Below are 72,089 nucleotides of genomic sequence, written 5' to 3'. Positions count from 1 at the left end.
TCTACTTCTAAGTTTTAGCTAGATAATTGTTTATTATTTAAATATTCTCAGATATTCATGTGAGAGATTGTTAGAAGGAGATAATAACGCCTTTTATTACTTATGAAGATCTGCCTTCATATTATTATCAGGGGTAAAATTTGAAAACTATTTTATCATATTCTTTATTCTATAGCACAAAGAGGAGAAAATATTAATATCTTTTCAATATGAAGTTTGAATTGTTTACCTTAAATGCAAAAAAGGGTGAGGAAAAAACGGTTTAAATATAAATTAGAATTAAGGAGCAAATGTTATAAAAACTTTTCTCTCGCATTTGTGACTGTTAATCCTGATAACTGTTAAGCCTTAAAAATATCCTTGATCTTTAATATATTTAAGCAAATACTTTAAATTATTCAAATTTTTTCAATCATAATTGGATTATTATTATAAATTTTAAGCTCAAAGAATTTGATTATTGTATCAGATAAGATTGCAAATATGGTTTTTAGCAATAGGAATAATAACTTAAGGGAAATACATATAATTCGCCCAATAAACACAATTAGCTTTGGGACGGGCTTATGCCAATTAATAAGTACAAATTGATCATATTTAAAGACATTTTCTGAATAATCTGTCAGCAAAGCGATTCATCTTCGTCTGCACAACTCCAGCCTAATCCCTTTAGCTCCTTAGGATCTCATTCATCCATCATATAACTAGCCGAAAAGTGTAGCTCATACCAGGAACGAGCTCAGCCGGCACTTGTCCGTACCCGTTCGGAATGACAAGTAAACCCGGAATGCTCGGGAGTGAGAGAAATAATAAGGAGAGATGCATGGTCAGGGTTGCCAGACGTCGTCGGCCTCTTGTCTAATTCTATCAATTTAATTAGTTTCTTGCGCTCCAATTGCTGCCCGGGTTCGAGCAGCAAGTGTTCCATGGATATGCTGCTCAATGCACAGCAGTTGCGTTCGCATCACGTACCAAATGAGCAGCTCCAGCGGCGTCTGGAGTCGAGCAGCCGGTTGATTCTCCCGTCACGGCTGTGGGCGTGGCTGCTGTACACAGCCAGTCAGCCGTTGGGACGTATCAATCATAATGGCAATTGACTACCAGATTTTTGACTTTTGAATCCTTTTTTAAAGCGAAAAACTGCACCTTTGACTTGTTGGCTTCTGCTCAATCATGGGCATCGATCATTGCGGCAGAGGAGGAGGCCACGATTTTCATTTGTGCGTCAACTCCTACTTTCATCTCGGACTGCGCTTTGTGGTCTCTGTGGTTTCTCTTTTATCTTATTTCATTTTTTTTTTCTTTCAACTTTTTCCAGGACCTGGTATCTTTATTTCAGCAGCTGATACTCAGATCCGGCACTCGGCACACCCCGGTTGTGGCTCTTTGTTGTGCATTGTAGGTGTGAAATGCTCAAAGAACTCATGCATATCCTGTTGACAGGCTGCGCTGACTGCATTAACCGCCTGCTGCTGCTGCTGCTGCTGCTGTTGCCGGACTCGGGTCCTTTGTTGTCCAGCCGCCTCGTCCCGCTTATCTTGCTGCCTGCCAGCCTCTGTTCCTTGCCTGTTCATTTCTTTATAACATGTGTTTCACAAATGTTCTTTGAAGCCAGTAACATCATTGTTCTCATCCTCATCAATGTGGTCGCCTTTTCTTGACAATTTTTAATTTATGTTCGTCCTTTATTCAGGCGGTAGCGTCTAATAACTCAATTAAACGGCAGCCTTCCTATCGATGACAGCCAGCACCGTAGTCCCCATAAAAATGTTCGCATTCTTTAATGCAATATCCTGTGCTGTATACGGCAATTGCAAACCGCAACAGACAGGATACGAAGCGCCGCACGCCACGGAAGCAGCAAGCATTATGGCAATGACAGGAATATCAATTTACGCACGGGGAAATTAACAAGGTGGGCGGAGTAAAATCTTCCATTGCCATTTAATTATGCCGCACTGTGGGCGGGCATTCTCTTAGAAAGCAAACAATTCGCGACTTGTTAAGTCGCATTACAATTGAGTTGTGTTCACTTTGCCAGTTGATTCTAGAGAAAATATGTGCGAATACTGCGGCATCAAAATATAATGAACATACTTTTTAGAAACAGTTTAATATTAAATTTCTATGATTCCGACAAATGTTCTGCCTGCAACAGAAAGACGAAACAATGCAAAGTTTCAAGACGATAGACGAGTTGAGAGACTAGTTCGCAGATATAAACGGAAACAAGGACATGGCTATATCAAGTCGACTGTTGATGCTAATCTGGAATATATATACTTCATGGGGTCGCAGGCGTTCGTATGCCTTACACATTTAATGACATAATTATAATACCCTCCACAATGGTTAAAAGAGATTTAAGAATTTTACGAACAATAATTTAAATACATTAACGATTCACAACTTAGTGGAATGCAAACTTTTTTCAACTATATTTTATATAGTATGCAAACATCAATGTAACTGTACTAATTTTTTTATAATTTGTATTTAATATATATTTTACATTATTTTCAATATGTGCAAATACCTAAAATTTATTAATTAAACAAATTCCTCAGATTAAAGAGAAAGTTTGCTATTCCATAACTATATATTGTTTGTTGATATCATCAACATTTGCTACATTTTATTCTATTATTTCTTAATCGAATTAATTAATACAATTTCCCCAATGTACGCTTATTCTGTGATATAGTATTGTATATTTTACAGTTTATTTCAATCGTCTTACAATTGCCCAAAATTAAACTTAAATATAATACTGATGATCTTTTGTTAAATAGAAATTTGAATAACAGTAATTTATGAGGCTGTTTATTAAGTTTGTAGAATGAATATTCACTGACTGCCACATCATTTAAAATCAAATCGAATATTTCTGCTCAAGCATCACGGTTCGTCTTCAATTATATTGCTGATATTCAATCCTAACTAAGGACCAATTGCTTGCGCCGGAAGCAAAGCAAACTTCATGAAAATTTGCCATTTCATTGTTAACATAAACGTGAAATGCGAATGAAAAGCGAGGGAAATGCGGAGATAGATGCCGAAAGAGTGAGGGAGTGAGAGAGAGTGAGAAAAAGAGGGAGAGAGCTGGTACATAAATCTAATAAACACTCGAAGCAAACCAAGTTGGAAAATTCAAAGAAATGTAAGGCAAAAATAATTGTAAAGCCAGCACGAAGAAGAGGATTATGAAAATAATTACCTGTGGTCTGCGTGGCAGGTAGTTTTGCCAATTTTAAAAGCAATATTTGTGGTCTAATTAGTAGCTTAACTAGCCAAGAGGCTAAGTAAAAGATGCTTGACATGCATATGAAAAACCCTACTAAGGTGCAAGCCTGGGCGCATAATTATGAGAGCTGTGCTGCCTAAGCCGGAATGCCTAAGCCTGGCAGCAAGAACCAATCGGACACTTCGTTTGCATCTACGAATGTCAAGTTCTATAATCGGCTTAAAAGAAGAGAGCCAAGACGTGGGCGTGGAGAGAATTAACGTGAGAATTATCGATATTATTGGCTACATAATTGAGCTATTTATAAAAGGCAGCACAAAATGATGTAACGTTAGCTATGATGAGCTGCAGTTGAGTTCCCTGTTCGCGGCTCGTTCTAGCCCTCTCTAAACGAGCTGTGAACCGTAGGTGTTGGCCCAAATCACGACGGAGACAAAGCCAACGCCTTCGCCTCTGGACACCTGCACAATAGGTTTTGGATACCATGGGGTTAAATCTTAATTAAAAGCTGCTTTTCATCTCACACACACACACACGCACACAACACATGCAGCTCACAGTGTAATATCTCTGCCTCCCCGCCCCTCCCTCTTTATCACCTGTTTGGTAGGCAAACAATAAGAGGCCGTTAAAACTTATATCGCTGCATGCTGCGATGTCTGCTGCTACCCAAAATGAGGTGCTGAGATCTCAAATTGACTCCGGCCGCATGCTGCTGATTAGCTGCTGATAAGTTTCGGGCTGCTGTTAAGCAGTCCGCGGCAATCAATGAGAATGTTATGTAAATTGCTTTCCACAATTTCTCACAGCCAACCCATTTCCATGTCCATTTCGATTTCCATTCTTGAAACTAATCCAATGTGCTGCAACGCCCCATCAATTGTGTAGCATCTGTGACACCAATGTTTGGACCTCAAGTCTTATCTGCCAGTTGCTCTAATCTCTAACCGGCTCTAATGTCTTCATCATCATGCATTTTCTCGTTGGTGTTTAACAAATTTCTTTTGTATACTGGTTGGAAGTAAAAAACGTCTTACTCAGACCGCTGCCCAATAAAGATATCACAGTTTTATATACATTTTTTAGTCAATTTTTATATAATTATGCGGGAATTAAAACACTTCATTAGCTAAATAAATTGGTTAATCCATTTTCAAATTGTTTCTCAAGCTTGGAGCGTGAAAGTTGCAATGATCTTTTATGCAAATCAAGAAAAACCAAAGAGAATTAAAGATTAAGTGATGTAGTATATCTTGCATAGATTATATAAATAACTTGGCAAAGATACATATGCTCACAAAATTCTAACATCTTAAAGATTTTTACATCTTTTGATGACTCTTGAGACCTAGTTTATCAACTATCTGCTGCTTGTAGCAAAATTAATTCAAGCCAGGGTTTTACATCTGCTGACTAAAGCGCAGCAGAGCTAATTACAGCGAGAAAAAATCATACACATATGCAGATCTGTACGTTTTGATACCTCGTACCCATTGAAAATGTTAAAAAAAAAGGTATATTCGTCTTGTGCACATGTATCTTACAGGCAGAAGCAGATATGTCCGACCGCATAAAGTCCTTAAGCATAATTCAAAAGCTATAAAGGGTGTCCAGTTTTGTGTATATACATTTCTTAATGGATCAAGCTGTAAACCCCGAATTTCTTCGGATTATAATCGTGAATATATTTCCCATAGTCTGTGGAAGTTGAAGCAGAAGTATATCCGCCTTATAGAGTGCAGCTTGCAGCGAAAGAGTTCTCTGAATGATATAAGAGAAATATATTCTGGGAAAATTATTGGAGGATATATCGAAAAAAGGAGTTTTACACAACTTCATAAACATTGCGAAGCATCTATGTGGGTCAATGCTCTGCCTCATGGTTTACTTGCTAGAGCTAAAGCCAAATCGTGCTATAATCAAAATATCTCTGTCTTATAATCTTTACAGCATAAGAAGGTATACCTATACCGTTACCTTCAAATGTCAATTTCAATTTCGATCCAACAATTTAAGCCGACATCATTCAATCTATCGCATCGTGTGTACGTTTGTGTGTGTGTTATTCTTTTTGGTGCCACTCTAAAGTCTAAAGTCTAAGCCGCTACTAAGTGTCATGTTGAACACATGTACATCAAATTCAATCAAATCAAATACCATACAAAATCCAGCTAACCCTCTGCTACCGACAGGAGCCCCTCTCTCTGTGACGTATTAGTACAGTTATGCCTGGATGATAGGCATGAAAATTTCCGAAGATGTATTTTATGTGCCCTGTCATTTGTCTGTCAATCAGCTGTCGCATATTTTCTGGCAATAAGGGTTAATTTACGCTCATAATCCTTGCCCGGCGGCAGCTCCTGCCACTGGCTGCTGCCGTCGACATTTGCTTGCACAATTTTGTCACACAACATGTCCTTCGGGCTGAAACGACAGCAGCTACAACAACAACAAAAACAACAACAACAACATGAAAATTTCACTTTGTTTTTCGCTTTTCGGAAAATTTTGCCAGCGCCTGTGAATTTTTAATGCTGATTGACAGTCCGTCGAAAAAGTCGGGCAAGGCTCTCTCTCACATATTGATTGACAATTGGCCTTGTTGCGGTGCATTTTCTAACTGGACTTTTCATAATTTTCCAACGCTTTTCGCTTTCGCTGGCACTGCGAAAATTTGCATAATTTTTTGTTTGATTGCAGCTGGGAAAAACATTTTAAGCTAAGCTCATTTAATTGCGGCATAATTGCCCCCCTTCTATTATCAGGCGCAGAGACACAACAACAGTTTTGTCATTATGGTGACGAGGGTTAGACGGGGCGGGGGGCGTGGCAACACATCAATTAAAACGCGAGCCATAACGGTGCACAATACACGCATCTGACGTGTCCACAACGCTCCGGTTCAAGCAAAAATGATAATAGCTGCAATTCGCTCAATGCCGCATCCAAAAAGCTAATCATCCTGGCCAAAGGACTTGCGCTCACATAATTGCGCCACATAATTGTTGGTGCGACAGGCGGACAAAAGGTTGCCACCACACCACGATAATGGTTAGGGCTGCCAGGCTTGCTGGCTTATTCCCACATAATAGTTGGGGTTTTATTTGCACCGTTCCGCAATAGTTGTTGTTATTGCAACAATTTAAGGATTATATTCATAAGTCCGGCACCAACGTTATATCTGCAACTTCAGGCACTGACCGGAATATCTGATGTATGCCACAGGGTGGCCAGATATATCAAAAGTTGGTTGGATCTGGGCGACTTTTCAAGTGCGCTAATTAAGTGGATTGGTTCGTAGAATTTAAATAAAGGAAATGGGTAGAATCTTAATAATATTAATATTAATAAGTTCGAATAAATATTTGATAGGGTATATAAAGACAGAGCGAGAGAGATACATATAGAGTGTAGGAGAGAATAGTCTACGTGAATTGAAAAAACTTTTAAGAAAATCCAGAAAAAACTATCACAGAATTGTAACAAAATAAAAAATAATAAAGAGAGAGAGAGAGAGAGATAGAGAATATAAGAGAGAAAAAAATACATTCTGTCCTATCTAAAGCGTAAAGTTGGATTTACCATAGAAAATTGGAAAGCGAAACTCAGAAATATTAAAAGAAAATTAATTATTTATTATTTAAAAAAGTGTTCACCTAGATATGATATAAGTATTATAATATCATAAAAATTACTGTAATGAAATGTATTAAAATGATATATATACAAAAAGTAAGTAGTAGAAGGGAAAATAAGATTCTCTATAAATATTAAAGAAATTTATGGAAAAGATAGTTTTTAATAAAGAAAGTAAGCGGATTCCCTATAATGAGCACAAAGAAAATTAATCTTAATTATAGTTTTCCAACGATTAAATCTTGTCGTTTGTTTGATATATGTATCTAAAACAAATACGCCAATTTGTAAAGGTTGCTGAACCATTCAAGCAGTACCCACAAACTAATATGCCTCACAGAAAGTAGCGCAGCGCGTAGGAAAAAATGTAAACCGCAAAATTAATGAGCAGAAAGCAAATAAAACGATGCATGAAGTGCGCCGTTGGCTGGTCGAAGCAGCCATTGTGCAGGGCAATTGGCGATGTTGGTGGTGGGTCAACGGATCTGTCCCATGAAACAGGGCCTGGCGTTCGGCGGGTGAGAGGAGGGGGTGGGTGGGTGTATGGTTGTTGCACTTTCGTGACTAATGCAAACATACGCTTGTTTGCACAATGCCACAGAGCCTGCGTTGATGCTAATCGCCAGAGACAATTTAATCTCTAATCAAAATTCAAAATCGCAAATTTCCGAATTGCCAAATGAGAAATGCGAGATGGTAAATGGAAAATGCAGCAGGCCGGAGGTAGGGGGGTGGGGGATGGGCGCATTGGGGGAAATGCTGTCATGAAAATGCAATCAACGTTTGGCCAGAGACTTGCGCATTAATGAGGACATTAGGCCAGAGACGGAGACAATGGAAAATGGTTCCGTAATTCGAACTGGAACTAGTTGAACAACAACAACAAGAACAACAACAGCAAGAGCTCTGTGTTTGTGTTGATTGTTGTTTGTGCTCACGTTTATTGGGAAATAGGAAAAATATATTGTTGTTGACATAGCCAAAGGATTTTCACACGTTGGCCGCGGGTCGATAATATTTATTTATTGATTTATTATGTGAAATAGGGCAAATGCTATGTACCCCTGCTGCAGCTGTGTGCGTGTGTGTGTGTGTGTATGTTAGCTCATTAAATGCAATGAACGGCGCTGCGTTAACAAGAAAGTGCAACAATCTGAAGTGAAGTCTCGAGAAAACAGAAAAACAAAACGAATCGCAACGTAACCAAAACCAAAAACTAACGAGCTGCTTGGTCAGCCCAAAAGGATCGGCGATTCGACTTTGAAGTGCGGCGCGCTTGAGGCACAAAAACAACAACAACAACAACAACAAGAAAAGCAGCCCAGGCAGTGATTTTTATGATCATTTGTTTGTTTGATTACAGCAAACGGATAAAAACCCAGCCAGGAACTGAGCACACATAAGAAAGCCGCTCGCTCCCAGCCTCAGCTTGGATGCTGCCTCATTTCGTTTATTTTTGTTTCCTTTGCTGAAGATTGTAATGGGAACTCATCGCTGGTACGGTGCATGCGCCGCATGACCTGCTGCCGGCAAATAAACAACCCCGAAGAATACAACTCGAAATTCACAAATCTGTTGCACCTTTTCTCGAAAACAAAAAAAAAAAACAGAAAAAACCAAGCGACGCGCGACGCTGTGCAAACAAGAATCATACGTAGAATTTGAGAAATTCCAAGGGCCATACACTCGTTCAAACAACAGTCACATGTAAATAGTTGAATGGCCCGACAAAGTTGGGAATTGTCAGGTCATTGTGTAATCGTCACTAAGCCGACGTCCCGAGACTTAGGATTGTCCAAGAAATTAGCATTAAATGTCTGGCAACATGTCCGGGAATCGACAACGATGACATGTGAGCATTAATGGCCGGATGAGCCCATAAGAGAAATTGACCTAGGCCTGAAGTTAGGATATAGAATAGTTAAAAAGTGAAGAGATGTTAACTTCAGAAGACAACGATCAACGGTCTATATTAAATTTATTTTGATGTTAAAACTAAATATGTTTTAAAGATTTAAAAAATAAATATGGGTTAGTTTTGGCTTGTTAAGAAATACCTTTTTATTGTAGGAACTCAGAGGAGATTTAAAGAAAAGTATTTCTTTGTTTTTAAATCATTTTCGTACTAAACAGCTTTTTAAAGGCTTCTGTTGTCTTTTGCTCCATTTGTGTGTCTTCAGTCATAATTCGGTCGGGTTTCTAAAATTTTATTTTTTTAGAAACATAATTAAAAAATTATCTATTTTGGCGTCACTGGGGATCTGGACCTTAAGCCCGTGATTCTTACGCTTGGCTCACCACAAAAGCGATTTGGAAAATTCTGACATTAAATTCCGCCATCTTTAAGATATAAGAGTTATGAAAAAATTTCTTAAAAATGTTGAATATAATGTCCAAATGTGTACCAAGCTTAAAAATCTAGTTTGTAGTTCTGTTAAGGAATGTCGATTCATCTAGTTATCGAATTTTTCTCTGTAGAAATATGTATATTGGGTATAGAGCATTAAAATGTTGACTTTTTTAAGACCCGTTTAGTATGTTTTTATATGAATTCAATTTTATTTTATTTGTTTTTGATATTTTATTAATAATTTTTAATTATTAATCAGAAAACATTGCTCACAATATAATATGTAATTAGATGAACTCGAATAGAAATTAGTCAATATTTTTAATGAATTAATATTCTTATTTTATGTCTCATTCATGTTTACAGATCTGCTTTTTAGAAATATTAATGATAAATATGAGTGCTAATTTTTTTTTCAAATATTCGAATCGAATTCCGAAATGAAACTGTCGAATTCTTTGATCCATTTTTCAAAGATTTTTTTTTTTTACAAATTTTTTATTTTTCTCCTCTAATTCGATTATCTGTTAAACTTCCAAACGAAAAAGTAAAGAAATTCTTTAAAATCGTAACCATTTAAATTTCAATTCAAAGTGAAAAATTCAGCTTCCATTGTAGCATCCATTTCCGTTCAGTTTCTATTATCAAACCCTAATATATTATTTTCCTCTATAGTCCCAATCGGCGACCAACGAATGCGAACAGTTGATTTCTTTGACTCTATTAAATTCAACTTATTGCAGTCACAATAAAAATAAAAAAAAACTGACACCCATGAAGAACTCTTTTCATTGCCTGCCATTCGACTGCCTTTTAAGCGTAGAAGTGGAAATGGGCATAGAAATATCTCAGGAAATATCAAAATAATATACCACGGGCACACGCGCCGAGGACAGGCAACGACGTTGACGATGATAAAGATGATGAGACCGAAGGCGACGACGATGTGCCACAAATAAAAACTCTGAGGAAGTTACCACTCAACGGCGTCAGAGGCAGAAATATGTTGTCACTGGATAATCCTGGCACATACAACAGCGAATATGCCAGGGACTAGGTATTTTGTATGTACATTTGATATACTCTTACCGAGGGTATTGTAATTTTCTCAAGACATACATCAGTCTCTTAGTTTTGAGCCTAAGCTATGTTACCTTAAAGATATCCATTTTGGAATACATAAAAGTGCATGTAAATTATTAAAATAAAAAAATATATCAAATATTTTAGATAATTAAGCTAAATATGATCAAAATCTGGCTAAAAGCTCATGGGAAATGGCATAATTTCCGTAGAGGACTTTCTGCAGCTTACTATTTTCTCAATTCGATCTTTTATATATTCATATACACAATATCTAAAATTCTTAGCTATAGATAGCATAGACCGATGGAAAGAAAACAGAATTTCATTGATTAGATGAATATCTAATATGAAAAGAAAAATATTTGATTTTTCTTAAAAAAAATATGGGCTTAGCTGAACATTTAGTTTAAATGAATAGTTTTTATTTTGTTTGTGCTAATGAAATTTGTAATTTTTAGCTTGAAGATAGACTTAACTCGGCAGTCAGAGAAACTTCTTATAACTTAGCCCCATCAGCCCAGGGTTCAATTGGGATTTGCCCAATCAAACAAATAGATAAAATAATATTATTATCCAATAAAATGTATGTATATTACGCTTTATATTTAAGGGTATATCAGCTGCGACTTCTCGTCTCCGCTTCTAGTCTCTCATGCATATACATACTTTTCTTTAATATATTTGAATTACCGCAGTTTTATTCGCCGTTGCGGCTGCCCTTTGCCTCCTGTTGCCACGAACGTGCTGTGTGCGCGTGCATCGGGAATCGCACTTTAATTTACACTCGAAAGACTTTTCACGATTTCCCACACGGCGCTGAAAACGTGTCCGCAACAAATGAGCAGCGACGGTCCATAAAAAGCGGCGCTCCAAAGGCAAAAGGAAAACCCAGCAAGACCGGGTACACGGGCACGGACACAAAAATGCCAGGCGTAATAATTCGATTGTCCACTCAAATGAAATCGAATGCACAAAATCACAAATCACAAATCAAAGCAACTATCAAAAAAAAAATTGAAGTTCTAGGACAAAAAAGGACACGAGCAGGGAGGGGTTTGGGAAATGCATTTCCCAAGCAATAATAAACAATAATTGTTGTTGTTGTTGAGGCGATAAGCATATCTCACACAGGAATAACCACCAAAGCAACCCCCTTCCATCGCCCTCTCTTACCATCTCGCCACATCTCTCACGCTTTCCCAACCCGGGTACATTAATGGCAGCCAGGACAGGCGCTCAAGTGTTAAGTGTCAGATGCAGGATAAGTGCGTGCAGCGACAGGATATTTGTTTGTTTGTTTGCTCCTTGCTGCTGCGAGATGTGTGTGCGTGTGTGTGTGGGTGTGTGTGTCTGTGCGATTGCAAACACATCAGCGACAGGCACATTTTTAATGTGCACTCCAAGGCGAACTGGGCGTAAAAATCACGATTGGAACTTACAAATGACATGACATGTGACTTGAACTGAAATGCAATGTGCTGAGTTGCCTGCGATAGGCAGAAAACCCTCAATCGATTGACCAAAGTCAAGTTTAATTTTTGGCCTGCACTCTAAATCTTATCTCGCCATCTGGCCAGAGCCAGAGGGTTTTGCCAAAAACAGGAGGGCAAAAAATATGTTCTTGGACGATAAGAACTAAACGCAGGGTGGACAGCTTATTGCTAAACTAAGAATCATAATCCATAAAAAGAACTGGATTTAAAAGACATTGCGACCAGGTTAGATAAGAAAAATCATACTAAGTTTTTTAAAATCCCTATTAATAAAATAATTTTATAAATTGTGTAAGGGGTCGACAGTCAGCATACTGGATTCAGACACCAGAAACTGAAATATATTGTCGAATGATGTTGATGATGGATGTGAATATGCTTGGTAAACTCAAGGCTTACAAATTAAAGAAAATACAATGGCCCAAGGTACTAAGAAAGGGAGTAAACGGTGTAATTGTTTTTTTTCCTAATTATACTTTTGTATAGGGTATTAAAACTTTTCCATGAAATGGTTATTGCATAGAAGGAGACATCGCCGACCCCATCAAGTAAATATATTCTAGATCAGCATTAACAGCCGAGTTGATATAGCCAAGTCCATTTCTTAGCTTTAAAGCTATAGCCTTGAAATTAATCATAGATCCGTTTTTCTGTTGCAGGCAGTAAATAGTTAATTGCATGAAAAACAGGTATCTGAAACAAACTCGGCATTTATAAGTTTCACTATGCTCCCAACATATTTGCAAAATCTCATCAACATCAGACCACTTAATTATAGAGCTCTAATGGGAACGATCCATAGGAAAATATGGAAAATATTTCGGTTTTTCAAAATATTTGCATACATTCCCACATATCTGCAAAAGGCAAATGTCTACAAGGGTTTCAAATCTTCGGCGTACCGAAGATATCCTAACTTTCTCGCTTGTTTAGTTATATTGATTTGCATTAATTGTTGTCTTATGTAACAAAAGCTGCACAAATGGCGCACAATCAGTTGAATAAATAAATTAGTTTTAAATTATGTTTTCAGTAACTAAACCTCTTAATAGTATCAAAGTCCAGTGAACAAAACATTCCTGACCAACTTTAAATTTACTCAATGACCTTCAAGAGCTTTGCGCCACCTAAATTCAAATGAAAATAATCGCAGTGCAACAGCGTTTACCAACTTATTTGTATATCTACTGCATATATACCACTGCGAATAATCCCAGAACATGTTCACATGCAAAATGTGTTAAATTAGATTTAAAGCTTTGCAGTCGTTCGAAATTGTGGTTAACCCGAAAAATCCACATATTACAGGCAATTAGTTGCCACAGAACTTTGTGTGGCAACTGCGTGCGGCTAATCCGAGAGCTTTGGGCAAATATTTATGGCGTTGTGTAACACTCGACTAATTCTCACTCGTGACTCGGCATTAGTCAACACTTGGTGCGCACATTTTCCAACACTTGAACTGATTTATGACACTTTATCAACTGAGCAACTAATGTAATTTCGTTTTTTATACATATACTTTTTTTATCAAATGAACAAAAAATAGCTGCACTAGATTTTGCAACGCAACTCGGAACAAATATGTATATATGATATGCATATATGTATATATATAAATGCATAAATATGAAAGCGAGTAGATAGCATAAATGGGATGCGCACACCCTGTGGCCGGTTGATTCATGTCACTGGCTTTGACTTTTTGGCTGGGACTCTCTTAAACGTTGCGCCGGGTGTCAAGTGGCCAAGAATCTGCATATGCTGTACAGTGTTTAGCTTTTAATGTTATTCTAAATATGCTTTTATTTATTTACGCAGCTCTTCACGTTGTTTGCACAATTTTCCGCCTCAAATCATTTGCCCCCCCCCCCCCCCCCCCACCATTGCTGCAACAAACAGGAAGCATGCGGCATGCAACGTTCAGCAGCAACTGTTGCATCCTTTTAGCCAAGTCAGCCCTGCAATTAAGGCAGCTCTAAACTAAATGACAATGACATATACACACACACACACACACACACACATGCTCACACATATAGCTACATGGCAACTACATGAGCTTAGCCGCTTTTCCCTTGGCTCCTTTTTTGTCGCCCCCCTGGCACAGCTTTGGCACTCGTATATGTAAACTCGCTTGTGGCATTTTGGCTCATAAAATGCAAATTATGTCAGCAATAAATGTTGATAAATTGTTTCTGTAATTTACAGTTGTTGTTGTTGCTGTTGCTGTTGTTGCTGTTGCACCAGCAGAGTTAGCTGCATTTATTTGTATTATGTGCATACATTTTGTGGCAATGCTCGGCGGCAATTCGTCTTAATTAGCTCGAATAAACAAAACTATTTTAAAGTGCCGCCAAATAATGAATGCCAAGAAAGTCAAAAAGCGCAAATATCGAAATATATGTTTCTATGTTCGAAGTTAAATTTGTTAAGCTTTTTATGAGCTCACAAGACACAAATTATACATAGAATATTCTCTGAATTATTACTTGGTTACGGGTTACGTATTTCCAAAAATTAGAATTTTCATATTTAAAAACACACGTTCATGCAAGTCGATTAGACTCTACATAAAATGTTCAAGAATATATAAATAACTTCAAGAAAAACCAGAAATAGAATTTATTGGAGCCTAATTATTATCCATAATAATTATCGTTTATGTATTATATCATAATTTGCTCACAACAGACACAAATTTCTAAATCCGACAAAAAAAAACAGATTCCTAACGAAAGAAATGCCGCAAATCGGTTTTAATAAAGTTCTCAGACTTGTTGCTGCCAGACAGAGTTTATTTAACCAGAACTCTTCATGAAATAACTTTTCAGTTTAGTTACAGCTACGCTCCATTCGAAGAACATCAACAAACAAATTGTATAATACGAAAATGAAGCATAAAATTGTAACTGCGTACCATTTGAAGGTAAGACTACGAGATGCTCGTTATTATCTTAATGTTTGGCTCATTGTTAGTTTGTTTTTTTTTTTCAGGTGTTTGGAAAAATATTAAGAAACGAAATTAGTGCAGGCAAGTTAACATTTAATGAAGCTCAAATTGCATTTCTTACCGATGGGTGCTGAGAATTTTAACCGCTTGCCGGGCAACGACTAACGGATCTCTTCAACGCCATTAAAATGTAAAAAGTCGTAAACAAAAAATTGGTAGGGCGTATCTTTAAAAGAACAAAAGTAACAAATAAGTTTGTTCTAGTTGAGCATGATCAGCTGGTAAATACCCTGTTTCAAATTCAAGAGTAGTTTTAGCTATTGTACATATATTCAACAAAAATAAATGACTTTTTGGTCCTATTGCCAGTTTGTAGGCAAGCATACAACAAAGATTCCTTCCTCAAGCCAAATGGCACAGATGTGGTCGAGTTCTTACGGAACAGGGAATACCTTTTGTATAACTAGGTATTTCAAGTGAGTAACTATCTGTGTAGTGGGCAGCTAGCGGACAAGAGATGAACAGTCGAGCGTGTGGTAATTAGAATTAAGAAGCATTAAAAAGAAACTCAACAAAATTCACACAATGCGCTCAAAGCGAAACTCGTAAATAAAGTCATAAAAACGTAAAAATGTAAAGCCAGTGACGGTTTTTCCTGCTTCTCTGTCTATTTTTTGTTATTTTTTTTTTTTTTGGGCGAACTGTGGAAACTTAATTAGTTTCAAGAAGAGTAGAAAAAACAGCGAGCTGCAAGGCGATAAAGCCCTTTGGCAAGATAACAATTAGTTTGGGCGCCAAAACTGCAGCTAATTTATGAATGCACCTTGTTGACAATGCCGTTTTGGACAGCTCGTAAAAAGCAATTCGAGAGGTCCATAAAAATAATAACTAGAGTACAAAGCAGACCAGACTAGCAGAGTTACGACCTGGGAAACAGCTGCGTGGGCGAGCTATCAAACAAATAAAAGTATATAAAAAAAAAACCTGGACCGGGCCGCTCGGAATTACAAGCTCGATTGATTCGCAATGCCAGTGCATTATTATTTTACAATTCAAATAGAAAAACATCCTATATTTCTCTCTTTATATATATATATATATATAATAAACATTTTTACTTACCCTGTTTTTGTCATCCATAATCCCACCTGGAACGGATGAGGTCGCTCTTGCACTCTGCTCGTCGGGGATAATACCCTGCGCGAGCTGTTGACATGCAATTTGTTGTCCTCATCCTGATCCTCACATCCCGCACTCAACCCCAAAGGCCAACACAATTGACATTTGCTTTGGCAGTGACAATGGCGGATTTGGTTACGAATGCGGCGTGCGGAATGCGGAATGCGGATTTAGCTGCAGGGACTCGCTACCTGGCAGTGCAACAACAGCGACTCGGCTTATACAATTGTAATTGGCCATCCTTCTTTTGAGGTTTTCCTGTTTATCAAATATGGAGAAAGTTTTGCGTCAGAACGTGTTTAATGCGGCATGTTTGAGGCTTACGAGTAGAGTAAATACTTCTTAACTAACTCGAAATATAGACAATGATAAAGCTGCTTCGACCATTTTTTCTCATTTATCGAATAGCCGAACCTAACCCCAGGGCAAACCATATTTTTGCTAGCTTATTTTTTCATGATATAATTATTCTATATTAATTTAATTGTCTTAATGATTAAAATCTTAAATAATCAGAATCAACACTATTTATAGTCAAATCTTTTTTAGTACTAACTTTGAGGGAATATCGTTTATCCCATTCCTAATCAGAACAAGTAAGAGTAACCTAGGGGAATACCCTGAACATTCTTCTATCAACTCCAAATGCTGCTCGCTGTAGCAAGAAAATGAAAGAAACTTGATTTGTAAATACCTTTCTAGAAGCTTCATGTCAAATTTGGTAACTCTAGACATTAATACTTAAGAGATTTGGTCAAACAAAAAAAAAAAAGGATGTCGATATCGAAATTTATCGATCGCTTGGCCACGGAGCAAGTTATCGATTATCGACGCGCTCATACATACGAACGGACAAACGGACAGAAAGACGGACATGGCTGGATCGACTCGGCTATTAATGCAGATCAAGAATATATATACTTTATGTGGTCGAAGAAAAGCGCTCTTTCCTGTTAAATACATTTGCACAAAAACCTTATAAACCTTTTTACCAATTTTCATCGGGTTCAGGGTATAAGAACCGATTATTCCTCTGTTTATGCAAAACAAATAAAGATTAGCATATTTCAATTTGTTTCTGTTATACTCTTTTCTATAAAACATTTAATTTAAAAATAAGAAAAGTAATCTTTTCTAATATTAAGTTTTTATCTAATCTAATTTCACATTATTCTGACATACTAAACGGACAACTAGCATCCTTTTTAATAATTGCAATTGTTTCTATCTCAGATCTCAGATCTCAAGCTAGTGACAAAATTATTTGCTTGATTCTTTCACACCAAATGTAGTTAACATTTATATATAATGTTGGATATAATCATTTTATCCTGCTAGCTATACCCTAGAAGAGCACTCAGCCATGGGGCATTCTATATTGTTTTGCTGTAGCTTTAGCCTCAAGTATTTACGGCCACATGTGGAATATACAATATGAACTGTTTATTGTAAGCCAGGCCAAGCTTATGTAATGCCCAGCGTATAACTTAATTAATAAGAGCTAATGCAATGTCCGGCGCGTAAATGAGAGGGAAAACAGAGTTTGCTGGAAAAGCGAGCGGCAGCAAGAAGTGGACATGGCAGCTGGCCAGAAGCACCAGATACCAACATGTTCATGTTGCAACTAAAAAAAAATAAAATAATGCTAAAAAAATAAAATTGAATTAAATATGAAAACTGTAGCACGAGCAGCCGGCAGAGTCAGGCAATGGTGGGCGTGGCATAAATATGAGAATTTAATAAAAATATGTTTAATGTAATTTTTGCAGCCGGCAACAAGAGCAACCGGAACCACTTGACCCGCATGGAATACACGAAGAATCCACACAAATGCCAAGTGGTAGCTGCAACTGGAGAGGAGGCAAGGAAAATGGACCAAGTATGAAGTAGTACCGAGTAGTATGTGAGTAATCTGGCAGTCGAGTGGCATGCATTGCGGCCTTAAGGCCTGGCTAATTGGGTCGGCTTAGGGCCTTAGCTCTCTCAGTGTGTGTGTGTGTGTGTTTGTGTGTGTGCGAGTGTGAGTGTGAGTGTTATGCCTGACCGGATGTGTTGGCCAGGAGAAAATTGTGAGTTAAATACTAAATGAATTTAAGTCATTTATCTAAATTATTTGTGTTGCACTCATCTCTGGGACTAATTGTCAACGTAAGAGCACAAACTCTGGGCAACAATTCTATGTATAGCAAACTCTTTATTTATCCATGTTTCATGAATTATATCAAAAGCTGAAAATTCAAATCACAAAAATTTAACTCGAACAAAATAAAATCATTTTTGCAGCTAATTTTAAAAGGATTTTTATTTTTAATTGGAATTCATTCATGTAAATATTATAGAAAGAATAAGTTTAGTTAATAAACAATTTATATAAATATTACAGCACAAATTGTTAAATAAAAAAGCCTCTTTATTCCTCAAATTGGCAAAGCAAAAACCAAGAAAGGGTCCTCACGTGTAAAACAACAAAGTTTACCTAAAGCAAAGTAAAATTACATTGCATTGTTTTCTCAGACCAGAAATCAAAATTCCTTTGTCAAATTTCAAACTTTTTGTCAAATATAAAAGGCAAAATGGTTTGACAAAAAGTAAGCAAAGCAAAATGAATTTGATCTGATTTTCTGAATTATTGCCAGGCTCTCAAAGCCTAGGTATGCACAAACATAACAATTCTCTCTTCTAATATTTGTGCAACATTTTGCCATTTTTTGCTACCTTTTATGTGAAAATGCACAGCCCTCACCGATGGAAAATAATTATAAAACTTTGTGCTTTAAGCTTATTTGCAAATATCAATCTAAAATATCGTTTAGGAGTTGGGGTTCAAGGCAGTATGTGTTAAATTGTATATAATTATAAATGTTACAGCTAGTGAGTAGTCAACCCTTTAAAGCTCAAATATCATTTATTTCCAAATCAGATTTGTTTCTTACTAGCTCCAACTTTGTTCGGAGCACCTGCTCAGGAAATTTAAAAACTTTAAGCTGTTCTTTGTACTCAACAGATTCCTTTCGTTTGGCTAGTCAATCATTGCCAGCTGCTTTGTTGGGCGCTTTTTATTTTTTGTAAGGCTGCCAGCTGCTTTTCAGCTGCCACTTGCTGCAATCATTAGTGGAATTTCAACAACAGCGGCAACCAAGACAACAACAACAACAACAACGACAATAAGAAGAACAAAAAGAAAAGCCACCCACCCATAAAAGATCGGAGCTTTTGCTTTTCAAAATCAAAACGCACTTGGCCTTTTCTTCGTGCAGCGAAAATAAAACATTTCCATGGGCTGACGATTTGACAGGTTTCTACCGACATGAAAACGGAAAAGCAAACGTTGCATTCAACTTGGGGAAGTCAGGTACGAAAAAGCTTTTCGGCATTGCCTCTGACAGGCGCTGGGTGACCACCCACCCCCTCCCCTTTAAATTATGCGTAGTCGATGATGTTGTTGTTGCTGCATTTTAAATTTCAAATGCTTTGGATTTGGCATCCAAAAGGTGACGCAGCAGCGACAACAGCAACAACAATAACAACCACAAACGGCCAGGTAAAGCCACACACAAACACACACACTCCAACACACACACTCCAACACACACACTCCAACACACACACTCCAACACACACACTCGAACACACACACACCCACACACGCGCAACACATTCAAGCACACAGAAAGCCACGCAGCAACGAATTGCATTCATTATGTTTATGCCAAAGCTATACTATTGCTCTCTCATACTCCGAGCTACCTCTCTCTCTCTCTCTCTCTTACTCGCTCACTCACTCAGTCGCTCCCTTTCTAGCTCCTGACGACTTGGCTGACTTATTTGCATTTTTGGTGCGCCAAAAATGGCTAAAAATACTTGACTAATGTTGTGCCATGTTCGTGTTTTTGTTGTTGTTGTTGTTGTTGTGGTTGTTGTTCAAGTTGTTGCTGCTGTTGTTGTTGCTGCTGCTATTATTGTTGTTGTTGTTGTTGCTGTAGTGTCTTTATTCGCACGGATTCAATAGGATTTTAGTGCATTGAAGTGATTTCTTCAACGCTGCCTGATGATGATGTTCATGTTGTTGTTGTTGTTGTTGTTGTTGCTGATGCAAATGGCAAAGGGATATGACTGCAACTTTAGTTCTCGTGAGTTATGCATGGTTTATATTTGACAGGTAGAGCAGAAGGAAGGGAATAAGCGCTGAATGTCGGCAGGATGCGTGGGTTATCCTTTCTGCAGCGTGTCTAGTCTACCATAATGGACGGGTCATTAATAAGGCCAACTTGAGTTGAGGGCTTCGTAAGAGAAGGGAGATCTTTTGTAATGGGTATAGGTTAGTTAGATAATTGGCTAAAATCATTTTTACAACAAGGCTAATCTATGTTTTAGACAAGTTCATAACCAATAGATATATGTACATATACAGTCATATAGCTTTTAGCCATTTCCAAGGAGTTTTCGCCTAGCAGCTTCTTCAAAGTAGAGAAGTTAACTTCGTTTCGACACTGTCTGACAGTTCAAGGAAGTCAGGCTTAACAGCATTTCCCATATGGCCAAAGGGCATACGAGCTAAGAGACAGACAAGGCATAAATAAAAAGAGCAAGAGACAGATAGAGATAGAGAGAGAGAGAGAGAGAGAGAGAGCGAGAGAGAAAGAGAGCTGGCTATGGGAGCAAGAGTGTGCTTTTGTTTAGAGCTTAGACTGGTGGCAAATTTATGGCTTGCTTTTGGCTACTAATGAGTTTGTCGGCATCCGTCAGGGAGTTGAAGGGCGCTGAGACCAGTTTGGTGCGGCGAGCTGCCGGACGTGGGGACGTGGGGTCGGGGACGGGGACGGGGTCGACAGCTTAAGCCATGAGACCGGCCTTGGGGTGCCTGGTCGTAGAAGAGGGCTTGTGTAATGGGTTAAAAATGCGTAAACGATTTTGGGCGTCGTAAGCTTCTTAGACATTTGCATCAGATTTGCCATAAATTGAGTTGATGGGGAAAGGAGAGGGCGGGCAAGTTGCTGGGGTGGATACAGCATTGTTGGCGGAAGCATTTTGATTGATTTACACACATACACACACACACACACACACACACACACACGTAGCAAGTGCAGTGGCTGAGAGAACTCAGGGACTTCCTTCTCAAAACGGCTCATCTTGTTTCTGGCCATGAGCTGCTGCTGCTGCTGCTGCTGCTGCTGCTGCTGCTGGAATTTACCATACCATAAAGCCAAAATGCGGCCGTATTTCTTCAACTTCCGGCATTAAGTGCACACAGCAGCAAATTAATTAAGTGACGTTGCCAGACTAATGCGAGTGTGTGTGTGTGTGCCTTGGGCGGGGTCAGGGCCTGTTGTCAAATTAATTAAACGCACACCAGCGACAACAACTGGCAGAAAATGAAGCTACTGCACTTATTCCCCGCACCCCTAAGGTTAACGTTGTGTAGCTTTGTACTGGCTTTTGTTAAGCTTTCGTAATTTGCACCTGTCCGTGTTGATCCAATTGGAGCCAGCCACAACAACAGCTACATGCCTTCTCAGTCTATTAAATACAGACTAGAACGAAGCATAATGACGAAAAGATATGTTTAGTATATCAAAAAAGTTGTATGTTGTTTTCAAGGCAGTTTTGTATATAAATAAAGTAACCTCTGGAGGGGTATAAAAAGCTGATTACTTAAGCCAAACACAATTTGCAAACTTAAGCAGATAAAAATGGTCGTCACCAATTTCGAATAGCACACTTTTCGGAGATGGGGGATTACAAAGAGTTTTCTCACATCCAGCGAGCCAAATGGGTGCAAGTGTCGCTTTCAAATCCCAGTTACTAAATACTAAACCAAATAACTGAGTGCCAATCACAAGCTGCAAACGTTTCAATAAAACTAAGCCGCAAAATTGCTTTTTAATGCTTTGGAAGCCATTGGAATGGATGGGAAATAAAAACACATATCAATGCCGAGCATCAGGCAAAAACCCTTCTCCTTCCCCGAACATAGTTTGCCTAATTTCCGTTCGGAACGACCCAACTAAGCTGCTCTTGTTCTCCGCTCCCGCCCAGCCTTAGTTCTGCAATAAAAAAAAATAAGAAGAAAACTATGTCACTGAAGGATTTTCGTGTTGCTTTTTCTATTTGGCATGAGAATGTAACCCATTCGAAGAGCGGTTCGTGAATTCACTCGAAAAAAGTTGTTTAAGCTGCCCAAACAAAAATATACATATATATAATTTGGGTGCAGGCTAATCGTTTGTCTTTTTTTTTTGTACGTTGAAAGTGAAAATGCAAATGCGTATGGAAATTATAGGTAATTATGGATATCAAAACGAGTAAAAGTTGTTCAAACATCAAAAAGAGATATATTCGGTTTTTAATTGATATGCTAAAATGTTCCCTTGGCTCAGATAAAGGCAACTCAAGTCTTCGGCTATGAGTTCGATTCCGTATTTTCCCTTAAAAATAAAAATTACCGATTGCACAAAATAAAGCCAAGCTTAAGACCGACATTCCAAATTTCATGTAAATAATTCATATAGATCTCGAGTTATGCTTAAAAAACAAATTGTCAGGATCGATTTTTATCGATATTTTGAAAATGTTTAAATGTGTATCGACAGTAATTGATAAAATCGTTTGCCATATGGTATAGGAGAATATAAGTTTGAAATTTAAAATCTGTAACTTTTGTTATTTGCGAGATCGACGCGTTCAGACAGACAGACAAATAGACGGGCATGACTAAATCGAATCAGACCGTCGCGCAGATCAAGAATATATATAATTTATGGGAGCCCAGATCCCTCTTTTTGTCTGTTACATACATTTTCAATGGGTGCAGAGTATAAAAATAAATCCAAATACTTTAACTTTCAACTAGAACTTAAGGCAAACAATGCAAAAATAACATAAGAAATAACATTGTCTTATTTATGTCTTATTTTAAAAACTTAAAGAGTTTGTTGTGAATAAATAATTAAATAAATACAAAAACTTAAAATCAAACTAAGTACACTTAACAAATTAATGAAAGGTTAAATGGAATCGATATTGAATTTCATGCGCTTGGTAACAAATGCTGTCTAATTCGAATGTAGTCTCTGCGTGTTAGCCAATTCGTAATGTCTCCAAGGACTAAATCAATTATTTCAACAGTTGTTGTTGGTGTTGTTTGCAGTTTTCGTTGTAGACAAATTGCAGCTATTAAATAACTAATTACAATGATGCGAATGATGACAACATTTATCTGTCTGCCTTATGTATAAATTGAATAACGAAATTTACTAATTGCCAAATGCTGAATGCTAAATGCAAAATGCTGAATGCAAAATGCAGCTGGGGCCAAAAACTTTTGAGCTTTAATTTAATTTTTAATGTTTTAGTTTTGACCAGCATAAATAAATAAAGACACGCCGGCACACACACACACACACGCACACACATGGCAAAACATGAAAACTTGTCTATGGCATCTTAGCAGTAAACCAAATGCCAATATTTGTCTGGCCAGAGCTAAATGAATGGACAAGTGAACGAGTGCGAGTGCGAGTGAGTGTATGAGTCTCTACGAATGACTGGCTGAATGTTCATTTGGATGCTCTGTTGCTGGCCAACATGATTTTCAATTAAAATTGATTTTATGCAAATTTTCAATTAGTCAAACACATTTTATCATCAACAACAAGGACTAACAAACAAACTACAACGCAAACAGGATGCGTCAACAGGATGCGTATGTGCTCGGGCTCAGCCCCTGGGCCCATCATCTTCAGACATGGCCAAAAGACTTGTGCAAACCACTTGAGATAAATAGATTTTAAGTTGCAATCACTTTTTACATGTATTTGCTGCTCGGTTCCGCCCGCCCTCTTCGACTCATCCAGATGTTTATCCCAAGTTGTGCTTCAGCCACGGACATTTCTCTGTCTCTCGAATGCTGATTAAGTAATTGCATTTGCCCAAAATTTTACAACATTTTGGCGTTGACTTCATTTGCGCTGCCTTTCAGCGTCAATTACGAGCCGAGCGACAAAAAACGAATATGTATATATTTACAACTCTACAGTTTTTCTATATAGTATCATATATATATAAAACATATGTATGTGTGTGCGTGTGCCTGCGCGTGTATGCGTCTATCGCCTAATGTTTTGCAGCGCTCACTAATTGCATTAAAAAAGAAAGCACGCTGCCCCCCGCTGGCTGCAAAAAAAAAACAGGACTCACAAGTCTGACGTTAGCTAAATTATACAAAACATGAAGGAAGAACTAACTTTGAATTTACAAGACACCAAATCTTGAATACCCTTGCATAAATTATAGCAAAGGAACTTTTGAAGGTAAGGCAACATGTCTCAAAATAAAGTTTCATATACATTTTTTGACTAAATAATAGAAATAAAAGATTTTAAAAAATTATTCAAGTTAAACATACATTTTTTTTTTATGTATATGTATGTACCTTTTTTTAAATTTTTTATCAAAATAAAAATTTAAATCAATAATAAAAGATAAAAATATATTCAAGTTAACCTTACTATATTTCTTAATCTTTTTTTTATGTTTTTTATAATAATAAAAATTTAAATTAATTATACAAAATACTAGACATTTATTAAATTTACCCCTTTTTATTCTTTATCATATTTTTAATATTTTTTAGATTAATTAAAATTAAAATGTATAATAATAAATATAAAAAATAAATATTTATGTTAACCTTTTTATATTTCTTTGTATCATTTTTAATAATACTAAAAATTCAAATTAATAATATAAGAAAAATATTAAAGTTAGCCTTTCATATATGCATACTATCATAAATTAAAATACTTTCCTCTAAGCGAAGCAAAGCACACTACAAAATCAAGGGGATATTCCCATGAAAACTGTGCGATATAAAATAGATGTCGACATGCTACAGACAGTTGAATAGTCGGTTATAGTCGGTATTGTCGTATAGTCTGTGCATTGGCACACCCATTCCATGGATGGAATATGAATGTAGGTGGGGTCTCTGCTCAACCCTCTCTTTCTCTCTCTCTCTTTCTTTGTGCCTCCCTCGGACTGTCTTTCCCTCTCTTTAGTTGCGTTGTCTTTTGCGCTTTTAAGTTGCAATTTGGTTGCATGTCACTTTGAAAATGCTTTCAGACATTGTGCCCAGGCTACTTCACATGATGTTTTCCATTAGTCAGCTGCGAGTCAAGCACCTGGTAAACGTTCCCCTTTTGTCCACGTGACGTATGCTTAATTTGCACTTCACATTATTCCCAGGGGCAGGATAAGCAGCAGGTTGCCAACTGCTAGCAGTTGCCCTCTAAATAGTACTTTAAAAAGAACATCTCGGCCAGACTAAGGAGAATTCGGGAAGGAAAGCAAAATGAACTTAAGCTTGGTAAAGTTTCAGTTCAAACTGTTCTGCTCTGAAAGCAGCAGATAGATGAAAATCTTTATATCATTATATATATATATATATCACTTATAGCCTGAACTCCTGAAGGACTCACTTTAACAATATTACATAAATATGCATTTACTTAATATTAATTAAGTGCCAGCCCAAGGCAAGGTTTTTTTACTGAGAACTCACTTGAACCGAGATTCTGATTTGGGGAATCTGCGTTTTCATGTACTAAGATTTATCCGCATACAGGTTGCATGATATTCTTCTCTTTAATTCTTACTAAAGCTTATAATATATCTTATCTACATACATATTCGGAATTTGAGATGTTGTAATTGATTGCACTTAGAGCTAAAGCATTCAAATAATTTACGTTCATGGAATAGACCAAAAACCAATATAGCAAATACTAACAACATTTGGCATAATTTATCCAAAATTAATGAAAATATAAACGCATGGCTTGTTATATTATGAATCATAGACAAAGCGCACACAACTTGAATGTGGGCCAATCACTGGTAAAATCTCATATCATTCAATGCAAATGGCATCAAAGTAATAAACCCATGACTCGAAGACCCGCACAGAATTACAGGAACATGGCAACGTGTTTTTGCAATTAAGTTACGGTTTCTGTTGTCCAAATATTAGCACTTACATTTTCAATAAATGTACCAACTGCAATGCCAGGAGACAACTCATTTGCATCTGGCTGTGTATATTTGCCCAAGCTGAAGCAGATGGAGACGATGGACAATCACAGAGCTCAATATGTTGACTGGCATTGAAAGTAAAGTCAGTTCAAGTGTAGAACATGCTCAATTTAGCCGAGACGGGGGAGGACTCTCTCAGTTCGAGTTGGTGAGTTGGTGAGTTGGTTTAGACAGTTGAAAGACAAACAACAATGGCACGCACTGATTCGACCAGGGAACAGAAATGGGACACCGCAGCTGAGCACAGGAGTAAATAATGCAAAGGAGACGGCTGACAGACGCTTCAGCTTTGATTGGCCAAAAGACAAGGCCCGGCCAATTAGCCGGGTTGGCCCTGACCAGCTCTGAAATGAAGCTGAAGCCGAAGCCGAAGCTTCAGTTGGATGATGCACAGACGCCAGTGGTGAATGCCTCACTAAGTGCATGAATAAATAAACCGAAGTCACTTGACTAGTTAGCCCCCGCACACCCCCCTTCACACACCAAACCAGCCAACACCACAACAGTCAGAGTAAACACATGTTAACAACTTGATGGCCAAAAGTCAAATGGCTTAAATGCCCAGCACATTGTAAGCAAACAGCGTCAGTCCCAATGGCCAACGTGGAACAGGGTACAACAGCAGCAACAACAACAACAACAACAATAATAAAAATAAAAAAATAAAAAGTAGAAGGAAAACCCGAACCAACAGAGGGACATATGCAAATGCAGGCAAATAAAATTATTATTCAAATTTTTGGCATGTCCCATGAGCGTTAAACTAACAGCTACGACTACAATGGACAGCTTGGAATTTAACATGAGCCTGTTCTTCATGCTGTTGGCTGTCACTCCAAGCCCGCCCCCTTCCACCCACCGAATGGGGTGACAGTCCAAACAACTTCAGAAGCGCTTCATAAAAGCCAAGCTCCTGCAGCGGAATGTTCGTATTGATGATGATGATGATGCGGTTGATGGCTTGAGGACTGGGCGGCTCTTGTAGTTGGCTAGCAATTTGAAATGAAGCGATCAACAGTTATATCCTGGTGATTGCCTTAAATATGCACAGTGGGACAAAGCATGAAAGGCTAATATCTACACTGAAAACACTTAAGGAAGTAGGCTGGCAAAACTGTGAGAAGAATATTAAAAAGAACAGAACCATTAAGCGACATGTTTTTGATAGAAAGCTTTATAAAGCTCAAGTTTTATTAGGACTTTGAAAACTGCCGAAAAGCAAAATACTTAGGTATATATTACTTCAAGTATATTAAAAAGCTACAGTAAACCAAAAGCTCAGAGAATGACAATATCAATTATGTCAATTTACACTCAGGCTCGTATTAAAATTAACTTTAACAAACGGTAAAAAACAATTAACTTCAACTTTCATAAATAAACTGAAAAGCGCTAGCTATGGAAAGCTTTAAGGTCTTGAGTCAACTGTTGTAAGCTTTAGAGATCACATAACCTCATGAGCTTTTCTAAAGGTTTTATAGGCAAGTAAACTGCAAATTTTTTGAAAACTTGCCTAAACAGCATGTTAATGTTATCGGTTTGAGAGAATATCGATTTGGTTTAGCCAATTATCGATTTCATAAAAGAATAACATATGGGGAGTATAAATATAATTCGATATACAAATAAAGTCGTATGTATATCAAAGCTATTTGCCGAAACTATCGATATATCCATCGATATAACCAATTAAGAAATTTAAAATATAATTTAAAGATCGATAGTACCTTTTTAAATTATATTTTCTATTCATCCAATTAAATGTTTACTATGCTTTTATAAATTACAATATTTTAACATAAAGTTGAATCAGTGTTAATGAAAACAATCGGTATATGTATCGATATAATCAATGTAGAAATTTAAGAAATAATTTAAAGATCAATAGTTAATTTATATATAATATTTTCCATTTATCTGATAAGCTGTCGAACATCGTATTATAAATTCTAACTGAAGTATTCTAACTTAAATCCAAATCTTTTTTTATAAATATAATCGATATATGCATCGATATAATCAATGTGATAGAATTTTTAAAACTATATAAGAAATCGAAAGTAAAATTTAAATATTATTATCCATTCATCAGATTGACTTTCCAATATGCTATTATAAATTCAATATACGAACATAAAGCTAAATGGGTTTTTATCAATGCCATGCAAAATATCAATCACAGTACGGTCTGCCCTATGCCCTTACTCCTGAGACTACGCCCCGTCGCAGCGTTCGCAGTTCACATTATTTGAGGGCAAAAATGCAAGCCATTAGCTTGGCCAAATGTTTTTCAGGCCGCAAGCAAACGCTAGACAACAAAAGGTCAGCTCCTTCTGGTCGAAGTTGTCCAGCATAGCAGGTTGGCTGGCTGGCTGGCTGGCTGGCAGGCAGAGAAACAGACAGTCGGACAGACAGTAAAGTGTTACGCCCACAAATCACGCCCCGTACATGGCAACCACACGAAGAAAACCAAAACCCGCAAGCCACCCAAATGGCAACAGAAAAAACAACAACAAGAACAAGAAGAAAAAAATGACAAGAATTTTACAGCCAGTCAATTATGGCCGTGGCTGGCAATACACAGACGAGGCGGACAGAATCGGGCGAAATGTATGGTGCGGGTCTCGGGAGGCTCACCCTGGCCTGCTCCTAGCTGGCCTGGGCTGGCCTGGTAGCACTGGCCAGTTCTGGTAGCCCAACAACAACAACAACGACAATAACAACATCGACAACAACGACAGCCACGAGAGCCAAGCAACAAGCCCACGACGAAAAGCAAAAGTTGTTACTGTCTCATTGTTGTTGCTGTTGTTGTCTGTGTTGTAACCAAAACGCGAATTTTCCATGCGATTGGCATATAAAAAAAAAATGTTTAAAAAAACCAGCAGCAGCAAGCAAAAAGTGGCCAAAAGCAAAAAGGGAAACGAGGCGGTCCAAATCGACATATTGACAGACTAAATGGAGTTGTGGGTTTTGAGTAGTAAATCAAGTTAGGCACTTGCACCGTACACACACACACACCACACACACACACACGAGCACACAGAGCGTTGCATACATAAGCGAAAATTGCATGCCGCAGAGAATTTACTCAAGAATCCGAAAAAAATAGATACACTACAAGTATTCACAAATACAGGCAAGTCGATATGTTGATGCTCTTTCAAGTATTTACATTATTTCCTTGTTTTTGAGTAGCTCATGAACTACAATTATGAGCTTAAGTTACTTAATGAAGCGTTCAATTAAATTCTATTTAAATTTAAACTTAAGCAAAGTTGAGTGATAAATCAAATCGATCGCAGCTAATTGCAACCAATTTTATAGTCAAAGCACACGGACTTTTCATTTAAAAAAGTGTTAGCTGTTGAATTTAAATATCGTTTGCAAATGGAACCAATTGGAACTAGTTCATTGGTCAAATATGCTGCAGCTACGACAAAAGCCTAGCTAAATTGGATGCCAATTTATCATAAGCAAGTAACTTAAAATAGTGCAGATCATCTTTAAAAACTGTAAGCTCTACCTTAATACCTGTATATATTAATGTCTTTCCTATTGGAACCAGCTCTTTAATTAAACAACATTAAACAACAACTTATTAGAATACAATAAGTATAAACACCCTACCCAAAGTATCTAGCACATTATAGGTAATATCAAGTTAAATATTGTTCTTTCGATATTTATAATATATATTTTATTCCATATCTATTTAGAATGGAAGTCGTCCAAATGAACGGCTTTTGTATAGCTAAAGTATCATTGCTTCCAAATCTACTCCACTGAATTGGCTTAAAAGATCAACGAGCTTGTTTTTTTTGCATCATATGCGAACGCATTTCAACCGGTCTCAGTTGAGGCTTTATCACCAGGCACATTCTGTAAAATATTTTGGATTCACAAGCACATTCACAAAAGTGTAGCAAATATGTTTGAGCACATATACAGCACGTATCCTTCTTCATTTGAAAGTTTTGTCATCCTCTTGACGTTGACAGCAAGTTGGTTGTCCCCACGAAAAAAAGTGCCAAAGTTAAAAGCCAAAAGGTCCGAAAGCTTCGTGTTGTCTGGTGGTCCGCTCGGGGACACTGTTTGGGGCAGCTTTTATTGTCTGTCAAGCGGAGTGGCCAAATATGGTTGTTAGATTGGTAGACAGGAGTTTTCAGGCGAGTCCATGCCGGGCCCAGACAACAGCTCCTGATGCATTCAGGCATTTGCATATTTTCGCTCGCCAAGTTGTGTTTTTGTTTCGTGTCTTGTCTTCTCCTGGGAGCTGTCTTTGGTCACTCGCCTGGTGCCTGGTGGCAAGAAAGAGCTGAAGCTGCCGCTGGAACTGGAGCCAAAGCTGGCGGGCAGCCTTTTGCTAGTTTGCACAAAATGAAAATCAAAGCCAAAATTCGTTCGTCAAATATTCCGCAACTGGCTGCCCCGTGAGACAACTTATTCAGATGTTGCCGTTGTTGCCACTGCCACGGTCATTGTCTGCGGCTCATTCCGTTGCGTTTGCTGTTTGCACACAAATATGAAAATCACAACATGCTTCTCGTCGTCGTCATGTGTTTAGCCTTTGGACAGGGGCCCCCAAAAAATTCCCTGCCGTAAACTTGATCAATGCGCCATTTGACAGAATATTTATGCAGAAGTCCTGCAGACACCGCCCGCACAACTCACAGAGCTCGTTAGAGCCGCGTTGCATTCATTGTTTCAGTCGCATTGATCCATAAAACATGAGCTTAATCCGTTTTGGTGGAAACTAGCAAATGATTTTGCCACGAAGGCAACCGATGCACTTCCCCATCTAATGAGAGTAGACAACATTTATATAAAACCTGGCAGCAAAGCGATTAACTACTAAACAATCGTGAATCAGATCGAAGCTTATATTTAAGATAAATTATTATATATCTCAGTTTGAGCAAGATTTCAATCGTGTGTTTATATCTCGGCTATTTGATATAGTGGTTCGATCCGTTTCCAACAAAATTCCATTGCCGTAGCCGTAAACCTGAGAAACAGACAGACAAACTCGTCTATGTCAACTATTGATGCGGATTGAGAATATATATACTTATACTTCATGGGGTCAGAGATATTTTTGGATTTCATGACAAGAAGCAATTTCTCATTCAAATTGGTTTAATATTTTAAAAGAGTTTTGGGAATTTAAAGTCCATGTGGCAATCAAGTTAAGGCTTCACTGTAGTCACGAAAATAAATAACGCAAAAATCAGGTAAAGGTTTTGTTCCAAAAATCAAAAAATATTGTAGAAATCCAAAAAAAATTGATTAAAAAAATATTTCATGCCAATAACAAAATTATATAAAATTCTTACATTATAATAGGAAATAAATTTGATGCCGCAATAAGTTAGAGGTTATATTTTTTCCAAAAGGCAATTCTTCAGACAAATCTATTCCTTCCCGGAAAAGTTATTAAGTTCTAGAATAAAGTAGCCAGCTTTTCACACTTCAAATACAAAATCACTTATTGAACTTGGATAGGTTTAAAGTTTTTAAAGCTTCATCAGATTGTAAGGCGCTTCCAACCAGGCAAACCACATTTTATTTGTTATCGTCTGGTCTGACAATAACTTCATTAGCAGCAAACCGAGAGTCACTCGACCTGACCCTGCGCTGACCATCAGCCAGTCAAGAGCAGGAACCTCAACACGAACTTTTAATGGGTGCATGTGTGTGTGTGTACGAGTGTGTGTGTGTGTGTGTGTGGGTGGGTGGGCTGCAGTAAAAATCAAGAGCGACGTCAAACAGAGCTCCTAAGTGCAGTCTGTTTGCCTAATTGGCATCTGCAAAAGGTTCCTAAACTGCAATTTTCGAAGAGGCAGAGAGTTAGTTCATTTTGTTTTTTTCTTCCTCTTTTTGCAGTGTAACCACAAGACTGTGGGGTAGTCAAATGTGCGGCACATATTTGTAGAGCCAACCTTCAGCATTTATTGACATCTTATGGGCGTGACTGTTGGAGAATTTACTACAAATTGGCAGCCCGGCAGCAGTTGCCACTTGCCACTATCCACTGGCCACTTGCCACTGGAGTCTTACTTTTGCTCAGTTGCTTGGCAGCTCTCTTATGCAACTTTCATTAGTTTTGAGTGGGTGATTCTTTTGTTCCCTCGATCCCTGCCCCACCTGAAGCGGCGGCACAACTGCCCGTGCAGAGTTCAAGCGACCAAAACGCCCAGCGGCATTGTTTCAAGTTACCAAAATTTAATTAGACAAATTCTTAATTGATATCATATGGCCAACGCCCAATTGTCGGCTTCTCTCGGCTTCTTGGCTAAGTGCAGCAGAAAGTTGCACGTTCAACTTGCCACAAGGCACCATGCCAATTATTTGCGTCTGCCCTGTGAAATGTAAGGCCAGCAAGTTCTTTACAAACTCGAACAGGCTGCTTCGCCACAGAAAAGGGGCAAACCGAAAGAGTAGCTCTCCATTGTTATATGTGTTGTCATAACAGAGTGTTTGGAGCTCAAGGATTTGCCAAAAAAAGAATAAACTATTTCATTCGAGTTAATCAATTTTATAACCAGCCTAAACAAAAGCGAGCTAATTCCTTTTAAGCTTGATCAAAAGTTCAAAAGCCTTAACTTACTCTAGTCTTATGCAAATACTTTTTCATTCTTCTTTTTAAATAAAAGTGCCTTAGAATGCACTTTTACATATATATTTAGAATAACACATAATAATTCTTTTATTAATTTTCATTTTTAATAATAAGTTTTATTTATATGAAGGACAAATGTTTATCAAACTTTATACAAGCTAAATTATGGCGTATTGTTTTATATTTTATTTTATTTATAATTAGAGAGCGATAGCGTATGTATCGTATGTATAACAAGGTTTGCCAATTGCAATGAATAAAATAAAACATCTGTTTGTAAATCACTATTTAATTATTTAATTGATAAAAGTTAGTCTTTAATCTGTCTACCATACATTATTTAATTACTTAGTTAGTTAGTCTTAAAACTTATTTATAAAATTGCAGATTTTTCTATCTTTGAGTAATAATAATTATTGTTTAAATAATAATTTCCTATTTGATTTCTGAATCGGTTTAGTTATCTTTGGTAGATAAAGCTCAGAGAACTCGAGAACTAAGCAAGTATTTAAAAGGCCTCACACTTGGCTTACCTATTCAAAAGAAAGCTCTTTACAGTCTTTAATAAACAAGCGCATAATTAAAAGGTATCCAAGCCAAGGGCAATGCGAAACACGAGCTAAACGCTTGTAACTCAGCCAAGAAAATGCCTGCCAGCCCCAAACAAACTCCAATGCTTTTTTTAAGTCAAAGCATTTAGAAGGCAAAAGCGCAGATTTTAGCTGCAAAACAAGTGTTTTAGGGGTGCGGCAAAGGGTTGCTTGATTGTCTAACAAGTGGCTGCCCTGGCTCTAAACCAACTCTGTTGTATGTGTGTGTGTGTGTGTGTGTGTGTGACGGCTGTGTCGAGTGTTGTCAATGGCAGGCAATAAGCGCAGACAGTCAAGAGGGGGTAATGGTAGGGGTTGATATATAAGTATAATTTGCCTGCAGGTTGTAATTTTAATTGTTTTTAACGTTGAGCACTTGGCAAGCGAGTCAAAGGCTTTTATGCTGGGGCGTTGCACTAACAAAAACGAAAAAGGATATCGAGGTGGCCCAAAAAAAAAAACAAAACAAGCCGATGGCAACCTGGTCAAGGCGGTATCGAATGGCTCTGACAGCCGCACCCCCAAAAAGTATGCTTTCAATTTGCAATTAAGCGCCGCGTGCGCCACGCCACAGCCAGGACACAACCAGGACACAGCTAGAGCATGGCGAGGACACTGCTTTGATTCAATTAGCCGGCAGCAGCAGCAGCAGCAGCAGCTGCCAAGACACGAAGCCAAAACGGCCTAAACCACATGATCCGACAAGATTCTCGTTTCATTAACGCTGCGAAATTCGATTAATTGAGCATTTGTGCGGCTCTGCGGATTGCTAGGGCAGAGCGGGGGGGTTGCGGGTGGGGTAGGGGCGTGGCAATACACGCATTGAGTATTCGCAACACAGCGACTGCCCACAGTGTCAGTTGTCGCCAACAATTGTCGCCGCTTGACAGGCCAAAACTTTGCCCTTGCCACCGCACGCACTCTCTCTCTCTCTCTCTCTCTCTCTCTCTCTGTCTCACTCACGCTCTTGCCCCCTCTCCGGCACCCTTTGCCTCCTCTACCACATGTCACCTTGTGTCAGTGACATTTCCGGCTTGCTTTTGACTTAATTTGATTAAAAGTTTTGTCGCTGGCAATTGAAATTCGCTGCTCGGCGCAGAAGTTCCTCACATTGTTAGCGAGTTTAGCAGAAGACCCGCAATAAGCCGCAAATTCCACAGCATTCGATTTGGGGCCAAAACAAATACAAATTGAATTCTTGGCTAAACGCTTGACAGTATCTACATCTATTGCTTTTAATGACTTAATTGTCTGCGCAATTAGGCGCCAAGTGACTGGGCATAAAGTAACCAAGAGATTCAAAACAATTTTAAGCTGCCGCTGAGCCCATAAAACCCAATCAGCCCAGCCCCAAAATAGGTGAGATTTAAATATATTTGTATTGACGGAAACAATAGCTGATTGCTGCTGGCGCCACCTGTTGGTGATAGGCGAACTTACGAAAAGGAGAGGGCTGGGGGCTGGGAGTATAATTGAAAAAGGAACTGAAGCATAAAGATAATTAATAAAAGCAGGCAAGAGTGACAGAGTAGAAGATGTTACAAACAATCCAACTTCCTTCTATACATGCATTCAAACTTGTTGCCTATTTTACACTGCATATGCGAATTTTCTTCCCTATGGAAAATGGTTCAGGGTATAATAAGTACAGAATAAGAGAGAAGAGAAGTCAACCTATTAGTAAAGGAGGAAGTTATGTGTGAAATAAAGCGACCTTTCATATGAGAAGCACAGCGAGAAGCAAAGCGGAAATCAAAGCCAAATTCAAATCGACATGCAAGCTGAAAGAAAATGCACAAAGCAAGGAGAGAAGCGTAGTGGTAAGCAAAGTGAGAAATAAGTTAAGAAACAAACAAAGAAAAGCAAGAGAAGATGTAAAGCAACAAGCAATGAAGCAAAGTAAAGAACTTAATTGAAAGTCTAAAGGTTAAGAAGCATATCAGCAAAAATCGACTTATGTGCTATTTGAGAAGTTAAGTGAGAAGCTAATGGGAATCGACACAAAATCAAGGAGATAATGAAACGATAAGTATGGACCTAAGTGGGCTGCTATAGAAGGGACACCTGGAGAGAAAGAAACAATAGACTAGAATTGGCAACCAGAGCGAACGAAGCGAGAAGCGTATAACAAAATGTAGTCATAGATGAAATGAAAAATCCCAGCTTATTTCGCTTAGCTCTTAAGCAATAGAGCATTTGATTGAAAATGTGTAAATCTTGTAAAGATTTTCTCACAAATTATGAAATGTGTGAATAGAAAATCAATTGCCTTGCCTTATGACTAAGTCCGAGCTCTGCTGTTGTCAAGTGCTCGACAATGTGATTCATTGTGTGTGTGTCTATGACAGTTGACATCCAGTTCAAGCTCCATTTGCCTGCATTAATTAAGCTTCTATTTAGCTAAGACTGAACAAATTGCTGCCACTGTGTACAGAGGGAAATTCATTAAGCATGAATCAAGAAATCATTTGCCAAGAACACTTTCGGATCAATTCCTTTTATGCCATCCAGTTTTTTTAATTAATTATCCCTGGTTTTTTTTTTAACAACTTTCTCAATCCATTAGGATCCATGTTGATTTGTACTGTATTTAAGATTAATCTCGCAAATGCTTCAAGTGCCTTGCGGGGAGCAGTACTTCAATTTACTGATAGACGCCTTCATCAAACGATTTTTAATTTCATTTACCACTCTCCAGCTTTATCTCCCTATCGGCGTTTCTATCTTTGCTTCGATAAGGCGAAACGTGGCAATATATTGTTAACATTTGTCCAGCGGGCAAGGACGACGACTTTTGTGGTCAATAATGAGAAATTCCTTTGGCTGTGCAGTGTAATCAACGTCTGAAAAGGAAGCAAAACCTAGAAAGAAGAAATAAAAAAAAAACCAAAAAGAAAAAACAAAGCAAAGTATTTGCACTCCATTCAATTAAGTAATGACACAAAGCGAACCCCAAAAGCTTTGACAACATTGCTTTGCTCTACGAAATCATTTAAATTCTTGACATTTCGTTTGAAATACGAATGGAGGCTGTCGCAACCCCAATCCAAATACATATATGTATACTCGCTCGCATGTCGCTGACATTTAAGCAAGGCATGCACGAACTCTCTGCTCAGTAAGCTGCTTTAAAGGACTCACAAGCACTAAACATTTGCACATTGTTCTGTCTGCCTTGCTGCTCTCATGTTTTCCGATTGTTTGTTTTGTTGCGCTCTGAAATGTCATTTACATGTATCTGTATTATCAGTTAAGTCAGCTTCAAATGCAAGAGATATATGGTTATATAAAAATTACGTATACGCAGCGCGTGCTGCAGTTCAGAATTCAAAGAAATCAACTAACATAAGCCAAAAAATTAGACAGCGGAACATAAATCAAATAAAACATTTATATGACAATTTGTATAGAATTTATCATATTTTCCAAGAGTTATCGTTATTAAGAACTCGGTAATTAATTAAATAATAAAACATTGTCCAGGCATTCGAGTGCATGAAATGCCTTCAATGAAAATTAAAAATGTATCTACAATTATTTAACTAAATTTTATGCTGACCGGCCTTGAGATCAATATTATAAAAGAGTGAGTATTATGTCTGCATAGTTATTTCAAGGATAATAAAACCAGGAGTAGCATCAGCAGAGTTTGCTATCGTCTCTAGATCTGCAAGACCTTGACTGAGGAAGTCCGAAGCTAAAACCACTTGAGAATTGTAAGCAACGAAAAGGCGGCAAAGCTAGCAGACCCAAAGTGTACTTTCTGTATGCTTACGTAAGAGCATCTCTCTATATCAGCACAGCAAGGGCCAATAGTTTTTTGTATATAGATTATGTGTACACAAGTAGGTTTTTGTTGCTTATTATAAAGTTTAATATTTTTATTCAAGAATCTCCCGTTAACTAATTTTATATGCAAACAATCAGAATAATCTTTTAACTCAGGCAATAATTTCATTATATTTTATAGATTGAAACAGAATCCTCTCTGGATTCGAGGCAATTTAATTTGCTTAAGATATTTTATTAATTTTATTATTTTCATGGATTACCTTAGCCTTTTTAAGCAACATCACACGAAATGCGACATCAAGCTCCCGCGCAGCTATCAATTTTAATCACACATGAATCAGACGTTCCCCCCTATTTGAGACTCATCTTTTGGGCTAATCAAAGCTAAACAAAGGCCAGGAAAAAAAAACAAAAAATTTTCATTACAAGCGCACACATTTCATTTTCTCCGAACTGCCCGAATGGCGCCCATAGGCCATAAAAGTCAAATGTGGCACTTAAGGTGGTCCATTTGGAGTGCGGCATGAAACGAGAGCACGTCCCATGGTCCCACAGGTGTGTTCGAACAGCGGCCCGGACCCGGACCCGGACCCAGACCTAGTGCTCCTCCCACCCGTTCAGCAGCTCTTCAAATTAAATGAAATGCGTAAAAATGGCAACAATTTGATTTTGTCAGATTTTCGGCCAGACTACGCGTCGGAACACAATGGTCGACAGGGCCGAGCAACCACCTCCTCCGCCACATAGAAACGCATGTTTCATGCAATCTTCATTCCAGCCGCCAACCGTCCCCTCAAACCCACCCGCTCTGCTTAGCATTGCACGCGCGGCTCCCAAGTTGCTAATTTAAGTGTAATAATCCTGCTCAAAGCTAAGGAAACGTGAGCCAATTTATATGCAGGCATTAGAGGGCAGTCGGACGGAGAGCTTGCGGGGGGGTTCGCAGATGCCGGGTCTGAGGTACGGAGTTTTTCCATTTGTGGTTGGGGTTGGAAGCTCACTGCAATCACCTGATCTGCTGTCTGGGTGAGATGCTGCTGCCTGAGCACCCAACCGCCCGCCCTCTTCCTTTTAAATTATGACAGGCAACCACAACAAACAAACAGGGAGGCCCACCCTCATGCGACCAGCGCCCCATCCTTGTTAAAATAAATTTAATATTGATTCAGCTTTTGTAATGAGAAACGCGACGTCATCAAGAGACCCCTTAAAACCGGAGGCCTAGTTTAAAAGCGCTTGTTTTAGATGTTTTCAAGGGGATTTTAGTTTGGGGAAGGTTGTTTAATGTATCCCGCAATGGATGTTGTCTATATGGCTGTGTTGACCAAGCGTCATTGTCGCTCTTGTTGCATTTTGCCAGCCAAATTAAAAAGCTCTTAAATTATGCTGCCGACCAGGATACATGCAGCTTCCGTGTACCAGCCCCTGTTTCTAATGCCCACCAGGTGTAGAGGGGAGCGAATATGTCGGATGGGCTGGGGCCTTTTCATTATAATGCCGGTCATTGAGCGCAGACACCAAAAGCACTTAGCACGTCGCCCGTTTTCATTAACTATAAACACAAATGCCAAAAGGGAGGTGAGCATATATGAGGGGAGGGGAATGATTGGGGTCCCGAAAGCTTTGGCTCTGGTATATTGCATATTGCGATAATGAATTTGTTTTTTAGTTGTGCACAGTATAAAATGAACTTTCTTTTAAGTTTATTTAACTTTTCATTTATAGTCGCCATTAAAAATGTTTAAAAGGAGTAACGAGAGATTCGCATAAGAAGTGGAGAGTCCCGCAGACTCGGAGGTTGAGTAGTTCTGCAGAGGTCCTTGCTCCTTTCCCAGAAACATTTCAATCAGATTGGCATAGCATTCAAATAAAATATAGGAAACTAAAAAGAAAGTTTCTTGTGGTTCCAGGATATCTCCTAGCCGATCACTCTCGACTAAGGCACACATTTTACTTTATTACTTAAATTTTGAGTTCTTGATAGTCGCAAATATTTTGTTCGCCTTAGCAATTGAGCAGTTGCCTTGAATTAAAGATAACTCTGCTTTACGCAACCCCTGAAAAAACACATTACTTTCTCCTGACCAACTCATGCCCAATCTCTCCAGCTCCTAAAACCCACACCTTCTAAATGCGATTTAAAGCGCTTTAAGCTGCTGGCCGTTCTGTTGTTTGCCATTTAGCATAATGCCACGCCCAGTTATTTAGAGAGCAGCTCATTAGACGCCCACTTGAAAAAGGGTTGCATTTGCGTGAAAGGACTGGCAGGACTCGAGTCGTGTCTACGGCCAGTTTTGGGCACTTGTCGCATTACATTTTCGGTTTTTAGACACAAATAAATGTTGAGCTTTTGATGCCGCCCGCTGTGTCAGCACGAAATGAGACGACAGTTGTCCGGGGAAAGTCAGAGTCAAAACCCCCCCATCCACACTTTATAGCATGAAGGGTATTGCTGTGCTGGCAAAACTATTAGCCCGACGTGCCTCAATTTTGGATAAACCTCAACCCTCAACTGGAAATGAAATGAAAGTCCTTTAAGTTGTGCTGGCAGGGAGATGCAATTAATTTGAACGCCAAAACTCATTAATATTTTGTGGAGGCAGACACTCCAAAAAGGAAGAGGAAGAAACCGTAGCACAACCTTTTTTGCAGCCTTTTGCTATGTATTTACTTTAGGTTAATAATAAAACAGCCAAAGGCTTACGTATTATTTGCACACAAAGATGAAAACAAACTTGTTGCTCCACTTGCCACTTGCCACATGCCACAGCCTGAGTCGTGTCGAGTCGAGTCGAGTTGAGTCGACTTTTCATATAAAATTTACCTTTTTTTTTTTTTGGGCGCAATGATTTATGGCCAAAGGGCAGCACCTGAAAAGGGCAAAAGGATCTGTGGCAGGCGCAGGAAATGAAGTTCAAGGCATCGTAAGTAGTTTCGGAAGCGAAAAATAAGAATATAAAAATAAAAAAAAAAAAAGTAACGTTTGCAAAGTGTTAAAAATTCTCAACTCTACCTTGCTCAAATTGAAAAGCGCACTTGATGCTGGTCCAGCTTTTCATTTCATTTTCTTCCCTTTTCCACTTTTCTTGTGATTTTTTTTTTATTTGTTGAGCTTTTGGTGCCCCGCCGCTAGGCAGTGCGAAAAGTTTCATTGTAGTCCTGGGATTTTGGGCGCAAACAAAATTAAACAGTCTGCAAGTTTTTAATTAAAAAAGGACACGAGTGTGCATTAAGCAGCTTGAATAAGGTGAGAAGACAAAGCCAAGTGCGCCTTAAAGCTTACTGTGGCTCCAAAGTACTTTAAGTTATAAGACCTTCGAAATTTCAACTCTTATGATGGAATAATTTTTTGGTATCTAAAGATTAAAGACATCCTTGCAATACATATTTATACATGTCCTTCAGTTTTAAATTTCCCAGTCAGTCAGGACAAACTCTATAAACTTATCAAGTTGCAAGTCCAAGTCCAAGTTTTTGGTTCAAATATCTTCAACTCCACGTCTATAGTTACATTTTGCATAGATATTTGAAAATGAAGTTGGAGTTCATTGAGTTAAGAACCAAAAGTTAGAATTAACGTTTTCCGCCTATTTTAATCTCGTGGTGAAAATTTCGATAAAGGTGGATTTGGGAAAAGCGTTAAACACGTCTCAAATGAATTTTTACAAAGATCTTTGAAAATTATTTAGAAGATGATCGGATTGTAAACAAAATAGTTTCACTCAACCGTCTTCCGCCAATATTCCACAGTTTTAGGTGGATTTTCCATTTGAAATGCAATTGAATAAATCTCTTTGAAAATTTAAATTTAAAACTGATCGGATGGTAAACTAAAATATTTCAGATTTTCGCGCTTTTCGCCACACTTCTGGATGGAATTGACAAAATCGGAACTTTATGCTAGCTCCTTCAAGCCGTAAAAATGTGTATTTGAATATTACTATAGGAAACTTCTTTTATAATAGCTGGAATATCATAGTTCTTTAAGGCAAGAGAACTGAATGCAATCATTCAAAGTTTGCACATTGAGTACCCAAATGGGGGGGCATGTGAATAAATTGCGTGGCTGTTGGCAGGAAATTTGTTTAATCTGCCAACAAATTGTGGAAGACACGCAATTGGAATCGCCGCAGCGAACGTTCGACCAGTTTTTTCTTTTATTTTTTGTTTTTGTGCTGAGCTGAAAGCTGATGAGATGCAAATGGATTGGCGCGATAAGGCGCCAGGTGAGAGACAAGGTAGAAGGCAGAGACAGAGCCAAAGACAGAGGCTCAGACTTGCAGTCGGACTCCAGAGTTAAACGTGGGCTGTTCGCGAGCTGGTAACTCCAGCTTATTATTAACAGTATAATTTAATGTGTAGGCAGGAAATTGATTTATTATCAGCGTCAGTTAATTTTTAGCCACCCCTCTCTCTCTCTCTCTCAGTCTGCCTCTCTCGTAACTTCATATAAATTAAGCAGCTCGCATGCGGCATAAATCTTGCCACTTTGTCTAAAAAAAAAAATAAATTACAAATTAAGTTGTTGGCTCCCACAGTTAACCAACCGGGTGACAACAACTTTAACAGCAAGTTTAACAACAACAACAGGCTGATATTACGCCCGTCATCTGTAGATAAGGATAAGACAACATCTTGCCTCACAGTTGAAGCTGTGTGGCAACCTTTCGCTTCACTTTATAATTTATCGCGCCTACCTTTTATATATATATATATATATATATTTTTCTTGCTCTACGCTTTATCTATCGGGCTTATCTTCAAGTTTTGCTGTTTCTCGCCAACGGCTTAACGCCCAAATTTATCTGTAAGGTAGGCGCTTTGCCGGATAAAAACTGAAATAACGATAAAGAAAGCCGACAAAAGGTAGACTGAGTCTATCAAAAATGTCTTGAAAGCTCCTTAAAGAAAGTCGTCTTTATTTTACATCTTATGATTTATATAGAACAATTTCATGTAAAGGAAAAATTAAAAAGCAAGAATCTACAGCTTCAATCATTAAAAGAAAAACGACTCTGATTTTGCAACGTATAAAATTTCCAAGATTTTTGACTCTAGATCTGGTAATTTTATTTATTTTCTATTCCGAGCCCGGCAACTACAAGAGCTAAAATATGTTGGAAAAATTTTGTAAATCAATTTATTAATCCAATTATATCTAAGCCTCTCACTTAAATCCAAGTGTTTAAAGGCCAACAACAAGGTCAGTCGATGAGATAAATACTTGGCTTTTATTGCACGAATGTTCTTTTATATATCATATATATCATATCCGATTAAGAAGTATATACATTTATTTAAACTATTTAAATGAATGTGGCAAAACAAAGAACAGCAGCTGAAATGTATTTGTGTACAGAGTATATATATATATATTTGTATTGTATATATTATAATTTATATATTAAATATACAATAAATATATTAGTATTATTAAATATATATATAATTAACATATAAATTCTTATATAAGGACTAGCGAGAGTCATCCCAGCTGCCAACCAAACATTGAATTCATACATGCAACTATTTGTAGGCGACAAACCACTAAAAGAAAGTTGATGGTTCGGCTTACGGTTTGAACCAACTCCTGGTTCGGCTCGTGAGACCAATTTTACACAGCCTTGAACCCAGGTTTGGGTTTAACGGCGCGTCATGTATTGTCAATATATTCATGAAAAAATTCACTTTTTAACTTGATATAGATATAATCCTTTAGAAAATAGGAATTTGTATCCACCAAATGAGGTTGGATATGTTGAAGCTAAAGTTGTTTATGTGTTCGATAGAGACTCTCCCCCAAATTTGTTTAATTTTAAGATAAAACATTTTTAAAAAAAGAGTTTGTAGTTGGTTTTTAGACATTGGTTTAAATTAAGGTTCGGTTGGGAGTGAAAAATAATTTGCCTATTGAAGTTAACTTGTTATCATTATAGATGGATTGACAAATAATTAAATGAAATAATATATAAACTTAATTACAGAGCATTTGCCAGTCGAGTACTGGCAACTAACACATTCTTGTTTGCTTCACATGAAAACTAACCCATAAAATTGTCTTCACGCCTAACCAAATGCATTTAGCTCACATTATTGCACATCCTTGCAATTTCATTGCTCGGCTGCTGTCCTCCAACCTTGTGGCGAAAGCCAAACTGGAATTCACCAACCGAACGGAACTCGAAATGTCATTTTTGGCTTTCAATAGTTTGTCATTGTTGGTCTAAATAGTTGTTGTTGTTGTTTTTGGTAAATTTGTTGCCATTGTTACGCTGTGCAGTCAGTCATTCAGTCGGTTATTGAGTGAACTCTGCCATCGAAGCCGTGACTATTTCCAATTGCATTTCGTCAAATTTTCGTCAGTTTTTAGTTGTTTTTTTTTTTCCATTCGAAGGGACAAATTGCTATTAAATTGCCTGACAATTGCCAAAATGCCATAAATCGAACAGCAACGAGCCCAGTGTCCAATAGTCACAGGGGTCACCCTATCCCCCCCTCCTCTCACTCTCTCTCTCTCTCTTTCTTTCTCCTGCCCGGCTTGGACACCCTCCCAGCAATCCAATTTTAATGGTCTGGTTTTCCGCTTGGTTAACTCAATTTGCGTGCCTACTTTCAATTAGGTTTCCGCTTGGTTTTATTTTTTATTTTTGTTAGTTTGTCAAAAGCTCATTTCACTTAAATAACAAGTAGAAATGTGTTAGAGTGCGTATGCTCGACCTGTGGTTACCCTATAGACAAATGGCAAGCAGAAGAAATTTATAACAAACATCAAATAATTATTGAATAATATTCCAATAATTTTTTTAATTTCGAAAGAAATTTCATGAACTGTATTTGAAAACCCTACAAAAAAACCAAATAATGTCTGGTTTCAATAGGTTCAGTCGCTCTGGCATAGAGCTTGAGCTGAATCACCCAGACTGAAGTGAGATTTGAACCTTATGTTGATCAGGAATATATAAGCTCTATGGAGTCCAAGTTACATTCAACTGCTTTTTACACAAATTTTTCCTATGCCCTTTTCTGCATCTGCAATGTTTCGAGGGTATTAAAATGAATGTTATTTGTTTATTTGTCGCAAATAAAATAACTATTAACAGTTTCTGTCTAGGGTTCAGTTCCTTTTTTTTTTGGGGGGTTTTATTAACTTTTCGTTGAACTCGTAAAAATAGAAATGTTATAGTTTTCAGTTGGTGTCTGTGCCACAAATGGGTTTTGACGACAGTTGACTGCTGGCCTACAATAGGCGGGGGCGTGGCAGGTGCAGCTCAACAAACGCAGGGCGCATCGCGCTGCAGCCAAGCAGAACAAAGAGCGTCTTGCTGGGTAACCCGATACCCAGTTGGACCCACCCAGAGAGCAACTCGACAAACGATTGACTAATGAATCAATTAAAAGGCCCGAAAACCTGAATTCGATTTCGAGTTTTTGCCCACATTTGCGGTGTTTTCACTGTGCAAAATATATCACACGTTTTTAAGGAGCTGCCAACGAATGCAGCGAAAGCCATCAAAACGCGTCGCTGGTTTTATCAATGCGAATGCATCAGGCGCAAGATAAACGGGAAATTATTTCAGCCAAATAATGGGAATTTAATTCGACATCCGACAGGCGACAAGAGTCCCCACAAATCGCGAGTCGCGAGCCAAAGCGTTTCGAACGACTGAAACAGAACTGAAATTGAGCTTGACCGAAATGTAAACACCCTATAAAGCGCGACTTTGAATGTGATGCTTAAAAAGCTTTTTAGAAGTAGGTATTATCTTGGGGAAATCAAAAATATGTACTTGTAATTGAACTAAGGGAGATGCATACTGTGAATGCATATGGAAAAAACTCAACTTTTATGATAAATAATATACCTGTAGCATGCCTGGTAAGGCCAGTTTATACAAATTGTGGTCAAATTAACTTAAAATGTTACCAAAACGTAGTATTAAGCCAATTATTCGAATAGAACTATATGATATAGTGGTCCGAAGTGATCCGAAGTTGATCAAACATGGCAAAACGTGTTAAAGAAAATAGTTATTCAAGTCTTGACTTAATTGTCGAACGATCGTAAGAATAAAATATATAATATACAGTAGTCCGATCCCAGCCGATTGTGAGAGCTTTTAGACAAAGAGACTACCATTTTGTATAGAAGCAGACAGACAGTTGATACTGATCAATAACAATATAATTTATAGAATCGCAGATGTCTCCATATAAGCGTTACACTTTTCATGACAAAATGTATAACAACCTCTAGAAGAGTATACTATGCACTTACTTAACCTAACGGACCTCGAAATCCAAACTCAATATATGTACATGAACTAATATTCTGCGATTCCAAGGGATTGTATGCTATAACCATAGATCACAATAAATCGAATGCAATATTTAACACACTTTGATAACAAAGTCATGTTTGCTTTGTGTTAACAAACGCGTTTGGTACCTGGCCCGCTGCTGGCGGTTGATGTGTGACACCTTGTCCCTACTCAGGCGCTGCCACGCCTCCACTTGACCCCGCACCCGTCGCACATCGATAGCAAATGGACAATAGCAGGGAGCGTGTTCCCTTTTCGAATGTGGCATTATTGAACTGTCAATGGCTGTGACAAAGGGTTAAATGTGTCACAATCGAGTAGTTGCCCAGGGTTTTTCTTCTTTTTTAGCAAAGGGTCTCAACGCATTAAACAATGTTTATTGTTGGAAACACATATTAAAAATTTATACTCAAGCTGTATTTCAGTTGGCTCCCACCTTAAGCATATATGTCGCTCTATCTTTATGGTTAAAACATAAGCTCTTCGAATCTAATATATGCTTACTGTATTGACTCCTCATATTTAACTTTGAGAATCGCATAGAACACTTTTAGCTAAAAGCTTAGCGCATAAGTAAATAAAAATTGCGAATGTGTTATACCTAATCGAAACACGAAATATTTATGGCATGAGCTTGGCTACAAGGCTGGGTTCAAGACAAGGAACAGATAATTTCACTTGGGCTTGGCGGGTCGATGCTTTTTGTGGGTCAGTGTCGAGCGACGAGAAGCTCATCAAGGTGAGCCGGTAGAGAAGGGGCACGGGGTTTGTTTGTCTGCCCGCCAACTTGGACCTGTGTGCATCATCGTCTTTGGCAGTTGGACACGTCACTTTTCGTGTTTGATAAGGATCCGCAGCGAGAACGAATCCAAAACCAAAGACAAGGCGAAGGCGTGCGCCCGAATATATATTCGAATTTTATTATGCATGACAGCTCCAAGAACAACAATAACAACAACGGACACGCCCACTGCCCCGGCATAAAGTCAAACTTCTGTTGGGAAGAGCAGGGTTGGGGTAAATGGGTAGCGGGTTTTCGGGTACCTGTTTGACAGCGGGTTGCCGGCCTTTTGGGGCACCGAACCGAATGCTTAGCCATGTGAAAAAAGATTGCGTTTTTCATATTTTAATTTTACTTGTTTAACGTTCGAATACGATTTTTGAATATCGATAAGCTGCAGGGCGGAACATTTCCCTTTATTGTACTTCTTGTTGTTGTTCTGGGGCATGTTTTCTGTACGCCGTATGCATGATTATGTAACATTTTCCTACACCCATTCCTCTCTCGTTCTCCCGATTTATATTTTGACAAATGATTCCTAAATGAGTGGACACTTTTCTCTCCCCCCCCTCCTCCAGCAAGCAGACGGAATTCTTTGGAGTCAATAAAAATGAAGCCTGTGTAAATATTTTTGACTGCTGGCAGCAGGTAACTGCAAACGAGAATGTATTTAATTAATTAATTCGCGTCAAGAAACAAACAAACAAAAAAATTACGATAAAAATATCCAGAAAATCAAGAAAAACAACAATTAAACGCTTACTTAGGCTGGCAAGAGAGAATACCCCAAAAAATTCCCAAGTAAGATAATTCCCATCTAAAGGTTAAAATGTCTTGCCTTGCATACACACACACACACACATTTACGTTCCACAAAGCAAAGCAAGGAAAAAAAACAATTGCTGCGAAAAACTATTCCGCCAAATTTTTGTTAATTTATACATATGAGCTTTTAGCTAAAACTATAATATATTTACAAAGGAAAACTATATATATACATACATATAAATATTCAATTGACCAGAACTTCCAATTAGCGTGTTAAAAAAACAACTACGCCAGTTGCGTGCTATCACGAGATTTGCATTCACTTGAATTAGATTGTACAATCAATTATTATTAACCATTCACAAATATAATCACTTTAAATAAGTATTAAGCATTCACAAATATAATCACTTTAAATAAGTATTAACCTATCATTTTGTTTAAATATTGCAAAACTATTGAAAGCGGAACCGTGAAACTCCAATCAGACTGGCAATGCTTTGCGCGCCGGGCCGCCAGCTAGCATTCTGTCTTTTCCATTTGCACTGTTGTTCACTTGTCCTAATAAATATACATATGTATGTACATATATGTATATTTGCACTATTTACATTTTCACCTAGTGATATTCGACAACACAAGCAACCACTTTTAAATTATTTCTTTACAAATGAAATCCATTTAATTTATAAGTTTGATATTTTATCGGATAATTGCAAAACTTGTTGGAGCACGATTGAAAAGCAAAATGTAAAAGTGCAATTAGATCTGGCAATGCTGTGCGTGCCGGCCGGCTTGCTCTCTTTTGTTCTCGCATGATGTATATGTGTGTGTGCGGCAGCAATTGCAGTTTTTTTTTATTGCGGGCTAAAAAGTACATATGTACTACATATGTATATTATCTAAAAATTGTCAATTATTTATTATAAAGTCAAATTAAATATTTGATCGCACTGTTGTGACAAATTACCAGCTGATTAACAAACAAAATGTAACAAAACTCTTTTTGCAATTTTAGTGCTTAACAATGAAAGCAAATAATTACATAAGCACTTAAATTAAATACATGCATAGTTAAACATGTAAATCTGTTATATGTACATATGTATGTAAAGAAGTGTATAAATAATTTATATAATTTGTTTGCATTTGTCATTTAGATTGTTTTATTTGCACAAATACTTAGTTACATGAAAATATACATATATGTATGTATGTCCATAAGTTTATATGTATACATATATGTTTCTGTATATATGTATGTGTATATTCTCTCACGCTATGCCCAAGGGCACTGACGCAGTCACAGCTAGTTCCATTTATGGTACATTTTGTTGCTATTTTTGCAAAGATCGTGACTCTTCACAGACAGCCGGACGACAGACCAAAGCAAACTGAGCAACAACAGCGGGAAAACAAACAAACAAACACAAAGATAGGCGTCGTTAGGTCGCTCGGAACGGCGCAGCACTGCTGCAAGCTGCAAAGCTGCAATTAAAGTTGAGCAACAACTACGAATTTTTTTTTTTTATTCAATAGTTGTTAATTTAATTTATTTAAAAAAATCGCAACTGCCTGGAAGCAAAGCAAATTTGTTGCCGAACTGGTGAATCGAGAATCAGTTGAAGGCGAACAACCGAAGCGCCAAGAAGCATCAGTAGCAGCTGCAGCAGCAGGAGCCAAGTAACGGGGCATTTCCAACGGATTTATTTTTAGAAACAACAATATGACGACCACTTTTACAATCAATGGCAAGCCCTATGCGGGTAAGTTTCGAGTATTTGCGACTATTAAATGCCCTACATTTGCAAAATGATTCTGTGTATTATATTTGATTGCCAATTAAGTGATTTTGATGGACTAATTGAACAGAAGAAAAATAAACTCAGATATAATAGTGCCGAAAATTGAATACCCTTTCCAGCATTTGACATACTGAGCAAGAATACAATTCTTCATTTTCGAGTAATCCCCGTTCCAATAACCTTTATCTCTGCAGTGAATCTGAGCAATCTGCCGGCGGATATCACATTGAACACCTTCATCAGGGAGCACGCGCAGCTGACGGCGACGAAGTTCATGTGCCTGGAAGGCGGCTGCGGCGTCTGCGTTTGCGTGTTGCGCGACGGGAAGCGCAGTTGGGCGGTCAACTCGGTGAGAAAGGGCATCCACACTACTTAATCAGAAACAAAACAAAGAAAAGCGAGCAACAACAATTATAGCTTGACTTTTGCAGTGCCTGACGCTGTTGAATAGCTGCGCGCAGCTGGAGATCGTGACGGCGGAGGGGCTGGGCAACAAGAGCAGCGGCTATCATCCCATACAGAAGCGTCTGGCCAAGCTGAATGGCACCCAGTGTGGCTACTGCTCGCCGGGCTTTGTGATGAACATGTACGGTCTACTGGAGGCGCAGGGGGGGCAAGTGAGCATGGCCGAGGTGGAGAATGCATTTGGAGGCAACATTTGCCGCTGCACCGGCTATCGGCCCATACTGGATGCAATGAAGTCCTTTGCCGTGGACAGCTGCATTAAGCTGCCGGCGGAGTGCATGGACATTGAGGACCTGTCAGCGCGTAATTGCCCCAAAACGGGCGAACTCTGTGCCGGCAGCTGTGTGGGCTCCACATTGGTCCACACGGATGGCAGCCGGTGGCATTGGCCACAGTCCTTGACTCAACTATTCGAGGCCCTGGACCAGGTGGGCGAGCAGGAGCAGTTTATGCTTGTCGCGGGCAACACGGCCCATGGCGTCTATCGGCGTCCACTGGACATTAAACACTTCATCGATCTACGCGCCGTGACAGAGCTGCAGCAGCACAGCAGCGAGCCGCAGCAGCTGAAGCTGGGCGCCAATCTCAGCCTCAGCCAGGCCATGGACATACTGAAAGATGCCTCCAAGCAGGCGGGCTTCGAGTATCTGCAGCAGTTGTGGACGCATCTGGATCTCATTGCCAATGTGCCCGTGCGCAATGTGAGTTTCAGTCTCGGCCGTGCGACACAATCAATCCTCCAATCAATCAATCCTCTATTGCAGTCTGGCACTCTAGCGGGCAACTTGTCCATCAAGAAGCAACATCCCGAGTTCCCATCCGATGTCCACATCAGCTTTGAAGCACTCGATGTGCGTGTCATTGCCTCTACGAATGCCACGGATGAGCAGCAATTCTCACTGGCGGACTACTTAAGCTCCAAGGATAGAAAACTCCTGGTCAAGGCATTCCTGCTGCCAGCTTATCCCAAGGATAAGTACATATACGAATCATATAAGGTATATAAGGTATTTTTAGGCAGTCGACAAAAGTCGGTATGCAACTTGCGCTTTCAGTTTTAAGTTTTTATACCCTTGCTGCGGGTATTATAATTTTGTCGCATAGAAGGAGACACCTCCGACCTCATAAAGTATATATATTCTTGATCAGTATCAACAGCCGAGTCGATATAGCCATATCCGTCTGTCCGTCTATCTGTTTCTATGCGAACTAGTCTCTCAGTTTTAAAGCTATCTTTATGAAACTTTGCAGAAGTCCCTCTTTCTATGTATATATGTCGGAACCAGCTGGATCGGACCACTATAGATATCTTGACCAAACTCGGCATTTGTTAGTTTTACTATGCTCCTCATATATATGCAAAATCCTATCCATATCGGACCACTTTATCATATAGCTGCCATAGGAACGATCGGTCGAAAATTAAGTTGTTGTATGGATAACATTTTTGTATTTCAAAGTATTTTAACCACACGCGGCATTAACAAAGCAAAGCACTATGAGCATTAAGAAAAGGTTGGGTCTGCAAGGGTATTAAATCTTCGGCGTGCCGAAGATAGCCCTTCTTTCTCGTTCTCTCTACAGTCAGAGAGCAACTGCCCCCAGGTTACTTATAAGTTGTTTCTATCTGTAACCAACCACCAGTTAGTTTTCTCTCTAACTTCTTTCCTCATTCCGCTGCAGATCATGCCACGTGCCCAGAATGCGCATGCCTATGTGAACGCTGCATTTCTGCTGGAACTGGACGCGGGGTCGAAGGTGAAGAATGCTCGCATTTGCTTTGGCGGCATTCGGCCGGACTTTGTGCATGCGACGGCCATTGAGCAGCTGCTGGTCGGACGCAGTCCCTTTGACAATGCACTGCTGGAGCAGGTGTTTGTTAAGCTGTCGACGCTGGTGCAGCCGGATGAGGTGCTGCCGGATGCATCGCCCGCGTATCGTTTGAGCCTGGCCTGCGGATTGCTATACAAGTTTCTCCTGAAGCGGGCGCCCCAGGCGGACGTAAGCGATGCATTCAGAAGCGGTGGCCAGCTGCTGCAGCGGCCGCTTTCCTCGGGCACACAGGTGTACCAGACGCAGAAGCAAAACTATCCCGTGACGCAGGCGGTGCAGAAGGTGGAGGGCATGATTCAGTGCTCGGGCGAGGCGACGTACATGAACGATCTGCTGACTACATCCAACACAGTGCACTGCGCCTTTGTGGGCGCCACCAAGGTGGGCGCTAGCATAGAGCAAATTGATGCGGCGGAGGCACTTCGTCAGCCTGGCGTGCTCGCCTTTTACTGCGCCAAGGATGTGCCCGGCACGAACACGTTCAGTGATCCAGACTTTGGTTACGAGCCGGAGGAGATCTTTTGTGAGGCCCGTGTTCGCCATTATGAGCAGCCCGCGGGCCTGGTGGTGGCTCTGAGTGCGGAGTGTGCACAGCGCGCCGCTAAGCTGGTGAAGATCAGCTATGGCCAGCCGGAACCGGCGCGACCAGTGCTGCCCAGCTTAAGTGACGTTTTGGACATGTCGCCAACGCCGGAGGCGTCGCGCATTGTGCGCGAGGTCTCCGCGAAGCCGGGCCAGCTGAAGTGCTCGGCCACGCCGGATAAGAGTGTGCGTGGTGTCTTCCAGATGGGCCTGCAGTATCACTTCAGCATGGAGCCGCAGACAACGGTAGCGGTGCCCTTTGAGGATGGCCTCAGGGTCTATTCCGCCACACAGTGGATGGATCACACGCAGTCCGTAATTGCTCGCATGCTGCAGCTGAAGGCCAAGGATGTGCAGCTGCAGGTGCGACGCTTAGGTGGCGCCTATGGCTGCAAAATATCGCGCGGCAATCAGGTGGCCTGTGCCGCCTCCCTGGCCGCCCACAAGCTGAATCGACCCGTGCGCTTTGTGCAATCGCTGGAGTCCATGATGGATGCGAATGGCAAGCGCTGGGCCTGCCGTTCCGACTACCAGTTCCATGTGCTGGCCACTGGCAAAATAGTGGGTCTGGAGAATGATTTCTATGAGGACGCCGGCTGGAATACCAACGAGAGCCCCATCTCTGGACACTCCACAGGTACCGCAGCCAACTGTTACGACTTCACCGATGCCAATTACAAGATCAACGGCAACGCTGTGCTGACGGATGCGCCCAGCTCAACGTGGTGCCGTGCACCTGGCTCTGTTGAAGGCATTGCCATGATCGAAAACATTGTGGAGCATGTAGCGTTCGAGGTGGAGAAGGATCCGGCCGAGGTGCGGCTGCTCAACCTATCCAAGGGCCATAAAATGGCAGAGCTGCTTTCACAGTTCTTGCAGTCAAGGGAATATCATCAGCGGCGCAAGGAGATCGAGGCGCACAATGCAGACAACCGTTGGATCAAACGTGGCCTGGGTCTGGCCATAATGGACTATCCGATCTTCTACTTTGGCCAGTATCCGGCAACGGTGGCCATTTATCATATAGACGGCACAGTCGTTGTCACCCATGGCGGCATTGAAATGGGTCAAGGTAGGTTGTTATCTGTGTAAACGCATGTTATACCCTGTACTCAATAGAGTAGGGTTACAGGGCATCTGCTAGTCGGGTTCCACTGAATTGATATACTTCTCATTTCCCCCTCCATGTTTGGCAGGCATGAACACGAAGATTGCGCAGGTGGCCGCCTACACGTTGGGCATCGAACTGAACCACATCAAGATCGAGTCATCGGACACAATTAATGGCGCCAATTCCATGGTCACCGGCGGTGCTGTGGGCAGCGAAAGCGTCTGCTATGCTGTGCGCAAAGCCTGCGAGACGCTCAACGCCCGACTGCAGCCGGTGAAGAAGGCCAAGGCCACTTGGCAGGAAACGGTGCAGGCGGCCCATGCCGCCTCCATCAATCTGATTGCCTCGGATCAGTATAAGGAGGGCGATATGCAGAATTATCATATTTATGGATTGGCGCTAACCGAAATCGAGCTGGACGTGCTTACGGGCAACAATCAGATCAAGCGCGTCGATCTGCTGGAAGATGCCGGCGAGAGCCTCAGTCCGAACATTGACATTGGCCAGATCGAGGGGGCGTTCGTCATGTGTCTGGGCTACTGGCTGAGCGAGCAGCTGATCTATGATCGCCAGACGGGTCGCCTGCTCACGAATCGCACGTGGAACTACAAGCCGCCGGGCGCCAAGGATATACCCATTGATTTTCGCATCGAACTTGTGCAGAATCCACAGGCGAGCAGTGCGGGCTTTATGCGTTCCAAGGCCACCGGCGAGCCGCCCTGTTGCCTGGCCGTCAGCGTTGTCTTTGCCTTGCAGCAGGCATTGCAATCGGCCCGCAAGGATGCCGGATTGCCAAGGGAGTGGGTGCGCCTGGGTGCGCCCACAACACCCGAAACGTTGCTACTGAATGCTGGACACGATGTCAAAACCTTTCGGCTCAAGTGAAAGAGTGGAGGGCACATGAATACATACATATATTTCACATGCACATACATACACGTATACAAACATTTATGCACTTGCACAGACGATAGTTCAGTTTTCTCTATATCTGACAAATATATTTATACATACAAAAAGATGTATGTATCTAAATGTACCTATCTTGATTCATTCGAAGTCGTGTCATTCGAAGTCGTGTCATTCTTGCCTTGCAGAGGATATTTGAATTTTGTCACACAAATTGCTAATGCAAGGATACTTCTCAAACTCCATGAAGTACATATTTATATATATCCTTGATCAGTATGTGTATCCAGCTCGATATAATCATGTCCGTCTGTTTCTACGCAAAATTAGCACCCAGTTTTTAAGCTCTTTTGTTAGAGATTGGCATATACTCGACATTTTGTAGCAGGATGTCGATCTGATCGAACCACTCTATTATATATTTAGTTGTCATATATGCGATCGGTCTTTTTTCTTTTTAAATGTTTTCAGGCAAATGTTTGCAATACAGAACTTGGCAATCTATGACTATAGCTTTCATAGGAACAATCAGTTAAAAATGGACTTTTTGTATGGCAACCTTTTTGGTTTATTAAGGATATTCAAGCCTAATTTTTGGCTTTGGGCTCCGAATATGAAAGAAAACTCTAAAAATGTAAATATTAGCTCCCATGCAAATAATGGCTCGTATATAGAGTTTTTGTACGAAAATCTCGTTGGCTATTTATAGAAAAAGCAACGTTGATAGGCTTTAATTATATTATTATATATATATAGTTAATTATAATCAAATATAATAGCTTTACAACTAAACCTAACCCAACGAAAAAGTAAAATAATGCCCGTTTTTAAATTAATCAAATATTTCGCGACACGCGAAACCGGTCGCCGCCAGCCGATTCTCTGTTTTGGTTACATGCAATTCTCTGAACCGGACGCTCCCTACACCTCCCGCTCTTTAAAAGGCATGAAGGCGCCCGCTAGAGTGGAGCCATGTGCGTCGGTTTGTTTAGAAATGAAACCAAAACAAAAAATGCTTATATCAGATTTAGAAAAAAAAACACTTGGCGATAAGCCCGACGACACCCAACGAAGTTAACAAATTGAAACTGAGAGAGAATGAAAAAGGGAGCGCCAGAAAAAGGTGAGCGATTAGAAATGAGCTTGTGAAGAGAGAGAAAAAGATAACGTGGCCAGGGAGAGAGAGAGAGAGGCGGGGGGAAAAGTAAAGCTCGCGACAACGTAAGCACGATGCCCACTGTCAATAAGAATGTTGTACCAAAAACTTAAAGTAAATGTACCTTTTCATGCCTGTTTAAATAAAGCGTGAGAAAATTATTTTTAAAATATTTAATTTTTTTCCTTTTTTAATTTTAATTTCTTAAAAATTTATTAATAACAAAATAGTAAATTAAATAAACTTTAATTGTTATACAAATAATATATTATTTGATCCAATTACTTATAACAGGGCAAAAATAAGATCAAAAAGTTTGGTACCATTTTGTAGGATGAATATTCAGTGTACCAACGCATCGATATTGGTACATTCGCAGCACATGCGGCAAGTGTGAATTAGTAGTCGTAACGTTATTAATAGACGTAACGCCGTAATTAATAGACGTAACGTTTCGCACTCTCAGCTGAACTTGACGAACGTTAATGAACGGGCTCGGGAAATAAATGCGCCGGCCCAGGGGCCCGAAACTACAGTGTCGCGAAGATCGGCGTGGGCTAAGCATTGCGAATAGTTGCGAGACATTGTGAAATACATTCCAGAACGTTGTTTAATAGTACAAATAATAGGTGTACGGTATTATAAATAGATTTACGAAACAATCAAAATACATACACATGTAAAGTGCTATACAAGTGTTTTTGCAGATAAAACGAAAAAAAACACAGATAATGTCGGAAAGTATAACTATCAACGGCGATTGCTATGAAGGTATGTCTATATACATACATACATATATGTACATACATATATGAAGACGTATTTTAAGTGCATTTAAATTGAGTTTTTCACAATATATAATATATAGATATATATATGTACATACATATGTATGTAACCATTAATTACATACGCTGTTAACGCCTTTTATATATGTACATAATTTGGAAGATAACAATCTATAGAAAATTATATTTCAGACTTAGGGAGGTCGCTCGAAAACTCCAACTTTTCGAATGGAGAATTCTTTAAAATTTAAAATCTCAATTTTTTTTTATTTTTATTGTTTTAGTTTTTTTTAACCTGGTTTATTTTTCTTGTCAACAGTTTTTCATATATGTATGTTAGAATACCCTTTTAATTCAGTACATTTGCAGAAATACATTATACTCTTGTTACCAATTTTTAATGGGTTCAGGTTATAGAAATGAAAATTTGATTTCTAGACTTGATCTAGTTAAACCTCATCTTAATGCAATAATTTGCAGGTCATAGAAGAACACATAATCTTTCATAATTATAATTATATCGTAATTCATATGAATATTCTTGAGATAGTTGAAACTTTTCCTTAGAATACCTTTCTTGCAACTTTTTAGGACATAAATTACGATTCGGTTAAATACAATTTTTATCTGTACCTGGAGGGCATTGAGGTTAAGTTAATCTCTATATATATCAAAAGAATTACGTGTTCAATTGTTATGCGGGTCTCTGCTTAGGATTAGGTCTAGTTGTGTCTCTTTATTAAGTGCTTGTTGTAATCCTTTCTTTAGTAAATCTGTCGATCCTGCCCGCGGACATCAGCCTGAACACGTTTATACGGGAGCATGCTGGTCTCACGGGCACCAAGTTTATGTGCCAAGAGGGCGGCTGCGGCGTCTGCGTTTGTGCCCTGAGCGGTGTTCATCCGGTTACGGGTGAGCTGTGCACCTGGGCGGTCAACTCCTGCCTGACGCTGCTGAACACCTGCCTGGGCCTGCAGGTGACCACATCGGAGGGTTTGGGCAGCAAGCGCAGGGGCTACCATGCCATACAGCAGCGTCTGGCCAAGATGAACGGCACCCAGTGTGGCTACTGCTCGCCGGGATTTGTGATGAACATGTACGCGCTGCTGGAGTCCCACGGCGGTCGCGTGACCATGGCCGAGGTGGAGAATGCATTTGGCGGCAACATTTGCCGCTGCACCGGCTATCGGCCCATACTGGATGCAATGAAGTCCTTTGCCGTGGACAGCAATATTCCGGTGCCGGCGGAGTGTGCGGACATTGAGGATCTGAGCACCAAGCAGTGCCCCAAAACGGGCGAACTCTGTGCCGGCAGCTGCAAGAAGAGCCAGCCAAGAGGCGTTCAGCAATACGACGACGGCAGTCGCTGGTCCTGGCCGCAGACACTCGCCGAGCTTTTCAGGGCCCTGCAGGGGGCTGTCAAGGAGCAGCTGCCGTACATGATTGTCGCTGGCAACACGGCGCATGGCATCTACAGGCGCAGTGCGGAGATCAAGGCCTTTATCGACGTGCGTGCCCTGGCGGAGCTGAGAAGCTATAGCTTAGCGGATAAGACCCTCACCCTGGGCGGCAATCTGAGCCTGACCGAGACCATGGACATATGCCGCAAGCTGGAGCAGACCTCCGGATTTGAGTACCTGGCCCAGGTGTGGCAGCACTTGGATTGGATCGCCAATGTGCCAGTGCGCAATGTAAGTCACGGGGCTGCATTTCGGTATCATCAGCTTTGCCAGGGCCGAGTGCACCCGTATCTTATCTAAACTACTTAATAATTCTCTTATTTCATTTGTTTTACGTTAACGCAGGCCGGCACTCTGGCAGGCAACTTATCTATTAAGCACTCGCACCCCGAGTTCCCCTCCGATGTGTTCATCGTTCTGGAAGCTCTGGATGCACAGGTCATAGTTCAGGAGTCGCCAGAGAAACAGCAAACTGTCAGCCTGGCCAGCTACTTGAAACTACCCATGGAAGGTAAAATTATTCGTGGATTTGTTCTGCCCGCCTATTCAAAGAAGAACGTCCTGTTCGATTCGTATAAGGTAAGTCTAGATCTAACAGCTAATATGGGATTTGAAGTGGAATTGAATGCTGATAAATAGCGGAAGTCTCCTTAAATACTAAGAAGGATCTCTCAATTTATTCCAGTGGGTTTTCCTATTCTATCAGACCTTTCCCTTAAACTAGCCTTCCTATATTCCTACCTTCTAGTTGGAGGATGACCTTTCTCTTGTCAGATATTAACTATTTTCAAGATCACTTCAAACGCCAGTAGATATAGGAATATAACATCATGAACATTAAAAGCACACCTTACCCCAAACAGGTTATAAAGGGTAAAAGTGAGCAGGTTGTCGGAATAGTTCCTTTAAGCACTTCCCAGATCTATTATCAGCAGACTTTGCTAGAGCCTTTAGGTATACAAGCGCCTGTCACCAATGCGAAGCTTTAACCCATTGAGAATTATAACCAAAGTATAGGCGACAAGGCCAACAAACCTTATGTGTTTAGCCCTGTGTCTGCAAGCGTGCATCTTTCTTGATCTTAATCAATAGATCTTCTTGCTGTCCCGGTACAGGTTTTCCTTTTTACTAGCAGAGAGTAACTGCCTCCATTACTTAAGAGGTGCTTCTATCTCTAACCAACCATCAGTTAGTTTTCTGTCTAACTTCTTTCCTCATTCCGCTGCAGATCATGCCACGTGCCCAGAATGCGCATGCCTATGTGAACGCTGCATTTCTGCTGGAACTGGACGCGGGGTCGAAGGTGAAGAATGCTCGCATATGCTTTGGCGGCATTCGGCCGGACTTTGTGCATGCGACAGACATTGAGCAGCTGCTGGTCGGACGCAATCCCTTTGACAATGCACTGCTGGAGCAAGCGTTTGTTAAGCTGTCGACCCTGCTGCAGCCGGATGAGGTGCTGCCGGACGCGTCGCCTGACTATCGACGTAGGTTGGCCTGTGGTCTGCTGTACAAGTTCCTGATAAAGGCCGCCGGACAGCGTCAACAGGTGTTGGGCAGTCGCCATATAACTGGCGGCACCTTGCTGCAGCGTCCTGTGTCGAAGGGGCAGCAAAGTTTCGAGACCTTTGAACAGCATTATCCGGTGACGAAGCCAACGGAGAAGCACGAGGGACTTATTCAGTGCTCGGGTGAGGCAACCTATGCCAACGATCTGCCCACGCAGCACAATCAGGTCTGGGCGGCCTTTGTCACTGCGAAACGTGTGGGCGCCGTGGTCAGCAAGGTGGATGCGACCGCTGCGTTGGCATTGCCGGGCGTGGTAGCCTATTTGGATGCCAAGGACATACCGGGACCCAACTCGTTGCGCCCCAAGGTGACGGACGATCATTTCTTTCCGCAGGAGGAGCAGCTCTTTGCCACGGGCGAAATTAAGTTCTATCAGCAGCCAATCGGCATGGTCCTGGCCACATCCAATGCTCTGGCTCAACGTGCCGCCGAGCTTGTGCAGCTGAGCTACGAGGGCGGCTCCGAGGATGTGCTGCCCAGCATGAAGCATGTGCTGGAGGCCGCCGCCTCCGGCGATCGCATCAAACAGCCGGTCAAATCGATGCACGACAAGCTGCAACTGAAGGTACCGCACGAGGTGAAGGGCAGCGGCAAGCTGGACATGGGACTGCAGTATCATTATTTCATGGAGCCACAAACGACGGTTGTGCTGCCCTTCGAGGGCGGTCTGCAGGTGTACGCAGCCACTCAGTGGATGGATCTCACGCAGGATATCATTGCGAAAGTGCTGAACCTGAGGAGCAACGAGGTGCAGGTGAAGACCCGTCGCATTGGCGGCGGCTATGGTGGCAAGGCCACACGTTGCAACTTGGTTGCGACGGCCGCCGCAGTCGCTGCTCTCAAGCTCAACCGTCCGGTGAGATTTGTGCAAACGCTGGAGTCCATTATGACGACGACCGGAAAGCGTTGGTCCTTCCACTGCGACTATGATTTCTATGTGCAGGCCAATGGCAAAATTGTGGGCCTAGAGAGTCGCTTCTACGAGGATGCCGGCTATCTGACCAATGAGTCGCCCATTGGGCATACGGTGCTCCTGTCGAAGAACTGTTACGAGTTCAGCGACAATTACAAGCTGGACGGCTTCATGGTCATTACGGATTCGCCCACGAATACACCGTGCCGTGCACCCGGCTCCGTTGAGGGCATTGCCATGATCGAGAACATAATTGAGCATATTGCCTTTGAAACGGGCGTCGATCCGGCAGATGTGCGCTTTGCCAACATATTGCCGGCACACAAAATGGGCGAGATGATGCCCAAATTCCTGAAGAGCACCCTTTACCGGGAGCGCCGTGCCGAAATTATTGCCTACAACAAGGAGCATCGTTGGCGCAAGCGCGGCCTGGGCTTGGCCATCATGGAGTATCAGATTGGCTACTTTGGACAGTATCCGGCTACGGTGGCTATTTATCACAGCGATGGCACCGTCGTGGTCTCCCATGGCGGCATCGAAATGGGTCAAGGTAGGCAATTTCTAAAGAAAATAGAATATAAATCCAACTATTACATAACCTAACCTTAACAGACGGCTTGAACGAGTAGGAGACGGGGTCTAACCCGTAGAATCCAATATCAGGACGCCCAAGAAACACTCTCAGAAATTGTTTAGCGGGAAGTAAGCTTCAACCAAGCAGCGTTTTAGTCTTTTCATATCGAAGAGCTAAATTACTACTGTAGCCCTTTAGAGAAGGAGTGAACAATGGAAACTGAATCCCATTGGGCCCACAAACTCCGTTAGGACCTTAACAGGCGGCTTTATGTTAGACAAACGGGTAGCAGACGAGGTGTGACCCCTAGAATCAATATCAGGACGACCTTTAGACCTTTAGAAGCATAGGTGTTCTCCAAGAAAAACTCTCAGAAATTGTCCAGCAGGGACAGCTGGGAGAAGTGTCTGATTTATTCCTACAACCAAACCAACATATCGTCTTATTCGATGGCTCATCTCATCTCGATAACTTCTGCGGGAGTCTTTCTGCCCATATTCAGGTCTATGCAAAACTAGAAGCTTCTTGGACTTATATTTTGTTAGATTTATCACGCTCCTCTAGCAAACACCCAAACGCATTTACAATTTTTTCCGTGCTTCTGGGTGGAACTTTATGCTTATTTTTTAAGAGGAAAGGATGCTGGATCTGTTCACTATGGCGTCACGATGAACCAAGCTTGGTCTAAGCCTCAGCCTCAAATAATTCTTTTAATTCTTTTAATTTTAACTAACTTTAAAACTCGTAACTTTCTGATTCGTAATTTTCTCCACTCTATGCTCTCTTCTCTTCTGTTCCTTTTATTCGCAATCTTAATATTTTTCCTTCTCCTTTTCAATATTTTTAAATGCTTGTATATTTTCCCTCTAGGTATGAACACGAAGATCGCCCAAGTTGTGGCCCATACGCTGGGCATTGCTATGGAGCAGGTGCGCATTGAGGCCAGTGACACGATCAACGGTGCCAACTCGATGGTCACCGGCGGAGCTGTGGGCAGCGAGACGTTATGCTTTGCCGTGCGTAAGGCTTGCGAGACGCTCAACTCGCGTCTGGCACCGGTCAAGGAGGAGCTGAAGCCGGCGGACTGGCAACAGCTGATCAATGAGGCATACAATCGGAAGATCAATTTAATAGCCAGCGATCAGTGCAAGCAGGGTGATATGGAGCCGTACTCGGTGTGTGGATTGGGCCTCACAGAGGTGGAGCTGGACGTGCTAACGGGCAACTATCTGATCCAACGTGTGGATCTACTGGAGGATACCGGCGAGAGCCTGAATCCCAATGTGGACATTGGCCAGATCGAGGGCGCCTTTATGATGGGCCTCGGCTACTGGACGAGCGAGCAGGTTGTCGTCGATAAAAAGACGGGCGAATGCCTGACAAATCGCACCTGGAACTACAAGCCGCCGGGCGCCAAGGATATACCCGTTGATCTACGCATCGAGCTGCTGCCCAAGAGCGCCAACAAGGCGGGCTTTATGCGTTCAAAGGGTTAGTTTCAGTGTCCCATTTTTGATATTAAACATTTATTGTTGTATGTCCTGCTGTCCATAGCTACTGGTGAGCCCGCCATTTGCCTGGCCATATCCGTGGCCTTTGCCCTGCAGCAGGCGCTTCAATCTGCGCGAGATGATGCCGGCCTGCCCAAGACCTGGATTACACTAAATGCGCCCATGACGCCAGAGCTGCTGGTGCTATACGCGGGCACCGAGCCAGGCCAGCTCAGGCTGAGCTAAGGTCATGCCTCAACGACTTCGGCCCAACTCCACACTCCATTCCGTTTCCCCCCCTCCCCATTACGGAAGACCAATTCAAAGACACCGCGTGAGAAGCGGCACGTGGCGATGTGAACGCGCGCGATAAGCACCAGCTATATACATACAAATATATATATATATATACATTGCACACCTTGTTTTATGCACAATAAATTAGAAACTTATCCAACGCAAATCCAAATGACATTCATTGTGAAAGCCCCGGGCCTGGCCTGGCCTGGGCCAACAGCTTGGCCGGCCATCGTCCAAAGTGGCCAAGTGGCATTTTCTATTTTCCTCTGTTCTACTTATTTTTTTTTTTTTAATGCCTAACACCTTAACACCCCCCTTTCCCGAAGCACAACGAGCTCTTCATTAATTTTAAAATACAATTTTTATAAGGAAATTTTATGCCACACGAAGCGTTAAGTGAATCCTGTCTAACAACAGGGGCTTCTACATCAGGGGTTGCATGTCGCGAATGACACTGGGTTGGGGGTCACGCTTCGTTTCGTTAGCCAGTTCAAATAGGTTTTTCTTCTTCTTTTTTATGTAGCTTCGATATCAGCAACTAGGCTGTTAATGAGCAGAACATTAATTATAATAATGATTGAGCTGGAGCGAGATGTATTTCAAATACTATTAAGTGCACTTTAATTATAGCTGGGTTGAATGCATATACATAGTCGATATCCACAGAAAATAAACTTTTCTTCAGATACTAAATGTGCTTGTTTTATTCCTAGGACTCATCCATATATAACTCCATAGATGACAACATTTAGTACATAAGTCTTTAGTTATACGAAGCCACTTTTTGTTGAAATGAATGCAACTTCTCAAGAATTTTAATTCGTGCCGATATTTTTATATTTTTTATGAATATTTTTACTGAAGTCATCTAATGGGATGAGAGAAATGTTGATAGGAAATTCGGAAAATCCATTCGAAATCGGGAAGAATTCTAAAAGAAATTGGTTATATACAACATTTTGTTTTTACTTCTAACCCTTTTTCTCTTTCTTTGATTTTCTTTCAATGCATTTGGGAGGTGTTTCACACTTTGTGGAAAATCCACCTTGGTGATATCTTTATCTTTATGAACATTTATTTAATACATGTTTTTCACTTTTCGCAAAATCCACATGAGCAAACGAGGCTTCGGGCTAAAACAAACTTTTAAATGAATCTTTTAATTTGCCGAGTGTTTGTCAGTTACAAAGTTCGCACAAAATTAAACCAACAACTTTTTAGGAGTTCCCTAGTCGAGCGGAATTTTCCGACCGTTCAGCCTGTAACCAAATAGACTTAAAGCCACTTTTCAACACTGTTGACCCTAGCCAGCTGTACGCCACGCCCACTGAAGGGATAAGGCGCCGAAAAAATAAAACACAGCTACGAGAAATGGAAAAACAAAATCAGCGCATAGAAAACAAACAGGCATAGGGCCCTATAGGGGACACGGGAACAAGGGCAGAGGTCCAGATATACGGGCCAGTCGCCGATAATCATAGGACGCATTTGCATAGGGACTTGGTGCCGGGGCTGCTGTTCGCATGCAAATGAAAACATTAGCGGGACACGCGCATCCGCAACTGCGAGTGGCTGCAGATACAGATACAAATACAGTTGCAGATAGAGGGACACAGTTGCAGATACAGATACAGAAATGCACGGCTGACATTCTGTCTGGCAGACAGGCTTAAATATATATTTCAATTAAAATTTTACACACGAATAAATGCAAAGCCACGCCCAGCACATTAGACCTGGCTCCCTACTCAGCCGCACCCCACCCCCATTCGCTGCTCTCCCCTGTCTGGCATTGTGCAACTTGTGTCGCGTTTGTTTATGAGCGTCTGAAGGCCAACATCAGCAGACGCCAGACAGAAGGCAGCGACAATGCCATAAAATGGCGCTGCACATGAGTCCAATTCCGTGTCCATGTCCGTGTCCACGGATCAGTCCTGGCTGCCATTGGCTCGGCACATGGAGGCACCAATGGCAGCTGCTGAGTGAGGGTTGAGTTCCCCGACAAGTATTCTACATGCAAGCGGATTCTGCACCCAAAATTTGGCAACGTGACAAAATTGGTGCTATGTAATAATAAACGTCTTATCTATCACTTTAAACTTCCCTCAGAACAAATGAGTAAGAGAGAATGTTTGAAAAACAGTATAAAAAAAACAGCGCAGCCAGTGAAACGTTTACGAAAACACGTTAAAGTAAATCCGTGCAGCCAGTGAAACGTTTACGAATGTGACACGGAGATGGAACGAAAAGTAAGTTGCGCCTATACGCGCTTTGTCCAGAAATTGAGAGCATCAGCAATGTTTAGGATTAAAATAATATAATAATACTACAAATTATGGTATAATATAATAACTATATTAATAATGCTAATAAAATACTAATAATAATAATAATTATAATAATAATAATTATTATAATAATAATTATAATAATAATAATAATAATAATAATAATAATAATAATAATAATAATAATAATAATAATAATAATAATAATAATAATAATAATAATAATAATAATAATAATAATAATAATAATAATAATGATAATAATAATAATAATAATAATAATAATAATAATAATAACAATAATAACAATAATAATAATAATAATAATAATAATAATAATATTAATAATAATAATAATAATATTAATAATAATAATAATAATAATAATAATAATAATAATAATAATAATAATAATAATTACATTAATAATAATACTAATAATAATAATAATAATACTAATAATATTAATAATAATAATAATAATAATAATAATAATAATAACTTTAATAATAATAAGCACAGCTCGCTTGAAATACGGTAATGTAGCGTTACCGGACTGTCGAATACGCTCACACCTTCTGAGATTGAAGCCTAGTTAGAGCGTTGCCAGACAGCTTTTATTTTACTTCATCTTAAACAAATTATCAACTGGTGAAGGGACTTTATAATGACTTTACCAGACCTTCGAATACGCTAATTTTTATGATCTACAGCCTGCACAGCTTCTGAAATGAAAGCCCTATTACAACATTGACTGCTTCAATTCTACTTCATTTTATAAAAATTATCAACTGGCGAAGGGAACATTATAATGGCGTTGCCAGACTGTCGAATATGCTCGCTTGCCTCAGCAGCAGAGCTACAATTTGAGCAGAGCTACCAAAGGAAAAGGTTTCCATTTCAAGCACGTTCACAATGGACATCCTGAACTTGAACTTGGCAACTGTAATAATAATGTGCGCTTGAGAGCGGCCCCAAAACTTGCAACTGGGGTTCACTTTTGCATAACTGCAAGCGGGCAGCTTCCACTTTTCTTTTTCCCAACTATATTCTGTCCATTTCCTTTCCAACCAGCCCATCCTTTGGTGCCATTGTCTGTGCCATGCATTTCAAATTCTAAGCAAATTTGTCGTCTGGGGGCGCCGGGCGCAACATTTTATGAGCGTGTGCGCGATGCAGCGACTCAGATATGGCCAGAAACCGTCTGCTTCTGCACCAACTGCTCCACTTTCTGCAGCAAAAGGAGCTGCAGTGGGGATGGGTTGGGATGGCTGTGACTATGTCTGCCCGTGGCACACACACAAAGATGTCCTGGTGTGATTTATCGCCGGCGTTGCCAGGATAATGGCCACGTATTATAATAATGCCGCGCCATGGCGTATGCTTATCGCTGCCGAGGACGCAACGTCAACGTCTAGACGTCCTGCGGTGCAGCCTGGACAAGGATATTGCGAGGCTCTCGTAACTCTCAGAGCTCGCCGCTTTTTCGTAGCCAGCATTTGCATTCGTATTGCAGTTTATTAAATAGAAAAATCCAAAATTAAGTACATCATTTTAGTTGAGTTTCTTGTTGATGCCGTGTGCGAGTGAGCGAGTGTGCGAGTGTGTGTGCTTGTGCGAGTGTGTGTGCGTGCGCATGTGTCTGGCGCATATCCTGTGGGCAACATAATTTACAGGCCCTGCATGAAAGCCGTTGTTGAATTTTACGCCGCAACGAACGTCTTTGGCCAACAGACGGACTCGATTCGTGAGCCAAATACATAAAATGTACGCAAACCCAAACATACAATATGTATATGTACACATATATATGTGAGCGTCAATGTGTGTACCTATGCCATATCCTTTCGCCATATCCTTTTCCACTTAATGCCAACTGCAATACACACACAGGCAAATGCAATATATACATATAGGATCTCATAGTTTGTATGCACACAGTTCATAATACATGTCATTAAAATTTCGTTCTAGCCGTGCATGTCCTTGCCATTGCCTTTGTTATCCTTCGTTGGCGCTCGTTATGTGCCCGGTAAAAAGCAAGCAACTGCTCCCAAGTGTCTGGCCAAACAATGATAGTTTAAGTCCAGCAAAACAGCACCTGGGCCAAGTGTGCAGCTATTTGCAAGTTTATTTATTCAATTCAAGGATTTGCCTCACTTTGTGCTCACATTTTCGTGCATTCGCTTCGAACCAATTTCAGATCAAAACATTTTTTTTTAACAATTTATACTATATTCATTCCTTTAAGAAGTTCTATTGAAACGGAAAATTTCAAAAATTTACGCAAATTATAAATTAGTTTTAGTTTTTATATATTTGTATGAACATTATTAAAAAACATTCAATTGCATTGTTTGCATAGCGCATGCAATTTCTTATAATTCGCAACTTGTTAAGCCAATGCAATCTTTTCCAATTCCAGAGCCAACAGATCCGCATCGGTAATATTCAAATCTAACATAGACAAGGGCAACATTTCGCTATATTTCAACTGCTTGGGCTCAACAAATCGATTGCAAACTGAAATATCAGTTTTGACACTATACAAAGGCCTGGTTGTAGGCCCAAGGGCCATATGCTGCCAAGCATATAACCCGTTCGCTCTTGGCCACAAGGCTGCAGATATATTGTTACAAAAATAAAAGAAACAAAATTAATTTCAAACTTACCAAATGTGTTTAAGGTAGCAAATGAGCTAACAGCCTGGGCCAGCTGCTGATTTAAACTCAATCCGTTAACCATTCTAGCAGAAAGAGGAATTAAAGTTATTAAAGTTGCGAGAATGAAACTTAAAAGCTATGAAACCTGCTCAATTCAATTTCCGCCAGAAATAATGATGAACTTGTGCTTTAAGATTCGATTTCTACTGTCATTTTTCACTTATGTATTTGTATTTTTTGACAAAAATGTCAAGACTATAGAGACATTTAAAATGCCTCGGCACTATTTGCACAGAGGGAAAAAACAATTGTCCCTGCTGGAGATTTTAATTAAATTTAAGTCCAAATGGGACTTAATAACCAGTCGCTTCGGCCATTATTAAAAAATATATACGCAATATTCGATTTTTCAATAACAAATCCAGCTTGTGGCACGCTGCAACAAGGTCCTGCGCCACGGCCCAGACAAATGCCGTCACGGTGAGGCGACAGCCCCAGCAAGGACTCCGGCAGCGGCAAAGGCAACGGTAACTCAATCTGGAAATATGCAAAAAGGAATACCCAACCAGACGCACTGCCGCAGGACAATGATAGCAGGATTTGCGCAGAAAAAGAAAGTTTAAAAAAAAATAAAAACCATTGTCATTTGTTATACCCTACACTGGCATCGCAATGTGTATATTATACATATGCTTAACTTTAACGCTGTCATACAAAAATTCCCTCTTCTTCTGGTTTCCAATAACTATAAATAGACGACTTTTACCCGGATTACTTTATTTATGTATTTTAGAATACATTTTTGGAGCAACTTTATGTTATTTGTCTTTACATATTTCACACTTATTTATTCACCTCCATGGTCACTTTATTCACTTGCAAATTAGTTTACTTGGCAAATATTAACGCGGGTTTTGTGCCAAAACTTAACTCATTTATTTTATTTGTGAAATTTAAATTGTATAATCATAACCATTAACTTTTATTTGTTTAAAATTTTTAATTTTTGTCATTTTATTGATTTTTATAATTTTACACTTCTATAAACAACAGAGTTCATTAAGTTCTATCGAATATATTAAATTACTTTGGCTCTGCGGCCAATTTATTTGCTTAATTAAAAAATAGTTGTTGTTTATATATAAATACATGTATGATAGATGTTTGTTCAACTTCTTTTGCACATGCATCTCTATGAACCTTCTCTAAATAAAAAATCATATAGATTGAATATTTGTATATGCCTGCATTTTTTGTTTGTTAACAAGTATTTTTTTCTTTAAGTAAATATTTTACTTGTGCATACTTTGCACAACATGTCCCTAGAATAATCCACTTGCGTTTTTCTTGGGTATTTAAGTAATTTAAAAAAATAAAATTAACGCAGCAAGTTGGTGGACGCATCTTTTGGCTGGCCAATAATTAAATCAATTTAATGCCCGCGTTGCAGACGCCACACACTTTTCGACCAAGTGCCCTTCCCTTTTTCCCCTGATCCCGTTCCGCGGCACTCATCACACAATTCACAACGCCCGCAATCCACCAAAAATAAAAATGAAATCAATTATGTTGAAACTTTTTGAGCGCTCGCACCGCCGGCTATGTTGTAATTAATACAAAATGCTCTGGACGAGAGTCTGCGCCAACAGCTCCCGTTCGCGCCCTCGCCCTGCCGCGGCATGCACAGTGCCCCGAGCCCAGGGCATGCCAGAAGTTGAGTACTTGCCCCAAACTCAATTTGAGAAAAAATTTCATTTGCGATTGGCATCACCAATGCCGTACTCCGTGCACCGTGCCTCGTGCTCCCCGCTCTGGGCCCCATTGTCAGCCTCGTGTGAGTGGACAGTTGGTGCCTGTTGTGCAGGACCTTCTCCCCTCTGCTCTGCTCAGCTCTGCTCTGCTCTGCTCAGCTCTGCTCTGGCCTGTGCCAATTGTTGTGTTTATTAATTTAATTTGACAGTCGCAACCCACGTACGACTCGCTGCAGCCTCGAGGCATCATCCGCAGCAGCTGTGGACATTTGCGGTTCGAGCGCGGCTTTTCCATTAAACACTTTTCCCTCACTTTTTTTGGGGGGGAGTGGGGTTGCGGTGGTTAGCCTAAATGTGCTGATTTGATAAGAGATGATTCACAGTTTCAGTTAGCTAGCTAACTGTCCTGTGGGCAGGACACGGAAATTGAACGGAAAAAAACAAGAAGAATAGACTACGTGCTAGTAGATTTTTGGACTACTTTTGGATTACTATCTTCACTTTTCTATTTGTGGAAAAGGTTTACATTTTCAACAAGTTGAGATTACTAAAGGAAATATTTCCATTTATGGATACATTTGATAATTTTAACATGTCAAGAGCACTAAATGAAAATTCTATAAATTCGTACTTTTAGTTGCTCTTCTTTTAGCTTTCTTTATAGACAAGTCATGAACAGGGTCAAAAATTTAAAAATACAAGAAAGAACAGTAATCATCGTAAGTTAAGTTGGAAAACATTCAGACAGCAGGTTTGCGATATATTTTCATGAAAGGAGAAGCCTTTGATTATCTATCTGATTATCGCTAATTTAAGCCTTATCTTAAACTAAATTTAAAGATAGATAGCCCGCGCATATATTAAAAACAAAACGATATATGAAAAAAAAAATTTAAAAAAATTGTTTTAATTTTTTAGATTCGCCGAGTCAGGGATTTTAAAGAAGTTGCCCGTGCGGGATTGTCCTTTTATTTTTCAAATGCATGCTTCGTGCTCGAGGCTGTGCCCATCTTTAAGTCTTGTCAGCTTTTACATTTAAAAGTAATTTTCTTTCTGTATTCACAGAACGTATTTCTTTCTTTAAAGCATTTTTTAATATTTATTTCCATAGAAATTTTAAAAATATTCATTTATATATATATGCTCCAGTGCTGAGTGTTACAGGAAGACTAAAGTAATTAAACACTTTAGCCCTATATTATCCTGTCCATCACTGTTATTCGCTCAAGTCAAGGCTTAATGTATTTAAGGAAATCACGAACTATGATGATATTACTCCTTCGAATCTATAACATTAAATTCGATTGCTTCCTTCTTCTATCAATATTATAATTCTAACGTTCAATGGCGAAGCACGTGCCATTGGTTCCACTTCCACGCATTCGTTTGCTAATCAAATGCTAAGTGGATATTCATAATCACGCAATCCCAGGAGACGGCGGATCATTGATTTGCCTCGCAGAGTCATTTACAAGAAATGCTCAATAAATCAACAAAGACAGTGGAAGCAAATGTGAATACATGCCGTAACTTAAATACTCTAACTACAAATTTATATTGTGAGAAGAAAACATTCAATTTTCTTTAATTACATAGCATGATGTGTTAAATTTGAATACGTTGATCCAATAAACATTGCCTATCGATAACAATAATCGATAACCGTTGTCCAAATAAGCTTTGAATAGCATATGAAATAATATTTATTAATATCACCCATTTTATTATTTTAAGCAAATTAACAAGTAATCGATAACCATATAAGGGTATTAGCAGGATATTATCTAATCACATATTTTATTATTTCAAGTTCTATACCAAATTATCGGTTCCAGTGATCGATGACATTTGTCGATAGCCGTAGTAATGTATAATGAAATCACTTCTTTAGTTATTTCAAGCTGTATAAAATGCTATCGGTTCCAGTGACCGATAACGGTTATCGATAAACATAGTCGAAAATATCTATGAATAGAGTATGCAATTTTGTTTATTCAAATCACCATTATAAACATTTCAATTTACATAACAAGTAATCGCTTTCTGTTATCTATTATCTTTTCCAGATAATCAATGAATATAAATAATGTTTATTAAAATCACCAATTTAATTATATATTGTCATTTATCATGTTATCAATTACAGTCATCGATAACCATAGTTAGCAAATTTTATTAAAATCACCTATTAAATTATTTTAAGTTATATAAAACGTTATCGGTTCCAGTAATCGATAACAGTTATCGAGAATATGTGTTTGCATAGCAACCACTTTGTTATTGGAGTATGTTGTGTGTATTTTATGGCAGCTAGCGCTCCTCTTCAGATTTTGCCAAGCTCGACAGCAAATGCAGAGGGATCCAAGCAATAAGAAGTGTATGGCGTGCAATTTGTTGTAAATTTGCAAGGCATTTAGCATTGATTGGGCGGCTTTGAGGTAGGTAGATGCCAGATACCAGTTGCCAGTGCCAGTTGCCAGTTGCCAGTTGCCAGATAGGTGGCTGGCCAAGTCATAAAGCCAGGGCCAACACTTTTAGTTAACAGCGCATGTGGTTGGGGCATTTGTCAACGGCAGCGACGTGTCGGCAACTTCAACGCCAACGCAAAAGACGTCAACAGCGACACGTTTTAAATGTTGCAACACCGCCCCTCCCCCACCCGGCCACAATTGCAGGCCGCACAATCTGGCGTGGCGCCCACCTTGTGCAGTTTTGTGAAAAACTATAAACAATTTATGCGTTTGGGATGTCTACTACGCTGCCTGCCGCAGCTTTAACTCTGCCCCTCCCTCTCTCTCTCTCTCTCTCTCCCTCTCTCTCTCTCTCTGTGGCAACATGCAGCGCATGCCAAGCGCCTTTGCATTTGCTGTCAATTGCGTTGGGGCAGTGGCAGGGTTTGTCGCAACAGGGCAGAGAGTAAAGAAGCGAGACTTGTAGTCGTATTGCATTACGGTTGCCAAAGGGCATGAGGAAAGAGGTGGGTTAAGGGGGGGCTTAAGGGGGGTGGTAGCAACATTGTGAACTAGTTTTTGATTTGTCTGCAACTGGGCAACTTTGTTGCACATTGTTGCACTTGAACTTATGCCCCACGGTTATATTCGGGGCTAATTATTCGCCAGGCACTCTTGGGCAACTTTGTTTGCGCCGCTCGTATAATTTACAAAATTTGCAAACAGCAACAACAACAACAAGAACAACAAGAACAACAGTAACAACGACCCTCGTCGAAAGTTTAACAAGTGTTAACTTTGCCATTTTCATTCTCATTTTCATTTTCATTTCTTTGGTTCTATTCATTTTGCCAGATAAGCGCGAAAGCGCAACGAGCCAGCGGGAAATACAATAACAAAAGAACTGCCTGAACAAGAGGGGCGAGGTGGGGGGAGGGGGGGTGGTGGTTGAGTAGGGGCTTGCCGCATGGTGGGGCGTGCGATTTGTGGCAGCTGCTGCATCTGTTGATGCTGTGGCTAGCAACTTGAGCCAAATAATTTTAAATGACCGCAAGTGTGTAATTAAAGTGCAGCGCAT

At 39.9% G+C, this 72,089-nt stretch overlaps 2 protein-coding genes and 1 long non-coding RNA gene across 4 annotated transcripts; 2 read left to right on the top strand and 1 right to left on the bottom strand.

The window, feature by feature from the left end:
• The first annotated feature begins 48,454 nt into the window (after positions 1-48,454).
• On the top strand, positions 48,455-53,739 carry LOC135434622 (uncharacterized). Of its 2 annotated transcripts, XM_064691250.1 has the most exons (6): positions 48,455-48,670; positions 48,904-49,058; positions 49,141-49,875; positions 49,939-50,172; positions 50,858-52,661; positions 52,786-53,739. In XM_064691250.1, exons 1-6 carry the CDS (start codon positions 48,631-48,633, stop codon positions 53,583-53,585), a joined length of 3,768 nt encoding a protein of 1,255 aa, XP_064547320.1. In that variant the 5' UTR covers positions 48,455-48,630; the 3' UTR covers positions 53,586-53,739. The 2 variants fall into 2 exon arrangements, with proteins under 2 accessions (XP_064547320.1, XP_064547330.1); XM_064691260.1 differs by lacking the exon at positions 48,455-48,670 and having other exon boundaries at positions 48,918-49,058; positions 49,127-49,875.
• A 1,568-nt stretch (positions 53,740-55,307) lies between these two features.
• Positions 55,308-62,022, top strand: AOX1 (Aldehyde oxidase 1). Its single transcript, XM_064689309.1, has 6 exons — positions 55,308-55,536; positions 56,322-57,244; positions 57,359-57,592; positions 58,242-60,045; positions 60,940-61,560; positions 61,624-62,022. The coding sequence occupies exons 1-6, from the start codon at positions 55,497-55,499 to the stop codon at positions 61,803-61,805; spliced, it is 3,804 nt and encodes a 1,267-aa protein (XP_064545379.1). The 5' UTR covers positions 55,308-55,496; the 3' UTR covers positions 61,806-62,022.
• Positions 62,023-66,500: 4,478 nt separating this feature from the next.
• Positions 66,501-67,036, bottom strand: LOC135436448 (uncharacterized). The gene is made up of 3 exons (XR_010437532.1): positions 66,956-67,036; positions 66,820-66,893; positions 66,501-66,766 (listed from the first exon to the last, which is right to left on the bottom strand). It is a non-coding gene; the product is annotated as an uncharacterized LOC135436448 (long non-coding RNA).
• Between the last annotated feature and the right edge of the window lie 5,053 nt (positions 67,037-72,089).

This window comes from Drosophila montana, unplaced genomic scaffold (genome assembly GCF_035044405.1).
Source record: "Drosophila montana isolate Dmon_TW-CO22-7 unplaced genomic scaffold, ASM3504440v1 contig_1505_1, whole genome shotgun sequence".
NCBI lineage: Eukaryota > Metazoa > Arthropoda > Insecta > Diptera > Drosophilidae > Drosophila > Drosophila montana.
Note: the sequence above shows the minus strand (reverse complement) of the source record. Positions and strands in the feature narration are given on the sequence as shown.

What these genes read in the sequence shown, in the direction of transcription:
- LOC135434622 (XM_064691250.1), top strand. Translation starts at nt 48,631, where the DNA reads ATGACGACCACTTTTACAATCAATGGCAAGCCCTATGCGG. An exon ending in CCAATGTGCCCGTGCGCAAT is followed by an intron (nt 49,876 to 49,938) that starts GTGAGTTTCAGT and finishes CCTCTATTGCAG; the next exon opens with TCTGGCACTCTAGCGGGCAA. An exon ending in ACATATACGAATCATATAAG is followed by an intron (nt 50,173 to 50,857) that starts GTATATAAGGTA and finishes ATTCCGCTGCAG; the next exon opens with ATCATGCCACGTGCCCAGAA.
- AOX1 (XM_064689309.1), top strand. Translation starts at nt 55,497, where the DNA reads ATGTCGGAAAGTATAACTATCAACGGCGATTGCTATGAAG. An exon ending in CCAATGTGCCAGTGCGCAAT is followed by an intron (nt 57,245 to 57,358) that starts GTAAGTCACGGG and finishes ACGTTAACGCAG; the next exon opens with GCCGGCACTCTGGCAGGCAA. An exon ending in CGGCATCGAAATGGGTCAAG is followed by an intron (nt 60,046 to 60,939) that starts GTAGGCAATTTC and finishes TTTTCCCTCTAG; the next exon opens with GTATGAACACGAAGATCGCC.